Below are 72,089 nucleotides of genomic sequence, written 5' to 3' on the forward strand. Positions count from 1 at the left end.
AAACCTAGATGAATATTAGTATCTTGAAACATTTTTGCTTATTGGTCACCAAAGTGCAGTAAAATTATAGACTTACTAATGGTCCTTGCAAGAATTATTGTTTAAATATCTCATAGTACTTTGAAAATTGTGTTTTCTTTTGTTTTAACTAAGGAAATTAGGTGATGCTTGAAAGATATTCAGGTAATTAGATGAAAACTTTAAAAACCGTATTCTTGCAGATATTTTATAAAATACCATTGGTATCTTAAAAAATAAGTAGAAATCATGTTCAGGTGCTTGACAATTTCACCCAAATAAATCAATAGCTTGCTTGATATCAGTGATTGATTTGAACATAGAATTTTGCATCAATTTCTTGTTCAACAATAGTGTCATAAGAATGTGCAAATGTATTTCTGAAGGTGTATTGTTATTTATAGATCTTCAGTTAGGAGCTACTCACACTAGTACCACAATTTACATTTTTCCCCACCTGTGCCTGAAAAAAACATTGGTATCTGGGGAAAGAAAGCAAATAATCATTTTAATCTAATCAACAATACTAGACATTGGAGATAAAAATAATTTAAAATTCATGAAGAAGCCATCTTCCCATTTTTAAAAGGTTAAGTTCCCCTAAGCTATGAAGGAAAAACACCCTCTGAAGACCTGGGGAAGCAGTAAACACTGGTGGCAAGTGACAGGAATTGATCCTCTTTGGCTGTGCCTGTCATGTCTCTAAATTTTATTTCCACCATCTCTACAATGCTATGAAAAGAAAGAGTGGGTGCCGGACTATGGCCCGAGGGCTTGGTATCCAGGTCTCTGACTTTTGCTCAATTAGGAGGCCTCCCTGCCTGACGGAGAGACGCATGTCTGACTGGGGGCTTGGACAGTTCCGAGGTATTGATTAGCCATAATGTGCAGTCGAATCCGAATATAAAAGCTCCCTGATCAAAAGACCTTCATCGGAGACAGCATGCCCCCTAAGTCAAGGGTCCGGGGATTCTGATGAGCTCTGTTTCCTTTCGAGGGAGAGAGTTCCAGTTACCGCATAAAGGCTCTCTTGATAAGAAAGTCCAGCGGACCTTCTGTCAGGAAAGCCAAACCTTCAAATTTGACAGGCTTGTTAGTTTTTCATCCCAGATCACTCAACACTTAGAGAAGAGAAGAAAAAGAAGGTTTCTAATATTTCTGGGCAGCACAGCCATCAACCTTGCACTTGCTGTGGGAAGCAACTGCCTCCTTCCTCTACAGTGAAACAAACAAACAAACCAACCAAAACCACAGACCCTTTCAGATGTGAAAGGTGTTTCTTTTTGACAAAACTGGTCTTGCCGCAATGCAGCCCATAGAGCACTTACCAATCTAAGTGCTATTTACATCAGGGATTTCCACACATAGTTTATAGTTGAAAATTTTAAAATATCTCACTTTCAGGATATATAAATCTGCATTCTCTCCATGAATTTTCTTTTCTGAACTTTTAGGTTAAAATATTACGTATTCTTTCATCTATTCTGTTTTCGGAATAGCTCTGTGCCTCCTCTCTCATGTGAGCTTTTACAATGGTCAAGTAATAAGGTAGAACAACAGCAAAGTGGACTGTCCAAATGTCATAATTCCCAAATGAATAATGTGGAAATAAAGAGACACACAGAAATGAAGAGTGTGCCCAAGTCATAGAGCTAATATTAGAGCCAAGATTAGAATCCAAACATCCTGCCTTCTAGTCTGATTTTGTTGTGACAGAAACAATTAAACCATTCTGACCCCTAAAAGATATATTTATAGCATTGTGACAAAATCCTGTCTGGCGACCCATTTGAGAATTGCGATCCTTAAAAATATGATTTCTTTTACTTGAAAAGCAGAGGGAGAGCAAGAGTCGCAGAGAGAAACAGAGTGATCTGTTTTATCAGTGGCGTTACTCCCACATGACTGCAACCTCCAGGGATAGGACAGGCTGAAGGTAGGCGCCAGGAATCAGTCAAGGTTTTTCATGTGGGTGCAGGAGTGTAGGTAGTTGGACCATCATCTGCTACCTTTCTGGACAGATTATCTGGGAGCTTGATCAGAAGCAAAGAAGCCATGACTCAAAACAGCCCTTGAATGTAGAATTCAGGCATCCTAAATGGTAGCTTAACCCACTTTGCCACAATGAGGGCCCAGACATTTCCATGGGTTACTATAACTCTTATCAGCAGTTACCAGTCATGGGAATAAACAGTTGACTAGATAGAAGCACTAAAAGTAAAAACAAGCAAACAAAAAGAAACAAAACAAAACAAAACAAAACAAACCTCAAACAGATGACGTATTACTGGTAGAATTCTCTGTAAATTAACCTCATGTTCTCTGTGGTAACTATAGCTTTTGTCAAATTCAGGAGAATTTATTAGACATTTGGGAATTCTTATCAGAGCCTAGGCTTCTTTGTGACAGCAATCACATCTTGTTCTCCCTTGCACCCATGAGTCCCTGGCATGAAAAAAATTGTAAATAGGTTCTTGTTGAAATGACTGAATGAGGCAAAAATCTTTCTATTAGTACTACTTCTGCTTCTAATGTACTCTAATAATAATGTACTAATGTAATTCAATATTAGAAAATCATATTTATTAAACATTACCATAGACATGTTTCCTTACACTTAATGTGTATCACTTTCATGTTTAAGAAGTTGGTGCAGCTATTTTCTACATTGTGCAGATGAGGACGTCATATTATTCACCCAAATTTGCTCTGCTGTGAAACCAATCAGATTCCAGTGTGAGCATTTCTTCACTTCCCTACTAACCTGCCTCTCAGGGACTCTAAACGATCGTCATTATAATGAGCAGTAGTAGAAATAACTTCAGTACTTACTGTTTGTCAACTAATGTTCTGACATTATATGAATGAATTCATTTAATCCTGTTTCCTCATGTCGTGGCAACTCTCATTATACTCATGGTGTCAATGAGACGGTGATTGCTCAGAGAGCTTAGGCAACAGATCTCAGGTCACACAGCCTCAGAGTGAAAGTAGAGCGTGAATTCAGAGCTAAACACTTTAACCACCCAGTAATACCACTGCTGTCTCTTGAGCATAGTTTATTAGTAGTTAGGTTTTTCTATGATCCTTAATACTTAGCCCATAATACTTAGAATTTCGGCAGCATACCTAATCTACACTGTGTCTCTCTTTTGATACTTGTTGCTAAATGTGGTAATGTTTTTTTTTTGTGCAATGTACAGTCTCTGTAACTAGATTACAATTTTCTAGAGGAAATATGGCTGCCGCTTTTAAATCTCAAATCCTTAGCTAAGATTTGGAACACTAAGCAGGAGACTAAGCAATCCAAATATGCTCTTAGTACAAATGAACTTATAAGAATGGCTTGCTGTATTCATTTAGGATAGTCGAATACCAAGGATAAATGAGTAAGAATTAAGATACTATTAAGTATAGTTAAGAGGTGAAGACTGTTTTAAGAGGTCAGGAGTTCGTCAAGTTGTTAAGATACCCGCAGCCCATATTGGAGTGCCTGAGTTCAATACGCACCCTGAGCTCTTTATTCAAGCTTTCTGAAAATGCAGACCATGGGAGGCAGAAAGGATAGCTCAGTAGCTGGGTTCTTTCCACACATCGGAAATTTGGATTAAATCTGCAGCTCTAGGCTTTGCTCTGGCCCAGCCCTGGGTACTGTTGGCAATTAGAGAGTGAATCAGCATTTAGGAGTGCTGTCTGTCTGTCTCTCCCCCTTCTTTCCTCCTAAGAAAGATTTAAAAATGAAAAAGCAACTATGTTAGAAGTATCTGAAGAGTTGCTTCTTAGAAATTTCCATCAAGAAATTCTAATATTAAAAAGTGGAATAATTTCTTTCTAACATGTGTCTTATCGTGCTGATTAAATACCTATTGGGAATATGTGTCAAGCTCTTATAAATGTAAAAGGAAAATAGCAGGGAGCTAAAAAAGATTTTTCTTGTATAAACTCCTGTAATAGTAATTTTGAAAAGCAGCAAGTTCATTGCCAGATATTTGAAAGCATAGGAAATATTCCCAGACACAGGTTGAAATATGTTTGATTTTCGGCCCAATGTCAGACTAAGATGTCAGACCATTAGTGGCTCATGGGAGATACTGACAAAATTCTCATGTTTGGCCTGAAACCCTGTATTTATCTTTATTTACACAAAGCATCTTTTATAACAGTCTTTGCAAAATTGTCTTCCAAGACATTAACCCAATGATAATGCATAGAATGACAGAATAAATGTCAATTTACATTTGTTTCTTTTTGAGTTGATATCTAGAAGTCCTTTCAAAAGGCAATCATTGAATTTTTAAAGCTTTCTTGGCTGTTGCGAGTTTGACAACCAACAAGACTTGTTGGGTTATATAATCTGGGCCTCAGTTATGTGAGTTGTCTAGTAGAGGGTGCTAGCAGTATTCAAATATAATAAATTCTACATTATGAGATTCAGTATTTTAGTTCAATGTTCCTCGATGGAGAGTAATTTTGTTGTCACAGGGGTATCTTGAAATGTTTGGTTGATTGTTACTACTTAAGGATCCTACTAACATCTAATACATAGAGGGCCAGGATACTCCTAAACAGTCTACTATAAATAGGACAGCTCTTACAATGCCTCCCAGCTTCTTTGTTTCAGGTACTATTCTGGGAATTGGAGATACAAGTATAAAAATAATTTTAAATGAATTTATGGACTATAGGAAAATATATCAGTGTGATCAAGTGTTGGATGGTTTAATCCACTCATGAATGGAGTATAGTGGTTACAGAAGGCATAGAGGGGGTTCATTTTATTTTCATAAGCAAAGACATTTGGTAAAAGCCTCATACAGGTAATCACTCTGAATTTCAGTACATTTCAATATCTTATTTACAGATCAAAAATCATACTGTGGGTAAGGAACTGTCTAAAGTTCTGAGAAAATACAGTAAGAGGCTATGAATAGTAGATTACAGAGTAAAAAGTATAAAAGGTGGGATGAGGAGGTAGAGGATGCTGAGGGACAGGAAAAACATTCAAGTGGAAGTAGTGCTAAGTAAAGGGGTGATTGCTGCGAAGAATATTTTTAAGAAATCAAATGCCTTGAGATCACCAGAGTTCTGTGAAAGTGTAGGTTATCTCTATATCACTTAAGTGTCTGGGCATACACATATATTGTATTACATATGGTACATGAGGAATAAATAGTTCATAGAAATGGAATTAAATATGTTTATTTTGAAGTAAAAATTTTAAATTTCTGAATAGTTTTGACTCTGAATTATGCAGATTTCAAAACATTTGAACTAAATAAACTTACTTTTAACTCAATTTTTAAAAATTATTTGTTGTTATTATTTTAAAGATATATTTATTTTTATTGGAAAGTCAGATATACAGAGAGAAGGAGAGACAGAAAGGAAGATCTTCCATTCACTGATTTCCCCAAGTGGCTGCAATGGCTGGAGCCGACCTGATCTGGAACCAAGATCCAGGAGGTTCTTCCAGATCTTCACACAGGTGCAGGGTCCCAAGGCTTTGGGCCGTCCTCCACTGCTTTCGCAGGCCACAAGCAGGGAACTGAATGGGAAGCAGGGTCGCCGGGACACAAACTGGCACCCATATGGGATCCAGGCACATGCAATGCGAGGATTTCAGTCATTAGGATACCATGCCAGGCCCCAAATTATTTATTATTTTTATCCATGTGGAAGATGGATAGATGGAGAAATCTGTCTCCTGATTCACTCCGCTAATGCCTGTAGCAGCCAGGGCTGGGCCATGCTGAGCCATAAACCTTGAAGTCCTTTCAAGTGTTTCAGGTGCCAGGGTCCCAGTTACTCATACTATCATCTGCTGCCTCCCAAGGTATATTCTTAGGAAATTGGATCAGAAGCAGAGGATTCACTACTCCAGCTGGCACTTCAGAAAGGGATGCTGGCACCACAAGTGTCAGGTCAACATGCTGTGCCACAATATCTGTCTCTTAATTCAAGTTCTCTTACTTTCCCCAAGCTATTTATGAAATTATTAAAAGCAAGTTATAATTGACATTCCTTTTTACCATACTCCACATCTAAAATCAGGAAGTCATTTCAACTCTACAGCTAATGTATATCCTGAAACCCTACGCCCCTCTCATCCTAATCACATTTAAACTAGTCCAATCCAACAAGAATTTGGACTTGCCTTGATTATTGTAATGGTCTCCCAACAGGCTTCCCATTTTTTTTAAAGATTTGTTTATTCATATGAAAAAATGCTCAAGCTCCCTGGCAATAAGGGAAATTCAAATTAAAACATCAATGAGATACCACCTAACGCCAGTAAGGGTGGCCCACATGAAAAACACCAACAACACTTGCTGGCGAGGTTGCGGGGAAAAAGGAACCCTACTCTACTGCTGGTGGGGTTGCAGATTGGTACAGCCTCTATGGCAATCAGATGGAGAATATTCAAACAACTCAAAATCGACATACCGTATGATCCAGCTATAGCACTCCTAGGAATATATCCAGAACACTTGTTTTATGAGAAACCAACATGCACTCCTATGTTCATAGCAGCACAATCAGTAATTGCAAAAACATGGAAACAGCCAAAATGCCCAACAGCACAGGATTGGATAAGAAAGCTATGGTTCATCTACTCCATGGAATACTACTCAGCTATTAAAAAAAACAAAATGCAGTTCTTTGTGGCCAAATGGGCCAAACTGGAAACCATAATGCTAAGGTAAATGAACCAATCCCAAAAGGTTAGATACCACATGTTTGCCTTAATTTAATATGATATGATGTTAAGCATATCATGTTATGTTATGGATATTATGTCATTTGTAGTATATAAACTAAAATTGAACTGTAAATGGGGGGTCACAGAAAGTGGTTAAGAAATCGCATTTATTTTTAGCATGTTGACTGCTCAATATCATGTCAATTCAATCCATAATGATGTTAATTGTTGCAGATGGTATATTAGTGCTTTTATTTGACTGGGAAGATGCTCTGCTGACTCTGCCCTCAGACCAGAGAGGGTCTTCCCAATAAATACATGGACTTGTCTGGACTATGGGATGTTGGACTCTATGCTTGGCAAATTCTTGCAGGGAGGGAATTTCAACTAAACTTGAACTATGGTTATGCAGCGGGGTGGAGGAACCCACCATGGGGGGATGGTGGGGGGGGGAGAATCCCAGATTCTATGCAATTACAACACAATGTAATTAATGAATAAATTTAATAAAAAAAAAGATTTGTTTATTTTACAGAAAGAAAGAAAGACAGGGAGAAAAATTTTCCTACCGCTGGTTCACTGCCAAAGTAGTTTCAATGGGAGGAACTGAGCCAGTCACAAGCCAGGAGTCAGGCGCTTCTTCCAGGTTTCCCACACAGCTGCAGGGTCCCAAAGCTTTTGGACCATCATCTAGTGATTTCCCAGGCCACAGGGAGGGAGATGGATGGGAAGCAGAGCAGTTGGGACACGAGCCAGTGCCCATATGGGATCCTGGCAGATGTAAGTTGAGGATTTAGCCACTGAGCCATAGTGCTGGACCCCTAAGTGACTTCTTGTAATCACTCCTTAATTTTTTTTACTAATATAAAGAGAACAGATTTATATACCTCACAGGTACAATTTCAAGAAGACAACTATATTTCCTTCATTCCTCTGCTTTCCTCAATACCTCTCTTTCCCCTCTCTTCATCAGTTTTTGCAAAGACGTAATTTTAATACCCTTTATATATTCACAGGCTTAATTCACCAATGATCATAATATTTAACAAGTGAAAATTAGGAAGACTACAGTTAAGATTGCTCTTAACCACAGCACACCCATATCATTAATGCTTACCAAGGTGGGCAAAATGTCTTACTAAGAAGGTTAAATAATCATAACCCCTCCACCCCCACTTCTAAGACTTTAAGTTACATTTTGCTGTGTTAAAATTCATACTGTTTGTATTCTTACTCTCCTAAATAACCTGATCTGGCACCCTGACACCTAGTTTTCTTCCTACCTTACTAATTTGTACTTCTCGGCCTCCTTGACTGGTATTGCTGTAGCTGTAGCTGTGTCTGTTCCTGGAAGATGCTACCTTCATGAAGTCTCAGAGCTTTCAATTCTTCTTTCTGCATGAAATGTTCATCCTCCAATCTTTTATGGAGGTTCAAATCTTAGAGTAAGTGTCACTTTCAGAAAGAGGCATTTACAACCCACATGTATAAATATATAAATGTATAAATAAATACAACCCACGTGCAACAATAAACGATCTCCATTGCCTGCATGACAATTGTTTGATGCATTCTTTTCTAATTACATTGATTTTCCTATTTATCGTAAAAACACGAGTCATATTTTTCATTTGTCATTGTAGTGTAGTATCCTTGACATCAAAAACAAGCCAACACAAAAATCATCTGTATATAGTAGGCACTTAGTAAATATTGTTGCTAAATATTGTAGAGTACTCACTGGTGTATAAGTGGCATTTAACAGTAAAAACACAAATTGTCCTGTTTGGAGAATACCTCAGTGTGATCTTTCACCCTTTTCTAATTAAGATTTCAGACTTTTAGTCTCACAGGCTGCAGGAGAAAACCATTAGAGTAGCCTCAGTAATGTTCTCTTTGCCCTTGGGTCAGGGTGCCACAGAGAATGGTTTAACCTAAAGCTTCCTTGTTTACATTCCTGTTAGTGGAAGATACAGAGTCTGATGTAATAATTAAGCAGAGGATAACCACTACTTCTTTTTTTGCTAGCCATAATGTTTTTCATAATTATTAGAGATTTGGCAGTTAGAAGGTAAGGGAAGTGGGAAGTTTTTTTTGTTTGTTTGTTTTGTTTTGTTTTTGTTTGTTTTTTTACTTAGGAAAGACTTCTCTAAGTGCCATACATTACGCATTGTTCAAGAAATAAAAGCATTTGCTCTCTGTCCCCACCCTCTATATAGAGATGGGCCACGCTTGGCATAGGGATAACACGGATACAAAGTCAGTATAATAGTGCTGTTTTGCAGGTGTTAGCAAAGAGTTTGCCAATAGCTAATAAGGGACATAGTAGCTAAAATGATGCTTTTGTTTTCATTCAGTAAGGGAATTCACACAGACTGGAGGTTTCACTTTACATTATTTGAGTCTTCCTTAGTTTTGCTGCAGGCATATAAATCATTTAGTACTGATTTTGAAAACTCGAAGTCCTCTTTCTAACTCCTTTACCCGGAGTCAGGTAAGTGGAGTAGGTCAAATTTAAGACCAGAATACATTATCTATTCAGATATTTCTCCAAAAAAGGATGTTAATGGACAGCAGAATATATGAAAATGTAAAGGTGCTCAACATCTGTAGTCATTAAAAAAAAAAAGTAAGGACTGTTTCGCTTAAAAGGAGGATTGTCACAAACACACAAACCATATTACAAATGTCAGCAGGTTATACAAGATGAATAAATTCTAGAGATCTTCTGTACAGTTCTAGACATATGACATAGTGTTAACAATATGGCACTGTGCACTTCAAAATACATCAAAACGATAGCTATTATGTTACCTGTTCTTATAAAATCAGAGGAATAAAAGCAAATTAAATCCCCAAATAATGCAAGAACATTTCTGGAGCTTATATTTAAAATCGTGATTGTGTTTTATTGGAAAAGTAGATTTACAGAAAGATCTTGCATTTACCAGATCATTCCTCAAATGACCATAACGGCCAGAGATGAACTGATTTGAAGAAACAGGGAAATAGGAGAAGTGGAGTATGGTTTACGGATTGAGGCAAAATACTAATATAAATGTTAATAGGCGAACCTGGGTGTGAGGTTCATGGGAACTTTGTACAACTCAACAATTTTTATTCTATATGTCTAACTATTTTTAGAAACTACGTAAAAGTAGTTATATTTTACAAACTATGTGAAAATATATTTATATGCAAGTATGTCTGTAAAAAGAGTTATAACTTATGAACTATGTTTGTAAAAAGCTTAAAAAATAAGGTGATTTGCTTACATGATATACTAGAAAAAAAAAAAAGCCCCAAGCTGGTGGTAAGATCTGATTTCCAATTTATCCCAATATTTGTTTCAGGTGATTTTTTTTTAAAACCTTCTCTCCAATGTCCCTGATTATGGTTTAAGATTTAATAAAATCTATATATAGAAAAAAAATAAAATCATGATTGTAGTGATGGTATCATGGATATATACACAAACTTACCAAGATTATCTGAAAGTACACAAAATATGTGTGATTTATTTTGTATATCAAGACATATCTCAAAAAAGCTTAACCAAGCACCAAATAAAACAAAACAAAATCATTTTCCAAATAAGAATTTATAAGCTAACTTGATATAACACACTTGCATATAACACACTTGCATATTATTCACATTGATTTTGTGAAAGCAACAAACAGGAATATTTTCATGCCAGTACTGAGTTTAACCTTTGGTTACCTGGAAGGATTAGATAAGAAAACTTTATCCAACAGGCATACACAATAAAAGTTTTCAGCATAAGGAAAATGAATGGTCTCAATATAGGAGGTTTTGAAGTTTCTGCAGCTTCACAGACTACAAAATGTGCTGCCTCCACAATTTCCACACCTTTTTCTCAGCAAAATCTTACACAATTGAGCTAAGGACACTTGTGGCCTCTAATAGCCAGATAATGGACCACAATAAAAGTTATGGGTCCCCAGCTGGGATGATGCTTGTAATAGTTGGCAAGATCCATTATTTGACTATTAGAATCTATGGAGAAGGGAGACAATTGTCAACCCAAAAGAAAAAAAAGTACCATAACACATGGTCCTCTTATTTGAGAGAAAAAAAATACTTATTCCCCAAAGAGTGTCTGGCAGTTTTCCTACACATGTGAGCTTTTATATACATACCCTGCACATATTTTTAGAAAGCTTTCAATGCATAAAAGTGCCTTGTCAAACTGAATTCATGGATTATGATTTAGTTTCACACTGGATTTCAAGGTAATTAAGCACAATTTTCAGTGTTTTAAATCAAAGAAATAGAATAATAATGAGAAAATATAAAGAATAGATTTGGTTCAGCTTAAATATCTAAATAATCCTGCACTGTCCTCAATTCAATTCTTTTTCTTTTTTTTTAACAGAAATATGGTGTGTGGTAGTTTGAACATCAGCATAGTCTCTGGTTGTGTGTCTCTGACTTTAGAAATAGCCAAGACCCTTTCAATTACAAGGGTAGTGAATTATAATTCCAGTGTCTTAGTAATATTTCTTTAGAAATCAATAAATACATCTTTAGCCATTTAATTTAGCCTTTGGGGACTCCTGATATTTTAGCTCTGTCTTCTAGTGAACATAATGGTAGCATGATATCAATATTCCCTTTTCAAACTGTAATGTATCTCATTCTTTTTTCTTGTCCTTCTCACCTTTGGCTGAAACTAATGTCAGTGTAGAGCAATCTTTTGTGTTTGTTTTGGATAAAAAAGGGGCAGCAAGGGACACTGACATAACTGGACATACTTTGTGGACCTTATGTTCTATTAAAATCCCTTTGTGTATTGAGAAGACTGTCTATTTGAGATCCTTTCATATTTAGGAGAATGCTAGGCTAATCCCAAAGTAACATCTCATTTCAAAATACTGCATATTTAGCAACAATTAATTGGCTACAAAAGCAAATGTTTAATACGGATTAGAAATTTTATTATCCTATCTAAAACAATATTATTTTATAATAAATAAATGGTGTGGATTAACTTATTGCTTTGTGTCACATTAAAAAAAAAAAAAAAGAACTTCAGGGGTCACTGTTGTGGCAAGTAAATTTGCTGGCTACAACACCAGCATTCCAAATGGGTGCTAGTTCACGTGTCGGTTGCTCTACTTCCAATTCAGTTTCCTGCTAGTGGTTTTGGGAAAGCACTAGAAGATGGCCCAGGTCCCTGTGCTTCTGAGCCCATGTGGAAGACTCAGAGGAGATTCCTGGCTTCTGGCTTCCATCTGGTCCAGCTCTGGTCATTCTGACTGGGGAGTGAAACAGCAGATGGAGGATCTTTCTCTCTCTCTATGTGACTGTGCCTTTCAAATAAGCAATCAATACATTTTTTAGAGAACTTTCTTAAAGAACCCTTATGTTGCTTCAGAGGTATCCAAGTTACATCCGTTACATGGTATATTTCATGGAACTGATGGTTTTTCCATGAAAATCTTCCTAAAATGTTTGCTTATTGGTGATTAAAAATGCAAATTTTTTTACTTAGTTTGTAATGGATTTCATAATTCATAGTTCACAAGATTTAGATTTTGCTCCATGACACTACTTATTATCTTCATGGTTAGGTTATGAAACACTCATGGTTTCACATATATTTAAAATTAAGAAAGCTGGCCAACATTAAGAATTTGAATGGGGGGCCCAGCGCCATGGCCTCGCGGCTAAAGTCCTCGCCTTGAAAGCCCCGGGATCCCATATGGGCGCCGGTTCTAATCCCAGCAGCTCCACTTCCCATCTAGCTCCCTGCTTGTGGCCTGGGAAAGCAGTTGAAGACGGCCCAATGCTTTGGGACACTGCACCCGCGTGGGAGACCCGGAAGAGGTTCCTGGTTTCCGGCATCGGATCGGCGCAGCATCGGCCCGTTGCAGCTCACTTGGGGAGTGAAACATTGGACAGAAGATCTTCCTCTCTGTCTCTCCTCCTCTCTGTATATCTGGCTGTAATAAAAAATGAATAAATCTTTTTTAAAAAAAGAATTTGAATGGGATAAAATGTATACAACAGCAAAATAACCAGATCCAAGTTATCTTGTAAAGGTCAGACTTTTGGTCATGGGTGTCAGGGCACTGGGCCTCGGAATGTACTGAGTGATGGACCCCGGATTTCCAGTATGTTGGAAAATAGAGTCTAAACTTCAAATACTTCTGAAAAGGCAGCAGATATCCTTTTTGAAGAGTAACCTACCTCTGTACTCATACTTTAGCTTATTGTAAGAATTCAGATTTACAAAATTAGAGAGCTATTTCTCTGGAGCAATTGGCTTGAACTATCTTACAGATTCTGGGCCAAGAATGCTGTGAATTGTCTAATTGACCATGCTTTTCATTTTGTCTTATGTGCTAAAAACGTTGTAGTTCTATTTATGACTGAGTCTTAGCTAGAGAATATGGATTCATACAGTTTTAAATGATGCTTTTCATGTTATTTGAGAAAAGCATACTCTTTTCAGGATTTAGGTTCTGGGCTTGTAAACACCATTGTATTTCTGGCATGTAGCACTCAGAGATCTGGGGGAGGGGACAGAATTGGCGGAGGGGGGGGCAAACGGGGGAAGAGTGTGCAGGGGAGGAAAAGAGAGTGGGGAAAGGGAAGGAGACAAAGCAAAGGAAAGGAGTCAAAAAGGAAAGAGTTGTTTTTTTTTTTACTTTTTAAAATATGATTTCTGGAACATTTAAAATGGTGCAACTCCACATTTGTGATGTATATACATTCCTTTTCTTTGGAAAGCACTGTAGTGGTCCATAACTTCAAAAACCACCAGAATTGCCTTAATAATGAACAATGTTTCAGAAAGATATTCCTGGGATATCCTACTCTCTCAGTTCTCTGTAGGCAGTCTATTTGGAACAATGTTAAGTTTCACATAATCCTTCCACATCCTTCTGCTTCCTTGTTAGAGTTTTTCTTTTTTATTTGAATAATATCACAAATCTCCTTTGAGAACCAGCCATTTCATGATGTCATCTTCAAGAATTTTGACTACATGTTTTTTATGCTTAGCAAAAGTTTGTTCTTGCAAACGCTCATGGTCACCCCATTTCATACATTCAAGACACAAGACTTAGTAAACTGCCTACCATAATTAAAGATAGAGTACATAAGGGTAGCCTCTTTCTTACAAAGTAAACAAGCTATAAATATTGTCTTCTATTTTATTATTTTTTAAATTTACAATAGCTTTGATAGGCCATGACTGTAGAAAATTCCAGATAGAAAAATTTTATATTTTAAACTTTTTAAGTAGGAGACTGTTTCCTGAATTGGATTTATGAACTGGAATCTATTACTAAGTGAATATGTTTTCAATAATTCTAAGGCTATAACTGTCGATGTTGACAAGAGGATGAACAAATTGGATTAAGTAATGTAACGTCCTCGCCCAGCTTCAATTATTTCAGTTGCATGGCTATTTAAATACAAGCAAAGAATTTTCATATGTCATTTAAGTATGGTTCATTGAGAATATCTCACAATAATTTATTTCCATGTTTTATTCTGGGGCCCCACCCTTTCTGTCCTAGCTCCTACAAATGACAGTGAAGGAAACTCGATATGGGAAAGGGGGAGACTCCAAGGTGCTGTTTCCCAAGAAGACCAATTTCAATGCAGAAAATGATCCTGCTCAATGCAGTTCCTTGGGAGTAAGGCCTGGTCTGCCAAGGTGTGGGTGGAACTTGTGCTGTCAGAGAGGGAAACTGCTGCCATTGATCTAGGGGACTGTGCAGCACATACAGTCAGCTAAGAAATGGCACACAGGCAAGGGGCTAGCGAAAACTCTCACTTCAAAATAAATATCAAGGCACTATAAAAATGTTTTGCCAGTAATATAATATTTAATGTTTTCATGAATAAAATATTGGTTTGTAATACATTTTAAAAAATGTGAACGTGATGATGACCAGTTTAAAATTCATGCATCTATTTTTCTCTGCAGGACCAGTGGCCTCTGATTAGGATGGAAAGGATGGGTTATAAGCCACATGTCATTCTGCAGAATTGCTGTGTATTAAAGGCCGTGATACTGGTACAATTAGATTAAGGTTAAGGGAGGAATGTAAATTTTGTTAATAAGGTTTCTATATTCTAATTCAAATCCAAACACCCTGTGGGCCTATTGATAGTAATCCCATTTAATCTTGCAAAAAGCTGTCTTGGTATCAGGGGATCCAGGTCACTAGTGCCCTTTATTACCTGGAAAAAATGAATAGTTTTCTCAGATTTTCATTCCTGGATGCTATAAATGTAATGTTAGAATTTAAAAAGAAATAAACATATTCACACAATTGTGCATTAACTCTAATGATCTTGTTATATACAATGTATGTGTTCTGAATAAATGTCTTACATGTGTATTTCTCCATTCTATAAATTTGTGTTTAGAATTACTTTCATCTAAAATAGTTATGCTAAGTTTGCTAATATGTATGTTTTGAAGTAGAAGAGTCTGAATCATTTTGGAAGGATGTTCCTTTTCTGGAAAAGATTATTTATTTGAAAGTTGTGGAGTGAAAGAGAGAGAGGAAAGAAGAAGGAGAAGGAGGATGCGAGGGGAAAGCGGGAGAAGGAAGACAAAGAAGAGGAGAAGGAAGACATTTCATATACTCATTTACACCCCAAATCCTTGCAACAGCAGGGAGCCTGGAATTCTATCTGGGTCTTGCTTGTGGGAGGCAGGAACTTAAATACTTGAGCCATTGTCTGGTACTTCTGAAAAGCATTACCAGGAAGTTGGATCTGAATCAGAGGAGGAAGGACTCAGATGAGATGCTCCATTATGGGATGCCGAGATGTTCTAAGCAATAGTTCAATGTGCTGCACCACAGTGTCTGAGCTGAGCCGTGCTTGCTAAGTCATGCAGTTGAACGTACATCATTGCTGTGGTTCTTAAGTTTTTAGAAAGCTAACTCATTTTTTTTGTGACCATTACTATTTATTTCTAGAAGTTTCAGCCAGAGCCATTAGGCAAGAAAAAGAAACCAAAGTGATACAAATGGGAAAGGAGGAAGCCAAAACATCACCTTTCGCAGATGACATAATTTATTTGAAAGGTGGAGTGATAGAGATGGGGGTGGGAGGAGTAGTTTCAGATCTTCCATCTCCTGGTTTTCTCTCCAAATCCCTGTACCAGCCTAGGCTGGGCCAGGCTGCGTCATAATCCAAATACTTGAACCATCAAATGCTGACCCCCAAGGTGCACATAAGCATTAAGCTGGATCTGAAGTGGAAGTGGGACTCAACCCTAGGTGCTTTGAAATGGGATGTGGGCATTTTAAGCCACAGTTTAACTCACTGCACCACAATGCCCTCTCCAGGACAAAAAATATCATTATTTTTAATAATAGATACTACATTATTACAAAAATTGTTTTTTCTTATTAGTAATTTCTACTTCTTTTTCTTTCATTTGTTCCTTCTTTTTTACTTTCCTTGTACTACTATTCTCTTTGTTAGGATTTCTAAGAACTAAGTTATGCTTTTAATTGTTAACCTTTTGTCACACATTTCAAATAAAATGCCATGTTCTTCTTCCTTATTTTACTGTGATGTTTTAGTTTTTGTTTGTATAAGATATACAGTGAAACATAATCAGATTCAGTTTTATGGCTTTTGAGTTTTGTGTTTCTGTTTGTAATTTTTACATTAGTATCATGATAATTTCTTATATCTTATTTTTCATCAATTACTTCTTTCACTTACTTTTTTTTTTTTTAAGTTTTTTTTTTATTATTATTGGAAAGCCGGATATACACAGAGGAGGAGAGACAGAGAGGAAGATCTTCCGTCCGGTGATTCACTCCCCAAGTGAGCCGCAACGGGCCGGTGCGTGCCGATCCGATGCCAGGAACCAGGAACCTCTTCCGGGTCTCCCACGCGGGTGCAGTGTCCCAATGCATTGGGCTGTCCTCAACTGCTTTCCCAGGCCACAAGCAGGGAGCTGGATGGGAAGTGGAGCTTCCGGGATAAGAACCGGCGCCCATATGGGATCCCGGGGCATTCAAGGCGAGGACTTTAGCCGCTAGGCCACGCCGCCGGGCCCTTTCACTTACTTTTTTAAAATTAATGACTATGATATTAATATTCATATTAATTGCATAAGAAAATTGAAATAAAATCATTCAAGAACACTGTTCGTGCTGTTTCCCTGTCCACACAATTCCAGTGGTTCTTTATTGCCTAGAGGATAAATGGAAAAGTCCTGCCTCTGGAAATCCTGTTCTGTGCTGTGACTCCAGTGGATCTTCATAGCCTCATATTTGGCTACTCCCGTACAAACCCAGCGTGGTAGCAGAGTGACTCCCACGCTGGGGTCTGCAGGCAGGCAAAGCCTAGGAGAAGCCACTAATTCCTACTTGTGTGACTTTGGGAAGATTTTTATCTGGTTTGCTGAGACTCAGTCTCCCATCTGGGCTAATCATATTCATCTCACTCTATGGCTGTGAGGGCCGTGATCATGTCAGGACTCCACATCGTCCCTGCCCGTCAGAGATGCCCAATAATTATAAGTAATTACTGTCATCCCATAAGCATGCCCTTTTAATGCCAGCCTCAGTTCTCTGCACCCTTCTTTGAAACATCGTTGAAATGTCACTGCTTTCCTGTGTACCCATCTAAGTGCCTCTGTGAAGCCCTGGTAGTCTGCTTCAGCACAAAGTGACTACTGTTTCCCTCAAGTCACAGTGCTCATTTTCTACATTATTCCTTTAAAGTGCATTATTTTGTAATTCTCTAGTAATCGTCTCTTATAGTTTATATTTCCATATACTTATATTACGGACAGGATTAGCTGTTTAAGAAATTGTGGTTGGGAGCTAAAAGGACATAAATAGAGAATCAGAATAATGGAGCCTAAACTGTGCTCCTTGCAGATTTCCTGGCAGGGTTGGGGTGCTTCCTGGTTGAGTGGCATGTAGTGTTTTTCTGGAGAGTATCAAGTATAAATTGGGCTTTGTCTCCTATCCTCAATTTCTGCTTAGAGTTACAACCTTTCAAATATTTCTTTACTGTTATTACTTTGCCAAATCCACCTTAACATGAGAGATTCCAAGCAAGAATTCACCAACAAAATAGTTGTGTGGTTACATGAAGTTTCTATAGTCGTTCATCTAGTATAAAATTGAACTTTCATTGGAGAGATCCAGGACCAAGGTCATGCATCAATGGCTGCCATTAGAGTATTTACAGTCTTACTCGTTTAGTCTGAAGTCTGCCTGTTTACTTGTTTATTCAAGTACATGATCAGTGGTTTTGAGGTTAGAGACCATTCCTTACTTCCTTCCTTTTCTTTTTTTATTTTGTTCTTTCTTTTCTTTCTCTTTCTCTCTCTCTCTCTCTCTCTCTCTCTCTCTCTCTCTCTCTCTCCCTCTCTTTCTTTCTTCATTTGTTTGCTTACTTTCCTTCCAACTCCAGGGCCTTAAACATAATCTTGACACCTTGACACCTATACATAACAGGGTAATAAACAGATAATAGGACCTTAGAATTGAGAGCAAGAGACCATTCCAATTGGATAGCCAACAGACTGGAAGAATATGAAAAAAATGACATGTAAATCAGCCATGGTGTGGTTTTATGGGGACACCTTTAAGAGGACAGAGGTTATACCAGAAAACATCACACTCCTGAAAGCATAGGGGTTACCTATGGAGCAGCATCTTTAACATGCTTAGCAAATTGGGAAAGAGTAATTGTAGAGTGTTGATATTGTGTTGGGCATCAAGAAGGGCAGAGGATTTTTAATATTTATTTATTTGAAAGGCAGAGTTAGAGAGGGGGAAAGACAAAGAGATCTTCTAGTTGCTGGTTCACTGCTTAAATGGCCACAGTGGCTAGGGCAGGGTCAAGCCAAAGCCAGGAGTCTGGAACTCCATCTGGGTTTCTCTCATGAGTTCAGGGACCCAAGCACTCAGGCCTTCTCTGCTGTTTTCCCAGACCATTAGAGAGAGCTGGATCGGAATCAGAGCAGCTGGGATTTAAACTGGAGCCCATAGGGGATGTCAACATTGCAGATGAAAGCTTAACATGATACCACAATGCCATCCCAAAGTACTTTCCTTTTAAAAAATTAGATTGTAATATTTGAAAACCACAGGGAGAGAGAGAGGGAGGGAATGAGGGAGGGAGAGAGAAACAGTAAGAGAGAGAGAATTTTCATCTGCCACTTCGCTACCCACATGGCCAGAACAACTAGCCCTGGGTCAGGGTGAAGGCAATAGCCTGGAAATCCATCTGGGTCCCCCATGACAGTTGTAGGGATCCAAAAACATCTTCTGCTATTTTGCCAGGTGCATTATCAAGGAATTTGGTCAGAAGCAGAGCTGCTGGGACTGATGCTCTGATATGGCATACTGAGATTGTAGGCAGTGGCTGGCTTGATCCATTGCACCACAATACCAACCTCTTCCTAATACTTTCTGAAACCTATGAAGTTGCTGATCGGAATTACAGTAGCCTGAGTTAAGGAACCAATTGAAGTGACAAAGTATTTAAAGAGATATTGAACAGCTACATGCATGATAGAAAACTGCCCTACTGTTGTTCTACTTTTCCTATAGAATCACTCAGGCTGGCAGGGCAGATTCATCAAATCCTACATTAACCAACATCCTTTTGAGTGCTGGCATACAGGAGGCTTTTCTCTCTGAAAATGAGGCAGTCCCACAAAAACTGCTAACCATGTGAAGTGACATCAAATGTAATTCTAGCTCTGCGATAGAAGGCTTACAACTGGACGAATAAATGGAGCTGAATAAGTTTTTTTGAGGAGTGGAATTTAATAACTTTGTAAAAAAAATGTTAAGATGCTGTAGCTTCAGCATTCATTTATTTAAATAAATTTGTAACAGTGATTTTATGCTGTTCTTCAGTTTAAAAAAGAAATCTGAAGCTTAGTTAATTTTTTGTTTTTGGTTCTTTAGGTTTCAAGTTAAGTAGATTTTATTGTAAGTGACTGACATAATCGTTGGTCCCTTTACCTTTCATAGTTTTAGAAAAGCTGGGTCTCATGTGGTTCTGATTTCTTCCTGATCTGCTGATTTCATCTCTGCCTCTCTTCATCCTTTTGTTATCTGAAACTGATCCTATAGACTGTAGTTTGGGGCTCTATTTATTTTTAAGACACATATATGGTATCTGAGTTAGATCATCTCTTACTCAGGAAAATACTTAATGTATGCATCTTATAGTTTCTGGATAATTGGGTAAATCTTATATCCTATGCCTGTCCTTTTTTCAGAGGTCTGTGCTCATCCGTAAGGCTACACACATTTTAGATTCCTCAAAATGGGTGTCTTTTCTCTGTATGGCCTCTTAGATAGAAAAAGCCCTATTTCCACTCTCTAGAGACAGGCTTCCCTTTATGTGGATGATTCCAAATTATTACCAACATAATTGTTTTCCCTGGTTCCTATAATCTGTTGTGGCTGAGTTGTCCTCCTCATTGTTTCTATTAATATATCTATCACCCATCACTTGCTTCCATGTACTCTGTCATGGGAACTGTTGTGTTAGTCCTATTAGCCTACAACCCAAGGCAACTCCTTGTGCTGAAATGAGCCACAATGCCTTAGGGATAGCACCTCGTAGCAACGGAAGCTGGAGCCCCAGCGTTCCAGTCATTCAGACATGGTGCTCCAAGCTGCTGTCTCTTTACCCTAAGTAATGATTCCATCCATCATCCCAAAGCATTTAAGTGTGAGTCAAACTAAAATAATAAAGATTTGTCCATAATGTTTTCAGCCATTATATGAAGGAACTATTAGCTTAGCATTTGTTCCTTATGGCATGGTGGTGGCTGTCATATTGTGAGTTCTGCTAGATTTCATTTTTGAGACACTACTGTTAAATGGCAATATGAGTTTTTGTCCTTTTGTTGTCAGTTCATTTAGATCTGGAGATATTCCCTAACAATTGAATTCAAAATTATAATTCCTGTATAATCAGTGATTATTAATCAAGGAAGAAGCATCTTCCAGTTAAAAAAGTGAGATGTGTTCTTTATGTTGTTGTTATTATTATTATTATTTTAGTTCCCCATTATGGCATATTTCTCTCTTGCTAGTTAAGCCATTATGGCTAATGAGACTAAGGCAGCAGTTTTTTCTGTGTAGACAAATCAGCCTGGCTGTATTTCAAATCGTAGGCTAGACCTAAATAAGGGCCGACCAAAAACATGTGCTTTTAGACAAGGCATGACGCAGGGAGAAGTATGGCTGCTGTGCACCAAATGCAAAACAATTGCAGGTACTCCAAAGAATGACACAAAAGCATCTGCTTGGGCAGATGACAAGTCAGCCAGAGCTGAGCTGGTCCCATGCCAGGAAGCAGGAGCCTCTTCCTGGTCTCCCATGCAGGTGCTGGGTCCCAAGGCTTTCGGCCACTGTCCACTGTCCTCCCAGGCTGCACATAGGGAGCTGGAAGGGAAGTGGAGCAGCCAGGACATGAACTGGCATCTACATGGGAAGCCAGCATGTGCAAGGCCAGGACCCCAGCAACCAGGCTATCACGCCCAGCCCTGAATTTTTTTTTATTTGAAATGAGACAAACAGCTTTAATCAGTTCATTGACCTTACAAATGCAAACAGCAGCCAAAGCTGGCCCTAGCCAAGCCTGGAGCCACAAACTCTATCCATGTCTACCATTTGCATGACAGGAATGTGAGCCATCTTTAGGGCCTCTCAGGGTCCACATTAGCAGGAAGTTAGGATCAGAACCACAGTGAAAACTTGAAGCTATGCATTTGATATGGGATATGAGCATCGTAACCATTGTCTTAAACAGGAGGCTAGATATCTGCCAATATGGTTGAATCATTTTTTATGTTTTTTTTAATTATCTTTTATGATACAGTTCCACAGGCACAGGGATTCCCCCCTCCAACTTCCCATTCTTCCTCACCACTGTTCCACCCCCATATTATTACTGTAGTATAGCCCTTCAACAATAGTCACAAGTCCAACATTCTGCTTTTGAAGTATATCATGCCATTGTAGATATAGACAATGGTAGATAGTCCAGTATTTTACTAGCAAAGCATATTTAAAAGTTTTAATTGGGTGTCTTCCTTTTTATTTGGGAGTAGAGATGCATGCTGCACTGTGTGTTCACTTCCTGATATGCCAGGCTCCATTATACAGTCCCCCTATGAGAATATATGTATGTATATATTTACCTATATATCTGTTTATCTTATATTTTGCAGGAAGTTTGCCTTATGTCAGAAAGAACATAGAATATTTGTCCTTTTTGTGATTGGCTTATTTCACTGAGCAGAATATTATCCAGTTGTGACAATTTTGTTAAATGGTAGGATTTCATTCTTGTTAATGGCCGAGTAGAATTCTGTATAGTAGATATACCACAGCTTCTTTATTCATTCCTTTTTCAGTGGGTATCTTGGTTGTTTCCAAGTCGTCCCTACTGTGGATTGTGCTGCTATAAATGGAGAGTTGCATCTCTCACATGCAGATTTCCCTTCTTTTGGATATGTTTCCAGGAATGGGACAGATGGGTCATATGGTAGCTCAATTTTCAATTGTTTTAGTGCTCTCCATATTGACTTCCACAGTGGCTGCACTAGCCTAGTTTCCTATCAGCAGTGGAGTAGGGTATCTTTCTCTCCACACCCACCCCAGCAGGTATTGTTAGTAGAGTTCTGAATGTAGGCCATGCTCCCTGGAGTTAGGTACAATCTCAATGTGATTTTTATTTGTGTTTTCCTAATATCTAGGGAGCCTTAGTGGGGTTTTTTTGTATGTCTATTAGTCTATTGAATTTGCTCTTTTATAAAATGCCCGCTCATTTCCTTTGCCTATTTCTTCACAGGGTTGTTTGTTTTGCTATTGTTGAGTTTCTGAAGCTCTTTGTATATCCCGGATATTAGTCCCCTATTGGTTGTGTAGTGTGCAAAGATTTTCTCCACATCTGTTGGTTGGTTCTTTGTCAATCATTTCTTTTGCTCTACAGAAGCTTTTTAGTTTAATGTATTCCCATTTGTTTATTTCGGCTTTGATTGCCTATGCTTTGGTGAATTTTCTAAGGAATCTTTATCAATGCCTATATCTTGTAGAGTGCTTACTATGCTTTCCTCTAATAGCTTGATGGTTTCTGGGTACACGTTAAATGCCCTGTGCTAAATGAAGAAGCCAGATTCATAAATATGCATCTTGTATGATTCCATATAGATGATATTCTATAAAACACAACATTATGGGAATATGAAACAGACCACTGATAGTCTGGGAGTTAGGAACAGGGGTTGCTTACACAAAGAAAAAGAAATGTTTTTGGGGTAATCTTGATTATGGAAGGATTTTTTGTTTGCTTTACTGTATATGTTTGTCAAAATTCAAAATGTGGCATAAAAATGGCAAGTATTAATGTATGCATGCTTGATCTGAACAGCCATAGCTGTAAATAAGGAAACTATAAATGGAATTGTACATGTAAGGGATTTTTAGCCTCACTTGATACACTGTAAAATCTCACTGAATATTAAGTATTTCAGCTATTAGTAAGTAATGGTTGTGAAGATGCTCAAGAATTATTTGTGGAAACCACTGGAAATCACTTTTAAATTCACCTTTCTTTGGTATAAAAAAAAAACTTTTATAATCCTTGATGATCAAGGTTTGGCTGTGTATCTTCCTAAAATGAAATGAATTTTTGGTGGTCTTATACTAATGTAGATCTGCCATGTCCTAAAATTTATTATTCTAATTTAATGACATTTGTGTAATTATTCATGTGGTGGCTAATTAATGATGAAATGTATTCTACAGCTCCAAATGAAAGATCAAACTGTAGGTTTGTTTGTTAATTTTCATTGTCAATATAATTGTTCTTCCTAAATCAGATTAGTGGAGAGTCTGTGCCTAAAGTTATGCTTCTCTCAACCACAGCAGAGTTCTTGTTTGGCGTAATCACTTTGGTTATATTCACAATGCTGTGAAGACATATCTTTTCAAGGTACAATAGGTAGTGTTTTAAAATTTACATAAAAATGTCTTCATTGTAATTTTAGGATTTATCAACTTATTCAGAATCTGTCATCACAGTGAATTGTCTGTTACTTTAGTTTTTGTATTGTGGAAAACAGCTTTAATCTATTTGAAAGGGAGAGAGAATAAGAGAGAAACAGAGAAAGAGAGGGAGAGATAGAGAGACAGAGGGCCAGGTGGAAGCCAGGAGTCATAGACTGAATCCAGACCTGTTATACAGTGATAGGAACTCAATTACTTGAGCCATCTCTGTTGCCTTCCAGAGTTCACATTAGTCAGAAACTGGAGTGGGGACTTGAAGATGGAGATTGAACTCAGGTCTTCTATAGGGAACATGTTTATCCCACCCAGTACCCTAACATCTAGGCCAAATGCACCTTTAGTTTTTGGACTTTAATTCAATCAATTTCTTTTTAATCAATGTCAATTGTACAATCACTGTAATATTACTGAAGAGGGGCTGTATTGATAACTAGCCATTGCCATTTGCATTTTCAGAGTCTATCCTTAACTTCTGCACAAATATGGGTAATTGACTTAAGCTGATGTGTGGCTTCTGTTAAAGGAATGATATGAATCTGTAACATTCTTCAATCCAGAGACGAGAGTTTTCATCTGTAAGAGAAAGTGGAAACTTTTTTTTTAAATTTTTTTAAATCTATTTTATTGTGTTGTTGTTGACAATCTTTACATAGTTAATTACAGTTAAAGAAAGAAAAAGAAAAAAAAAGGTTCAGGGGGATAGGGAAGTGGGTAATACTATTATGTCCATATTGTTTCCATCTTGTATCTGAGGTAAAGGGGGATACTGAGGGAGAAGCCCCACCCGGTTTCCCACCCACCCCAAGTCCCGGATGTGGGGCATGCTCTGAGATATGTGCTCAAGTGGTGTTAATAGTTCTCCAGTTATGAATCGCTGCCAGTTTCGCTCGATGAGGTCGTCCACTGATTGATATGGTCCATCATAAAGTCTCCGTTTGCCCCATATTTCGCTGCCAACATATAGCTGAGATGAATGATTGATCTGCTCTGTCTTCTGTCTTTTCTTGGTTAGAGTTCTGAGTCCAGCAGTTCGATTGGGGAGATCTCCAAAGAAACTTTGAGGTATTCCCAGACTAGTTTCTTGCATGTTCTAGCAAGCACAGGGCCCGGCACAGTCCATCACCCTGATCAGCTGGTGGTTGCAATTGCTGGGTTGGTTCTGTTTTCAGTCCCGAGTTGCACTGGAACCAATGGGTGTTGCAGTCCAGTCTGGTTCTGCCCAGCACGTACTCGGCCCTCACACAAACCAGTGGGAGCTGCAGCCTAGTTGGGGCGACCCACAATAACCCCCACCGGGCCCGCCCCCTACCCTGGTTTGCCAGTATGTGTAGCAGAAGACCAGTCTGTCCCCCATCCCATTTGGCTCTTGTACTTGTCAATGGGTATTAAAGCTTAGTTCTATCTAACCAACTCAACCATCCAGCCCTCACGGGTGTTGTTGAGTGCCTCTCTATCTAGCCATCCCAGCCCCCGTCCTAATATTTGGATGACTTATGCTCATGTCTTAATTTTTTTTAACTTTTTAATATCTTATTTATTGGGGGCAACTTTAGATTCAGAGGGCACTTTGCAACGTTTGGAAAGATGTATGGTTGTCAAAATAGGGGCAGGATGCTCTGACATTTGATGGGTAGGGAGGGACTAAGGAAGCTACTAAAGATGCGTGGAGAGGCCCTTTATAACAAAGCATGATCATGATGTTGTTCCAAAAGCCAGTTAAAGATTGAGAAACCCTGTTCTGGTGCCTCAGTCCCTGAAGCTGGAATCTAGATTTCAAGATATTCAAATTACTAACACAAACTTCTAAATCTCTACGTGTGTTACACAAAAAAGCAAAGACAAAGCAAAACATGAAGGCATATTAGCCAAAATATGACTAATATTGTGTTAAAGATTTTGGGGAGGAGGTTAATCCAAATGAAACAGGGATCTAGGACAGGTGTGTTGTTCCTAAAGTCATTTTTTTAAATTATGAAAATAAAGCTGAGGATTTGAAACCTTATTTTTTAAAAAGTGTCTTTTTCATTAAATATAGAGAATTCTTAATTTAGGAATTTTTTTAGCCAGTAAGAACAGAAAACTCAGAAAATCATTTGTTCACCTTTTTTTTTTTTAATCCAAGTACAATTATTTTACCTCTTTCAGCTAATGCACACTGCTTAAAGGCTGGCAGTTGAATTCTTTCCACTGGCCTCTAAATATTATCACTTGAAATTTACAAAAATGCAATTTATATTGACACTTAGAAAAGCAGTGTGCATCATAGAAAAACACAAATGTATACACAGATACAAATCAACAAAGAAACATGCTCTAACCCAAACCTTTTAGGAAAAGTAGCTATATATATTTGTAAACCAAACATAAAATACCCTCCTGGTCAATTTTCCATTGAGTATCCCAGTTGTGTTGAATGTTCCATTTCTAACTCTTAAGTCAATTTATGGGAGGGGTGTGTAAAAGCACTTTAGTGAAGAAAACCAGTGATGGCAATGCATCAAAGTTAAGGGATAGTGGTGTTATCATTCTGTGAAAAATCACATAAACATTTCACGTATAAAATATTATTCATTATGACAAAACTCTCCAAGGGGTTGAGAGATAACAGTGGTTACATGTAACCAGAAGAAATATTCTGCCACTGAGATGGAATACGTGGTTATATACGAGTCATGACAAGGTAAGAGATGAGTATAATTGAGAAGAAAATTAGCAAATCCTAAATATCTGCTTCTGCAATATCATTACCCACAAACTTGCCCTTTTTCCACCCTCTTTTCCCCAAAGACCGATGTCCCATATCTGAACCGAAGGAAATGTGTGCTCTCTAGCAGCTAAATCAACAAGGTCTCACATGAGTAGTGCTGTGTGGTGTGGTTGACTGATTTCATGAAAAACTAATCATGTATTCATCATTGAGATCAAACAGTTCCCAAGTAATTATCATCCAAACTCAATCTGATAGCACCTGAGAAAGTGGCTTTGCTGATAGAATCTGATGCTGAGCAGTTTGCCAAGCTTTTGTAAACCTCAGGTCGGAAAGCACAAAACTGAAATTGTATTTATAATTAATAAAGGTAAATTTGACAGGTTACAATCAGTTACTTCAATCCATTTAGTGATTTTAGATTGCACATGTATTTATTAAAGCACATTTAAAGTGAACTTTTTATATGAGATCTTTCAGATATTTGTTTTTTAAGAAAGAAAAATGCAAAGAAGTCTTGTGAATTAAAATATGAATCCTCTGTGTCTCCATTATAAACTAGAGCCATATTGCTTCTATAGTTTCTTTATTTTGAATTATGATGTCCTCAAGTTTGTTAAAGGGCTGTTATTGGATTGAAATATGTTATTGCAAAATAGTTTCTTTTGGAAAATATTATTTTAGTTTAACACCTTGGATTGCAAGTTTAGATAAAGGCAAATACTTTAGATTATTTAAATACTTTATAAAAGCGAGTTTGACAACATGCATGTCTCTTATGTGTCAGACAGGATGCTTTTCTTAGGCAATTTTATTGAATTCTTAGAGTTCACGGAGGGAGATTAAGTTACAAGTGCATGTGTAAATGAGAAAATGAAGCCAAACAAAGTCAAGGGTCTCAGTCCATATCACAAACACTTAGAGAGCAGAGCTGGGATACGACCCTAGCCAGAGTCTCAGATGAAAGTAGATCCCTCTGACCATTATTCTGCACTGCTTTCCTGAATGTCGTTTAATTTTATGGCAGCAGCAAGTTTTAAAGGACTTTCAATATGTCAGAGATTGAGCAATCCATGTTTTGTATCATATACCTTTTCTCACTTTATCTTCACAACCGTTTGAACTGGATAACATGGCACTCATTTTATAAATGAGGCAACAACCCTTAAGGCGTGAAGAAATCTGGAAGACAGCGAACACGTGCAGTTCAGGGTATCAGGCATGGTTCAAATCCCATCAGTACTGATGGCAGTATTAGGCAAGTTGCTATGCTTCTCTAAGTTTGAGGCTTTACATTTCTGAAGAGTTAGAGAAGTGCAGTTAATCGCATGTCGTGGCTCTACCACTGCACCTACAATGAAAAGGGAGCTTTGGAAATGGGCTGTCCACTATCCAACACCTAGCTGATAATTGAGGTTCTGTTTTACAAATTATCAGATCCATACCTAAGCCTGAATGGTCAGTAGAGCGACTGTCAGAATGGGTGCAAGAAACATCACCAGACATCACGTAATCAGAGCATGGTTTCCAATACCTCATGACACCTCTCTGAAATATATGCATCACCAGACAAACCACATCATGCTTTCCTGTGTACATGGTACTGTTTATAAGATAGTTAATCCAGTTGATTTTTGGTCTTTGGTTGACTCCATTGTATGACTTGCTTTATTATTATTCTGTTTTCACCTTTGCCTCAGTATAATAATTTGTGGGAAAAAAGCATGCTAGTGAAAAACCCATTTTGGGGCCTGTTGCGGTACCTGTGGCTAAAGTGCTCGCCTTGCACACACTGGGATCCCATATGGGCGCCGGTTCTAATCCCAACAGCCCCACTTCTCATCCAGTTCTCTGCCTGTGGCCTGGGAAAGCAGTGGAGGACAGCCTAAAGCCTTGGGATCCTGCAAACATGTGGGAGACCCAGAAGAAGCTTCTAGCTCCTGGCTTCAGATCAGCTCAGCTCCGGCCATGGCGACCAATTGGAGGGGGAATCAGTGGACACAGACGGAAGTTCTCTGTCCCTCCTCCTCTCTGTATATCTGACTTTCCCAATACAAATAAATAAATCTAAAAAAAGGAAAAACTTATTTTGATATGTTAAAATTATAGATTTATTTCACAAATAATTGGTTTTAAAATTAAAATATTCATTTTGTAATTTCTTAAAATGCAACCCCTGCATTTCTGTTAATATTTTATGATTTTCTATTCATTATGCAAGATTACATGCAATTACACAGTAAATTTTCTTAATCTAGAAAGTTTATTTCATTATTCATTTTTTTGTGATCATAGTTACTTTAAAGAACAATTTGAGAAGTACAAAGCAGTGGAAAATTTGAATTAAAAGGTGGATTTATTTGGTTAAAAATTAAAATCTATACATAATCATTTTCTTTTTTTTTTGCAGTGTATGTTTTGCATGAGCAGTTTGAAGACCACACTCATGCGCACACATAGAGAAGAATAATTAAATAAATTGTCCAAGTGTTTGGCCTCCAAAATAATGAAACTATGTATGTTTTAATATTTGAAAGTGATATTTATAAAAAGGACTAATATGTTAAATGGTACATTTGGATACAAGATGATGGTGGCCAATTTATAGTGCACACATTGCAAAGTGAAACACTTGGTCTTGGGTTTGAAAATGACTTGGTAGATCTCTGCCAGTTTTGTCTAACCTAAACAGCAAACCAGCAATGTGTTTCTAAACCATTTGTGACGACATTTGCAGGAGACAATCCTGTTAAGTTGACTTAAGAATGGATCATGTAACTTTTCACCAGAATTTCATTTTGTCCATTCTCTAAAAAAGGGACCTCTTTTTTTTTGGTAAAGATTTTTATTTTTATTGGAAAGGTGGATATACAGACAGGAGATGAGACAGAGAGGAAGCTCTTCCGTCTGATGGTTCACTCCCCAAGTGGCCGCGATGGCTGGAGCTGAGCCAATACAAAGCCAGAAGCTTCTTTCAGGTTTCCCATGTAGATGCAGGGTCCCAAAGCTTTGGGCCATCCTCGACTGCATTCCCAGGCCAAAGTGACCTCTTTTAATGTAGTACACACCAACTTGTAAACATGAAAAGGTTGGGAGAATTCTTCTGTGGATGATATTGAGAGATGGCATGCTGGATGAGCTTCACAAACTGGGGCAAGTGCAAGTTGCTGGGCTGAGTTTTGTGGGGACTACTTCAGTGGACATTTGTACACAGAGCCTTGCTGTTTACTTGTTTTGAATTACAATGCAAGGTTTTGGCTTCCCTCACTTCACTTTCTTGCATTTAGGTTTTTATTTTTTTGGTATCAAATGTTAGTATAATTTTGTGAAAAAGTTTTTGCATACTTTTATCATAATCGGTGAGATGAATCACAAATAAAGAAATCATTTAATATGAGGGCTGTGGTTATGATGGAATCATTGTATTTTTTTTAGTGATGTTCCAGAGTGTTCCTTCTCATTATAGACATGTGTGTGACTAAAATCACAGGAGACTGACTCTAGTACTGTGGGGGGAACCACTTGAAGTAAGGAAAGATTTAAAATCCCCATCTGTCAGAAGTATGGAACTATAAAATGCCAGATTATCCTCCAGGGTAAGAAAAAGACTTTAAAAACTGTAGCTGACAAGGAAGAGGGGGAAATCCAGAAATATTTTTAAATTGGTGGGAGAGGTCCTAATGCAAACCTGAAGGATGGAACCGGTTTGTGTTACAGAGAAGGTCCAGGAGTAAGAAGTGGGGGAGGAGCAGGAGTGCTGAGACCAGCGGGGAAATCACAGGACAGAGGCCCTAGAAGGACTGGGGATGGGTAGGCTTTGCAGTTAAGCAACAGGCAAGGAAAAGCCCAAGCAGGCACTGAGCTTTATCTCCTTTGCATTTTAAACTAGGTCACTACCAACATAACGTACACAAATAAATGAAGTTTCCTCCTGGGTATTGTAGAAGTACTTCTCACACTTCAACAATCCATCAATTAATTTTATTTGTGTTTTGCACTCTTCAGAAAGTGATTTTCTAGGATCCCACTATGAAGTAAAATAGATGCTGTCCACCAGAAACTGCTGGGGACTTCTTCACTATATTTGATGTCTTGAATTTACCAAGTCATGCTTCGTCTTTTTGAAACCACACCCACAGAAGACTGTGTCACTGTTAGTATCACTCAGGAAAAACGAAAGAAATAAAATTCTGCATAAAGAAAAAAAATGTAAAACTGACTTTCCTGTAGCAAATAGTGAGTACATATTTAAGTCCATGTGTATTCACTGCAATTAATGGCATATTACTTGAAACCCTGCGAGGATTTGTACTGCTCATGGATTTCAGTTGGGAATATTCAGATCATTCCCTTTATGAAGTCCTGCCATTAAAATCATTCCTGTTCCAGGTAAAGCAGGGTGCAAGGAAATTTTAAAGCATACCCATATTGGTTTTATAAAACTACTCAGGGAGGGCTTTACATGCTGGGATCTTGAAGAACATCCATTCTGTCTACTGCGACTCTTCTCCACTTATTTACTGCCTTTTAAAACTGTATCTTAATTTAAAAGCTGTCATTACAACTGGAAAGCACAATGAATAAATCAACCATCAACACATATGACCAATAGAACATTTGTAGATCTATATAAAATAAATAGAAAGAAGAAAGTCCACATGGCATTAGGGAGAGTTCATTATTCTTTGGAGCTGGTGAGAAAAACAACAAAAATCAACATAAATCACTTGCAATCATGGTAAAAAAACAAACAAAACACCACATATATTGTGTTTAGCACTCACCAGAGTAAAGCTCAACACTTTTAACTGATTTTTTCTTACATCTATTCTTACCCTTGGCTTGCTAAAACACATATTAAAAAAGACGCCCTCCCCCCAATTTTTTTCTCTTCACCTGTCTGAAGCTTGTAGCTGCCTTCAGTTTTTTTAAGCAAGAGATATGACTTTTTAAAATTATATTCTTGTTGGAAAGTCATAAATACAAAGAGGAGAGACATAGAGCTTCCGTCTGCGTCTGCTCAGAGCTGAGCTGATCTGAAGCCAGGAGCCAGCAGCTTCTTCCAGGTCTCCCACGTGGGTGCAGGATCCCAAGGCTTTGGACCGTCCTCCACTGCTTTCCCAAGCCACAAGCAAGGAATTGGATGGGAAGTAGGGCTGTCGGGATTAGAACCGGCACGAATATGGGACCCAGTGCGTGCGAGGTGAGGACTTTATCCACTAGGTTACCACACTGGGTCCCACACATATGACTTAATAGTAAAACAAAAAGCCATCCCTTCAGAAATGACAGTCTCTGACTCCCTATATTAACCTCATTAAATTCAGTCCTTGGGCAGCCTTCTTTGCTAAGGAACCTTCAATTCAGAGCTGTCAATGTTTTGAAATCATGTGCACCCCAAATCATAGTCTTTTACTGAAGTGCATTAAATATTTGAGACTAAAAAGTTTAGAAATGACTTAGCTTGGTTCTTCTCAGTGCTGGGCATGAGTGAAACTTACATTTCCACTTTAGGCTTTAGAGAAATTCAGACAGGCAAATCTATATACAGAATTTCCTTTCACTATCTGCTTTTCCCTCTTGTTTCATTTCTGTAAGAGAGGAGACATGCCAGTTTTCAAGAATATATGTTGTGGGGCATTGGAGCTTCATTTTAATAAGATTTTATATAGCTCTATCTGTAATGTGCTTTACTATAATTTATTGACAATTAGTTATTTAATTAGATTCTGATGATATAAAAGCTTTTTCACCAGAGTCAACCTCCTTCCCGATAATTTGTAAAAATGGGGCATGTGAAATAGCAATTACACTGAATTCTTTAATACTTATCGGAAGCAGAAAAAAACACCCTTCCTTTTTGAAATAACAGTAACTAATCTTGTGACCTACAACCATTTAAAATGATCTAGACATTTAGAAAAAATGGTGCTCTCAGATATTTGTTCATATTCTTTTGCCACTTTCTGTCTGAAATTCAGCCATTGGTATTGCTCTGGGGGTTAGAGGTATCAGATGCTCTGGATAACTTAGACTTTAATTTTACCTTGCTCAGAACAGCAATTAAAGAGTAGTTTTGTTGTTTGTTTGTTTGTTTGCTTTTAAAGACTTATTTATTTACTTGAAAGAGTTGCAGAGAGAGAGAGAAGAGAGAGAGAGAGAGAGAGAGAGAGAGAGAGAGAGAGAGAGAGAGAGAGAGAAATCATCCAGTTGCTGGATCATTCCCCAAACGGTTGCAATGGCCAGAGTTGAACTGGTCCAAAGTTGAGAGCCAGAAACTTCTTCTGGGTCTCCCACATGGGTGCAGGGGTTCAAGAACCTAAACCATCTTCCACTGCTTTCCAGACCATAAGTGCAGGAAGCTGAATTGGAAGTGGACATGAACCAGTGCTCATATGTGTTTCTGGTGCTGCAGGTAGAGAATTAGGTTGATAATCACTGTGCCAGCCCCAAGAGTAGTTTTTTCCATGCCCAATTCTACCCGGTCATTTTGATTTTTAGCATCAACAATTTTTCACTATTTACTTCAATCCTGCCAGATGCTCAATGCTAAATGGATCTTTCCTCAACCACTTCAGTGTGTGTGTGTGTATATATGTGTGGTTTTATGATTTTAGAAATCAAAAGGCAGTTCTTACCTATTTTGACTATATGTAGATTTTTGAAAGGGTGACAAGTATATAACTAATCAACATTAAATGGATTTGGGGTAATCTTCTTCCTCATTTCCTTTTCTGAATAATGATGCATGATACAGTGTGGGGCATCCCTTAAACCTGTGACTCACACAGCTTTGAGTCTGATGCCTGTACACACATTTGTGGTTTCCACCTCCTTCACGGCAAGTCTCTAGCTCTCCGAGTGTCTGAAGGTCATGATTCCTAATGCCTGTTCCATGGTTAGGCTTGTGAGTGTTGAGGGCATATTCTTGGGTAGCCACCTTGTTGCTTGGTAGAGCAGACCTTTTTGCCGTTTTTCTTTGAGACTCATTCTCTGAGGTCCAAGTTGGAAAGAAGAGGATAAGCACTTTACCTTGAACTTTTCTCTAAAAATTTCTGGAGACAAAGTTTTGTTTACCCTGTCCCTGGAGTAATGCTTCTCTCATCCTCCACCTTCTCTTTTGCTTCCTTTTACTTTTTAGATATGCATTTTAAATTTACAGTACAATCAAAGATTTAAAAAGTTCATTGGTTTGCGTGAGGGCCAAGTATGAAGAGGGCAGGCTCGGGCTGGACTGCAATACCCATCAGTTCGTGTGGAAGATGCGGCTGGAAACAGAACTGACCAGCAATTGCAACCACCAGCGTGTGCATAGCTGATTGGGATGATGGATGGTGCCGGACCCTGTACTGGCAAGCACACACAAGAATCAGGTCTGAGATCACCTCAGATGAAGTTTTTTTGGAGATCCCTCCAAGTGAACTGTTGATCTCAGAACCCTAACCATGAAGAGACTATGTCAACCAGTGGATTCTGAAGAGATTTCATCGCGATTGGAACAGTGAGATCGGCAGCAATTTAGAATGTTGAACTATCAAAACTGCTTGAACAGGGCCTTCGGAGCATGCCTCACATCAGGAACCTGGGGCGGGTGGGAGACTGGGTGGGGGCTTCTCCCTTTGTTTCTCCCCTCACCCCAAATACAGGGGAAAATGATGATATTAGTGTGGAAACAATGGTCTTACCCACTTTTCTGTAGCCCTTGACCCTTTGTACCCTAATCAACTAGGTAAGATTATAATAAAAAAAAGTAAAAGAAGTCACAAAAAAGTTCAGCAAACAAAAAGACCATTGATAATCAAATGAAAATATGACTATCTCACTCATATAAAGTAAATTTTAGGATAAACACAATTCACCAAAATACAGTACTATATCCTTGATAAGCATGGGTTTGAGAAAGATATAAAACATTTGTAAAACTAAATTTGCAGCCATATGGATAGGAATATGCATTTCTTTTATTCTTTCCTTTTGTTTTTCCTTTTTAAACTAAGCTTCCACAAATAAGGGAAAACATAGTATTTGTCTTTCTGTGTCAATCTTATATTACTCGTATGATATCTTCTAATTGCATCCATTTTAGTACAAATGGTATAATTTCTTTTTGTAGCTGACTGTATTTCCATTATTTATATAACATATTATATCACTTAAATTGCGTATCACATTCTCTTTACTCATTCCTCTGATGATGGACACCTTGGTTGACTCCATATTTTACGTCTTATGAATACTGCTGCTAGGAACACTGTAGTACAGTGATCTCGTTGATACAATACATTCATGTTTTTGAGGTGTACATCCAGAAGGAGGATTGCTGGATCATATGGCAAGTCTATTTGTAGTTTTTAAAGAAACCTCCATGCTGTTTTCCAGAGTGGCTCTACTAATTGACATTCCTACTAATGGTGTGTAAGATTTTTGCTTTCCCCACATCCTCACCAGAATTTGTCTGTCTTTTGGATTATAGCAGGGTGAGGTGACATCACAGTAGTTTTTATTTTCATTTTCCTGATAGCTAGTGAGGTTGAACATTTTTTAAATATATTTTTTGCCCATTTGCATTTTCCTTTTTGAAGCTGTCTATTGATATCTTTCATCTACTTCTTGATTATTTATTGTTGTTGAGGTGGTTTTTTTGTTTTTGTTTCATGATACATTCTGGATATTGATTTTTTGTCAGATAGGTAATTTGAAATTAAAAAAAATTAAATGCAGAGAGAAGGACAGAGAGATATCAATAGAAATACTTTAAAGTGCTGATTCAGTCTGCCAAATGGCGACAATATCTAGGTCTGGGCTAATTCAAAGCCAGGAGCCAGAAACACTACCTGGTTTGAGAGGAAGGGACCCAAATAATTGGGTAATTTTATGCTTATAACTCCAGGCACATCTGCAGCAAACTAGTTCAGAAATGTTATTGCCAGGACTTGACCTGGCATTTCAGTATAGGATATGAACATCCCAATCAGCAGCTTAACCCACTGAGCAACAATACTGGCCTGTTGAGGTCTTTTAATATAACAGTGTAGTTGTTTTATTTTTTCCTGCATGAGTCTAGCAAGTTATGAACAGTACCTAAATATATTTTTAAAGGTTTATTTATTTTTATTGGCCAGGTACAGAGAGAAGGAGAGGCAGAAGGATCTTCCATCCATTGATTCACTCTCCAATGGCTGCAGTGGCTAGTACTGAGCTGATCTGAAGCCAACAGCTAGGATCTGGGAGCCAGGACGACAGAGCCAGGAGCTTCTTCCTGGTCTCCCATGTGGGAACAGAGTCTCAAAGCTCTTGGCTGTCCTCTGTTGCTTTCCCTGGTCATAAGCAGGAAGCTAAAAGGGAAGTCGAGTAGCCAGGATATGAACTTGTGTCCATATGAGATGACAGCATTTGCAGGTGAATGATTAGCCAGCTGAGCCATTGTGCTGGCCCCTAATTTTTTAAATTTATATTGTCATCATTTTTTAATAGGATACCCCACCTCCACCTCACTTTCTTCACTCTCCATTACCCCTCACTCAAAGGAGTGGCAGCCATTCCTTGAGAGTACACAGGAGTCAAAGATAATAATTGCAATAATTTATATGTTCAATCAAAATCTAAGATAGTGATTGCCACAAGCTGGGAAAGTGGGTGAAGCAGTATTGAGAAGGTGCGCTAACAGACACTGAAGCAGAACCGGATATGTTGCAGGTTCTTGCGCTTTGAAGGATAGTATGGTTACTATGGCTCACAATGATATCTAATATCTGTGTAAAGAAATGAAAGAGAGAAGCTTACAGGTTACAAAGACAGGGGAACCATAAGGAGACAGAAAGGACAATTGCCTAGTGTAAGGAAATAGATACAGAACAGAGAAAGAGAAGAGGTTGGAATCCATAGCTGTTTAGATTTATTAGAGATAAATTCAAAGAAGGTGGCCATCTGCCTGGGCATAGATGGAGTGACCATGTGGCAGAGACCCAGTCCTTCAGCAGCCTAGCATTTTTATAGTTGGGATTTGGGGGTGTTCTTAGGGGTATGGGAACTCTAAGAAAATGCATACCAGGGCCAGCTTTTTGTGGGCATTTCAACCATGGTAGGTCTTGTTCCCTGGGGGCAAGAAAACATAGAGACTGGGGTTGGGGGCAAATTAAATTGGTTTTTGAAATGCAGTAATAAGATTCCCTGGTGGGAGACTGTATTTACCAACACAAAAGCTTAAGTCACAAACTTGTGTTTTGTTTCCTTCTCCTGGTATGATTGTTTTAAGTCATTTGTGTCTTGAAAATTTGAATTTTACCTCTTAAAATGTGCAGATATAACACATTTATGCTTTTAAAAGTATACACATGCCAATGATCCTTATTCTCTGGTGTTTTTTTCTGTTTGCTTTTGTTTGATGATTTTTCACAGAAAGAGCAATTGATGCTGTTTTTGGACTATTGTTCTTTATTGAGTCACAGAAGGAGTGTTGATTTTCCCAAGTACCAGGAGCTCTTAAAACAATGACATATGTTGTGTCACAGAATGGGGCTGCCAGATGGGCTCTTTTTTTTTTTTTTTAATAGGCTGATGGGGACTTCATCTTTTAGTTTATAGAAGTAAAGAATGGGAGACAATCACACCTTTTTGTATCATCTTTTGGCAAAGGGGTGCAACTAGAGTGGAGTGTGGAGGAGCCCACCCCAGTGAACCATATTCCTGTGTGTGCACACCCCACACCAGTTCTTTCTCACTTTCTTAACTGAAGAAACTATTGTATTTCACTTAGTAGAGAAGTGGTCTCAAAGACAATGAACAAGTTTTCATGTTATGAGAGGAAAAGTCAACCATGATTGCTTCTCTTTTGTGTGGCAGGAATGAAGTGTGTGTGTGTGTGTGTGAACCCTAATTACTTCTATTGTGTGTTAAGAATAAAGTGTGTGTGTGTGTGTGTGTGTGTGTAAAACAGAAACAGAGAGAGGAGAAATATTGAAAAAGGAAAGGGAGCATTATATGCTAATGATCAGATTCTTAGTAATAGCTGATTAAATCCGTGAAGCTAGTCAATGAGATAAAGGTGAACTAAAGAATGATACCTGGATCCTCCCTCTGAGCAGGTAAAATTTTTCTGGAATTTTTCTGGAGTCCAGTTGTGATGCATCCAGGGTATGTAGAAGTGTAGCCACACCTAACTTTACTAGGGTAGACAAGTAAGGCTGTCTGCTCTCTGTAAGCAGTTCCCTGTACAGTACTAGACTCCAATTGTAGCTACAGAGCCCTGGAGGGCATGATTTTGCTATTTGACAACAGAATACTACTCAGAAAGGCCCAGGCTTCAGCTATGTTCAGAGCATCAAGTCTCTTGTTCCACTGTCTGGTTAAGACCTGGCAGGTGACTAGAATCTTATTGAGCAAAAATTGCCTCAAATGAAAGGATGCCATATGCTTCATGGGCTTTGCAGAGGATGGGCTGACCTTGTTTGGCAAGGAGGAACCCCCTTATAAATGACGTTTGGAAGGATAGCAGTGTAATCATACAGTTATGGAGGCTATGCCTTTTATTAATTGCACAACACTTAACACACTCTCCTATGAGGATATTCATTATGTTTCAGGTAAAAGTCCTGCTATATTAGGTACTTGCATGCACCAGAGCAGTGGGGCCCTAACAGGTGTGATTAGGAGGGAGAGCATACTAATCTGTGTGGTTTCTGCAGCCCCACTGATGTCACTACATCCAGTTTCATATACAACACGAAGCATTGGCATGATTGGTGCAATGTGATGACTTACACAGGCATGTATTGCAACATGCTCTCATGCATTGATTGTGAAAAATAATCGGCAGCCTAGAGCTCACCATCAGTTTTTTGATTGATAGGCTTGTATCTTACATGTTTAATATTATTTAAATATGAGTTATAAAAGACTGTTATAGAAAATGAAATGACCTGGAAGGATAGTGACTCAACAGAAACATATAGAATGGGTTTTAATTCTGCTCTGTAATGTGTTTTCTGCCATTGTTTCCAGGTCAGATGAGGGAGAGGAATACAAATTCCTTGGGAGAGTCAGGGCATGCAAAATTAACCAGTATTTCTTGAGTGTTTCTTTATCTGTAAAATGACAACAATGAAAACTTCTGCCTCATAATATGTGAGGAGTACTAGAGAGAAAGCTCATGCCCGTTTTTTAGCACATGCTTGTCATATTTTAAATGTCCAATAAGTAGTAACTATCTATACCTTTTATTTTAAAATTATTATTCATGTAAAGAGAATCAAATATTTCATATATATAATTCTAAGAACATAACCATATTCTCCTCCCTCCCTCCCCCAGCTCTTCCCCTAATTTCAATGTAATTTTTTTAAAAGCTGGTCATAGACATTGGAGAGACGAAAGCCTTGATCCATTCCACATTTTGCTGCTTACTGCTCATGTGACCCTCGTAAGTGATATGCACAAGCACTGATTCCTTAAAGAGATGTGAAAAGGACTAAACAGACTGATAAGAATTATTATATGAGAATAATACTTGTATGCATTTAATAATGGGATTATAAGGGTTGAATAGATGTAAAATATGAGATGTCTTGCTTTCAAATAAATAGCAAATAAGGGAAAACTACTATTAGCTATTGCTAGAAATTAACCCTGATATCCATGTTGTAAGCCCAAGAGCTGCTATGGAAGAAAGTAATTTCTAGTAGGGCTTTTTAAAGCAATTAGTACTCATCTATATGAAATAATATAGGATCTGGTAGCTTGAGAACATTCATTGCTAGTTTGATCAAGGAGACACACCTTCTGTGTGACATAAGGACATTGGTTGACCTCCCTTTGCCTAGAGACATAGACATATGTCTTCTGCCTAGCTTCAAAACCTCACCCCTTATAATGTCCTTTTGAAGTTGGCATATGTTTTTACGGAGTGCACAGTACAGCCAGAGGCACATCTGGCTCTTTGTTTAAAAAGAAAGAAAAAAAATGGCCAAGCTACTACTACTATAGTGGTTGCTGATCTCATGAATGCAACCAAGTCTGTTTGCTAGGGAGCTTTCATCTTTGCAGGTATATGTATATGCATGCAAGTTATAAGCACATATATATGTAAATATACATATAGATACTTACAATATGAATGTGCATATAATATATACACACAAATATATGTCCTCTGAAACTGTTCATTAAATGCAATTAGCAATGAGGTTCTAATTCTTCAATATCCCATGTAATACATGCATAGTAAGTTAAAAATACAAAATATAATAATACATTTAAAATAATTCCCCATGATATTATTTAAATAAATTTAAAATTATGTGTCTATAAATAAAGATTATTGTAGCATAATTAAGTGTTTGGAACTTAATCTCTTGTAGCCTTGAATAGCATTAAGGCTTTATTCTATGAATATCCTCAAAAGTAAAATACAGAGTAAAAAAGACTGCTTTACGGACACTTAAGCCTATTTCCCACCCCCACCCACCTCACAGGAAAGTACTTTTGCAAATGTAAATGTAAATTCTAGTGCAATGATTATCAAAAAATTTAAAAATTATGACCAAATGGTAAAATATTCAGCTTAGAAAAGGACCGTATTTCTAGATTTTATATTAGAAACCGTAAATATTGGCACCATTGTTGTACAGCAACAATTTCCTAATTAGAAATTTACATGATGTTTTTCTTATCCAGATATTTCACCATCTGATAGAGGCCCAGGCCCGTGGAGTTGATTAGCCTAAGAACTGTGACAAAAAACAGGTTTATTTTCTTCACTGACTTTTTATTTTTAACCAGTAGAAAATGATTCAAGACTTTCTTTTCTCATCCTCATTTTTTAAAAAAGGGAAGAATGAGAAAAGAGACATCTGTTGTTCAGTTATATAGAAACATTTTAAGATTCTTCTTCTCTAGAACAATTCAGAATCCTTCTTTGTTATTCTTGTTTCAGCCTGACTTCCACCTTAGATTTAGAAAGTACACATATTCAACCAGCAGCTGTTAACTCTGAAGCGTATTCAGGTTAAAATACACCTTTTAAATCTTTAAAAATATATTTGGGAGACCTGGAAGAGCTCCTGGCTCCTGGCTTCAGATTGGTGCATCGCCAGTCGTTTTGGTCTCATCAGACGGAGGGTCTTTCTTTCTGTCTCTCCTCGTCTCTGTATATCTGACTTTGCGATAAAAATAAGTGAATCTTAAAAAGAAACCACTCAAGGAACACCCTAGGAATATTTTTTAAAAATATGTTTTTAAGTCTGCATTATCCAGTTGCTCATGGAAAAACCACTTTCAGTAAACATTTTAATTTCAGATTTTGATTACTGCAAGCAAAGCGCTATCTTTGGAATGTGCACCATATTTATTTAGCTCCTCATAAAACAATCCACTGGAAGTGAGAAGTGCTAGCCAACGTTAGTACCCAAAGGTTTTAGCAGAGCAAAATGTCCTCTTAATAGGGTTATGAAAGACAAAGTGCTTCGGTTATTTACTGAAGTTCAACTTTAAAACAAGCTGTTTCTCTTATGTACAAAGCCAGCCATTCACAGATCCCAGCTGAAATATATATATATACACACACACACACACAAATATACATATATATGTATGTATGTTGTTGGACGGTTTCAAAGATATGGAATTTGAAAATTCCTTAATGAGATTTGAGATTTTAGTTATACAGTGGGTTCTGTTTGTAACCAGAATGCATGTATTTGGCAGTTGCTTTATTTAGTTATGCTCATTTCACACTGTGAATAACCAATGGAAATTGTAATGTGCTAGCACTATAATAGCTTTTTTTTCTTTTGAAAACAGAAAGCAAAGAACTCAGAAGAGATTTATGGAGAGTGGCCCAAATTGAAACCTATTTGGAAGCACCTTGCTATTTGCACAACTAAACATCTTTGTGTTTTACTTTAAATGAAGGAATACATAGATAGATAGCTACAAGTCTGAAACACACATTAGGATATGTTTCTATAAAAACACATTACACAATCAGCATTCATACAGGGCTGCTAGCTCTGGAGGACTTGCATGCCCATGGGTCATGCCTGGAGGACAGACTGTGTATAAATACCAACTGCCAGTTCACAGTTTGTGGAAATATAAAGTCTGTTAGGCCAAGATAACGTGTATATAGTGTGATATGGCAGCATCTGACTATGTTCTGTGTGGACCTCAGTATACTTTGGGCTTGGTATTATTTCATTTTGCACTGATTGGTCAAAAAAAAATCTCTAAGATTTGTAGGTGGCCTCAGCATCTAATAGTTTTTGGGTTAGAGTAGTTATCCAAAAAATATCATTGGAAAATGATAAGTCTTATTGCATTTAACTACTCTGACTTGAATATGTGTACCTTTATTCATTGTGACTATTGTCTTGTAACCCAATAGACATGTTACCATTTTTGAGTGAGATCAAACTAACTTTCCAATGTGTTCACTTCATTCTGTCTCTCCACTTCATTCCAGCTCTCTCATATGTGTTCCCTATGGTCTTTCCAGTTACTTGCCTATCTGCATTAATTCAAATGAAATCATTCCCTAAACATCTTAAACTCTCTCACATCTGTCTCACCTTTTTCTCCCCTGGAAGATGAGCCCCACTACATTTCCAGCTGATAGCCACTTTGGAGGTGCAATGGAAGACATAGCTTTACCTCTGCACATCCTGCTTCTGCCTTTGAGACACTAACCACTTTATGTATCTCTTTGTTGGAGGAATTTTTAGTTCTTGTTTTTTATGATGTAACTGTATGAGACCTAACACGTTCCTCTTATTACCTACTTCTTTAAGGGCAAGAGTTGATAACTTATTCAACTTTGTGGACCAGATAAAACTCTTTTGTAAGTCTGCTTTGTCCATGAAGACCAGCTAGTTTTACTTCTGTACCTGATGTCATCCTCTGCTTCCAATCAGCTCTTTTTATCACAATTAAAATTATGTAAAATGATACAAATGACTGAGTCATATGTGGTTATTACTGTCTTTCTTGGAAGATTATAAGCTCTACTAGGACCTTTATTCACAGCCAGGTCTTAAAGGACAGTGTCCTGTCCTTACATTCAAGTGTATAGTTAGAAAGGTGATTGAACTATAGATCAATAGGAAGATCAATAGATTGATGAAGCACAAACACATGCACATGTCCTTGTACTTACATGGTCATACTATTCTCCACTCCAAAAGACCATTAAAGATGGAGAATTACCTCAAAACCATTTTATCTATTTTTTGTTTAAAGGCAAAAACCCTTAATTCGATATTTAATTCAACATTTAATTAGTTAGTTAAATTTATTTAAAAGTAAGAGAGAGATGGAAATTTCCCACTCACTTATTTACTCCCCAAATGCCCAAAGAGCCAGTACTGGGCCAAGTTGAAGCCAGTAGCCAGGAACCCAATCTAGACTTTCCATATTGGTGGCCACGAGCCAATTACATGAGTGATCACTACTATCCCCAGGGTGTGCTGTAGCAGGAACCGACTTTTTGGAGTGTAGTCAAGGCTGAAAGCCAGGCATCTGAAATGGGATATGAGTATCTCAGGGAACAATGTAACCACTCTGCCAAACACCTGTTGTAATTTTTGCATCCACTGTACGTGCAATACGTTCCTTTGTAGTCATACCCACTTTTCTTATGGTGCATATTGTTCCTCAACTCATTGTCTATTTGTAGGACAGTCCTGTAGGTGGCCCTCAAATGGAATGACGTAATTAATCCCCCCCACCTCATTCTTGCTGATATTGTTTAAAGAGTCACTGTTAACCAGGCTAGGAATGCGATATCCTGGCATAAGGAGGAAAACCTGAAATAGTCAAAGATTTGTCCCTGACCCTTCTTGGGAATGAAAATTCTTAAATTAGGGAGGACTGACCTGAGGCAACCAGTCTTTATTTTTCACTGCCCTGAAAGCAATGTGGCCTTTAAAACTTATTTTATTGAGTCATGTATACATTTAGGGTGTATGTATACATTTAGGGTGTAGAACAAAGGAAAGTCAGACTGTAGGGTTAGCTCAGCTATGATGAAAATGAATTGCACTCAGTTGAAATTCCATTTACCCCAGGAAAGATTTTTTTTGAACCTTAGGAGACTGGTTCACAATGGTTTCTAGGCTTCTTTTGCTCCTTTCTGCCTGTTCAAAACAAATCTATTTTATGTAATTTCTTGTACTCCATGTAACCAGCTTTAGAGAAGCTGCTAATCTGTGCCTTGCAGTAATTCATCTGTGGAATTATGATTTCTGAATCTTTATCTCCTGTCAGGATTTCTCTTTAATTCCAAAGGTCCACCAGAGTTTGAGATGTCTTCACCAAGATATCCTATGTTAGTGACTTTACTTTTTCATCAAATAATTTCATTTTCTTGTTTCTACTGCTTATGCCTCTAAATCACATTCCTTTCAGTTAAGTGTATCCATAAGGCTTGGAGCCAAAGAGTGTTGTTGAAAGTTCTGTGTATCATTTTCAGGTCTCACTCATTTCTCTTTCACTCTTACCTCCCTATCTGCCAGAGAACTCTGTGGGCCTAGGGCATGACTAGATCATAGAAAGAAGTCTGAGTCCCTGAGTGACTGTGTGGAGTGGAGATTTTCTCCTTCCCTCCTCTCCCCTCCATCTCTCCCTCTCCTCTCCCTCCCCTTTCCGTCCACCAGTGTGGAAGACCTAGAAGAGGCTCCTGGCTCTTGGTTTCAGAGCAGCTCAGCTCAACCCACTGTGATCACTTGAGTGAACCAGTGGATGGAGAATGTTTCTGTATTTCCTGCTCTCCGTAAATCTGTCTTTCCAATAAAAATAAATATATTTTTTAAAAAGTTGAACACAGGATCTTGAAAGGATATTGGCATTTCATTATTCTTTACATTATTATTAACAATAGCAGCAATGTACATGACCACCACTGGATTTTAAAAAATGTGGTGTTAAGTGTGCCCCTTGAACCAGTCCATCAGATGCTTGAAGACCCCACAACTCACACACTCTCAGCAGACTGAGAGTACTAGCTGCAAGCCAACTCCATGCGTGGGATTGTGACTGCCTCACTTGCCAAGCATGGCTGGGGATAAGCAGTGCCTCCCTGTGCTTCCTTCCTCATTAGTTGCTTGTAGCCAAGTATATCCCCTTCCTCAGTCAATTGGTTTGATCCTCAGAATCCGTTCCTGAAAAACGTGTTTACTCCTTTGACAATATGGTGATTGTTACTTAATTTCCTTGTTTGCTATCTTTAGAGGGGTTTTGTGTGGTTGCCTAGGTTGAGTTTGATGAAGTGTGTATTGCGTCACTGCACTTGCCTTGTATTCCCTGTGTCCCGATGTTTCTTGGCATGGTTGTCATGGTTGTCACACCTTGGGTTCTGGACTCCTCAGAGGGATCATACACAATGTGACATATACATATGTTGGGATATTATTAAATTTTAACATATGTGACAGTATAGATATAACTTGAGGACATTATACTAATGAGATAAGGTAGTCATGAAAGGATAAACACTGCACAAACCTACTTACATAAGACAGTTCAAACAGACTCATAGAAATGGGAGAGCTGGGGCCCGGCGGCGTGGCCTAGCGGCTAAGGTCCTCGCCTTGAACGCACCGGGATCCCATGTGGGCGCCGGTTCTAATCCCGGCAGCTCCACTTCCCATCCAGCTCCCTGCTTGTGGCCTGGGAAAGCAGTTCGAGGACGGCCCAAAGCTTTGGGACCCTGCATCCATATGGGAGACCTGGAAGAGGTTCCTGGTTCCCAGCATCGGATTGGCGCACACCGGCCCGTTGCGGCTCACTTGGGGAGTGAAACATCGGATGGAGGATCTTCCTCTCTGTCTCTCCTCCTCTCTGTATATCCGGCTTTCCAATAATAGTAAATCTTTAAAAAAAAAAAAAAAAGAAATGGGAGAGCTGAAAGAAGAGAGGTATTAGTAAACTGGCACAGAACTTAGCAACAGCTAAATAGAGAAGTTCTTGAGATCTGCTGTATGATACTGTTCCTGCAGTTACCAATAATGCATTGCACACTTAAAATTTGTTGAGAGTAGATATTAAGTTAAATATTCTTAACACAATATGAAAGAACCTTACATTTCTTTAGCATGATATGCATCTGAACCCCTTCATAATCTACCCTGTTCCTAGCCATCTGTCTCCTACATTTCCAATGACAAATTTATGGCTCTAGGAAGTGAAATATAAGACATCAGAAGTTTTCTTTTTTCTTTTTCCAAATGGAGTACAATTGTTCACACTTTAAATTTCTGCATATGATATTTATTTGGCCAAAAATACCCCTTCTTTCTATGTTCTGTTTGACACAGTTTGATTTCCTACATCTCATGACTATTTCTGTCAAAATATTGGCTTGCCAAGCACCAAACTCATTGTGAGATTCCTTTCTCATACTCTGCTGTCTAAAACCTACTGGTCCAGAAATGTTCACATTTCCTAGAAAATTTTCCTGATCCTATCCATCATGCTCACCTAACAATACATATATATGTTTGGTATTTCTTAGATGAGTAAGTTCACATTGCTTATTCAAGTCAATTGTCAAATCCTGTGTCCAGGATAATGTCTTATACTTCGTGTGTGCATGTGTGTATATTGCCCTTCAAATAGAAAGCATTTGGCATATACACGAAGAATCCTTAGTTGATAGTGCTTTTCAAAACTGAATAGTAACAGAAAACCTCTTTGACTTTGAAAGCTCCTGCTTGCCTCAGTTATATTTATCTAGGAAAACTGCAGTTGGCTATCCTCATTTAATGTAAAATGTCTAGCAACTATTTCTACCTGAAGATTGAAATAACTCTAAATCTCTTGGTACACTGAAACAGAAATTTTAACCAATGCAGAATAAAACTGTAATGAAGGGTGGAAATATATTGAGTTCATATTCTAAAAAATTTTTAAATCATATTATATGATGCTTAATGTTCAGTGGTAGTTTTTGGCATGCATCTTAATGCACTTCTAAAGAACTCACAGAAATCTACTCCAGTGTTATTGCTTCCTTGACCTTATAGATTTCTCTACATGAAATTATCCCACACTTTAGCTCTACTCATTATATTTGGCTGCTCTGGATGGGACTTGGGTAAGAATGTTTTGAGAATTAGTAGTAGTAGCAACTGAATCTTGAGGCTTTTGATGTACACAGAGTATGATGGTTGAGGCAGTGGAGGCAGCAATGAGAAGTTCCTTGTTGCAGATCAAGATTTTCTGTGTGACTTAAAGTAACATTTTATTCCACTGGAATGAATAGAAGAGAACTGAATGAGCTGATGCTCCATCCACAGCCAGGGGTTCAGAATTTGCAATTCTACAGTAATTTTTTGAATGCTTGAAAAAGCTGCATACATGCACAGTGATTTATTGTTTTATATCATCCAAATCTTAAGGACACCAATAAATATTTAAGTACTTGCCTATTTTCAAGGCTTGTAGAAATGATGATTCTATATTTATCTCAATGTATAATTAACAATAATTTATAAGTAATGGGTTTCATGTTCTGAAGACAAATTACTGGCCTTTCTTTTCTTTTTCTTCTTCTTCATTATTTTTCAAACAAGTATTGGCTAGCAGTTGGGGTTCTGCACTGTGATTTTCCTGACACCCAATTTGGCATCTTAAACTGTCAGAATGAACTCATGGCTGCAGGTGAGGAATAAGCAGGAGCACATGAACCCTCAAGCAAAAGAGATGAAATTTTCATCTGAACGTCCTAAAGAATAAAAATGATGGAGATAAAAACAGAAAATATATGACACGGACAAAGTTGTTTCTAACTAGAACATTTTTCAAAGTTTTCTAGGGGCATCAATTGCTCTCTGAGCAAATCGTTTAGTACAGAGTGAGAGCATTTGCAAATGATCCTCTTCTGCCTGCAATTAGATTAGTCATGCACTTGTAGGTTGGGATTTATGGTCATTTGTATTCCAGAAGAATCCTTGTGGTGTGCTTTTCCAAAACCTCTAAAGCATACACCAAAGATGGCACATATTTGGAACAAATGTATAAAGAAAACCTCATTCTTTTTTTAGCTTTCAAAAGTTTATTTCATCAAAATAAAGGAAAATAGAAACACTGTAATAGAAACACCTCAAACTCCAAACATATTGTTTGTTATTATAGCCATTATGAATGTTGTAGTCATTCAGTCTCTCCCATGTGTATTTCTGTATTTGCTTTTTCACTTATCTATTTTATAAATATTTGGAGAGAAGAACGTGTCTTCTGCATTTCAGGTACATAGCACATCATTATTACTGTTAAAATCCTCACCATCATCATTTGCACACAGTAGGTTCTTAGTACATAATTCATCAGATGTTTAAAAATTGACTTGGGGCATATTGTGAGAAAAGTGCTGTGTACATTGAGAAACTGAAACCTGAAACAGGTAATTAGTAGTGTAGCCTAGTGAAATGTGTGTATGATGTTGGCCTGTTTTTGCATAAGAAGGATCAGGAAGGCTCTGAAATCTGGTTCACCTGTCACATTGCACCAAACTGATTAGCAAAGACTGTGCAGTCCCTCAGATGGTCATGGCTATGAATTATGGGTTGTCGTGAATAGCCTTGTTATGAGTATGCAGGCCTGAAGCTGATTCATCTGACCAAAGGCTACTGTCTCAAGGTGTCCACTCGTTCTGCTGTTCAAGCCCAGGGCATAGGATTTATCCTTTACACGTCATCTGTTTTTCCAAATTGTTTTTCATCTTTCTTAAAACATAAAACTAAGTGAGGATATCTAAGTATTTTAAAGCCAATAAGTTAATCTCAGATTGAGATATTCAAATAAATCCAATAAAGTTGTCCAAGACTGTGTGGAATGCCACCTAGCTAGGGCAAAGAACATTTCTTAGCATATTGCTGGCTCTTTTCTGTGTACCAACATTGGGGAAACTGCATATTAATATGATAACAATGCCATGATGGGCATATGTATCAAGTTCAGAAGTAGCACAAAGGACAGTCTTTATGTGTTAAGTATATTTACATGTTGGAGAAAATTGCTATAATGACAGCGTTATAGAAGAATAAAAATATTTTATGGATGTAATAAACTAGTACACATTAGAGCCTGACAAAATAATATATCTTATTGGTTTTGACACCTCTGCTCTCAAATCGTTTAGAAGTTCTGATGAAAGTTTCAAATGTTTATTATGACTATTAATTAAAAGAAAGCCAACCATTAAGTACAGGTAGCATTAAATGCTATATAAAATATCCACATTTAAGATTAAGATGGATTTGCTTTATCTCTGTCAATTATTAAAAATTAAAATTTGTTCATGTAAGGCATCTATTTGTGAGAGATATGTAGGAAATCTAGGTAAAAATTCGAAAAGAGATTGTCCACTTTTGTATCTTATACCACTCAGGCATTGGGGAATAATTATACAAACAGGAACATTTATGGAGCTGGCACCTTTATGTCCTGGTTTCTGTATAAATGCTTTCTATCCTGTTTATCAAGTGTGCTCCATGGATCAATTACAGCAGCGTCACCTGGGAGCCTGTTAGAAAGGTAGACTCTGGTCCTGCAGCATCAGAATCTGCACGGTAAGAATCTCTCCGTGTTGCCTATGCCCACAGCAGCCTGAGAAGCATTGCTTTCACATTTCCCTCTAGTTCCTCATCACAACCCTCTAAGGTCAGAGATGTTAAGTCATTGTGCAGGGTCACTAAGCCAGTAAGAGGAGCATTTCTCTGTACTCAGTAATCAGTCATGTTTCCACGGCAATCACATCCTTTCAATTATTCAAATTCTGCATCTTAATTGTCCAGCTCAAATTCCACAACCACAGTGAAGTCTTCCTCTATGTCTCCTGTTGCTAGCAATTGTCTCATGCTTTATCATCCCACAGTACTTTGATTCTTTGTGCTTCTTCATAAAACATTGTTTTGTTTCAAATCATTACTGTTCATATCTGCAAGGAAGAAACCATCTTTTCTGGCCTGCAGAGTCTGTGGCATCCAAGCCTAGCAACTACCACATAATATGTGCTTAATGGATGCTTGAATAAAGTAATGGCTGCCTTTGCCCTTTAAATAAAGTCATTGTACAGTTCATTAGGACAAGTAAATCCAGTTTAGTATATTAACAGCTGATAATTGCTTCAAGGTTATTACTGCCTGGCTTACATTAATATTAATAATGATAATTCCTATCATATGTATAGCATTTTATAACTTAAAAAGTACTTCTACACTTATAACGTTTAATCCTCATTACATTCCTGTGGGATAAAGATTCTGTTATCCCCATTTTACAGGTAAAGAAATTCATGCCTACAGAAATTAAAAGTCTTAACTCCAGTATCACAGAGGTTTCTAATTTGGTCTGTCATCTTTCTGAAGTGAAATCTATATTACATAGAATCAAGACCTTTGTGGAGGAAAGCATTCATATAGAGGATACATTGATGTTGAGATCTCCCTCAGCGTTGGTGCTGTGGCTCAGTGCATTAAGCCAGTCCCTGTAGCACGAGTGTCTCAGGTGGGCATCAGGTAGAATCCTGGCTACTGCACTTCTAAGGTGCCTGGAAAACCAGTGGAAAATGGCCCAAGTACTTGAGCCCTTGTACCCATGTGGGAAACCTAAATGAAGCTGCTGGTTGTGGCATGGCCCTGCCTTGTGTGTTGGCAGCCATTTGGGGAATGAACCAACAGATGAAAGTTTTCCTTTTTCCTTTTTCTGTTTCTTTCTATCTTGCACTGCCTCTCACACGCTGTAACTCGGCATTTCAAATAAATATTCTTTTTCATTAAAAAAGCTATTCTCCCTCAAACGAAGGCGTTAAAGTTATAGCTGTGAGAAAAGAAAATGGACAAGATTTGGTAACAATTCACCAAGGCAATTGAGAGGATGCAGATAAAAATAGGTTTTTAAAGGAAATCTAAAATATGGAGCTGTGGTGCCTGGATGAATATGGTGCTATTGGTTAAACAGACAACCTGTATGGTATGCCTGGCAGAGATGGTGATGTAGGGATACTGAGATGTTGAAGCTCACAGAATTCTGTGTTTCCTGCTTCTAGGGTTATGGGTACTTAATTTGAAAATTAAGATGAGTTGTTGTAAGCTTCTATGACTTAGTTGTTGTTAGTCACTATGATATAGTTACTAATTGACTGCTCTGTATCATAGGTATTTTAGAATAGCCAATTGACTGACCCAGAAAGAAATTCATGGCTTCTTTCTGTTTGCCCTGCTGTTGCAAATGGTCAGATGTACAAAAAGGGCATCCTGCAGTTTGATGTTTTTTCACTGATCCAAAAATAGAATTTCAAAGGGCTTCTTGTTTATGGCACAGAGAAAGACTTGATATCTGAAGTTACAAGTTCTGAGCTGTAATCTTGATTCTTCTCTAGTTTGGGTTGACTCAATTTATTAATCTATCAAAGAGGCGAGTAATACTGTGTGACTTAGGTGATTGTGAAGAGTCAATGAGTAAAAGCACAATGTACACTGTAATGTGCTGTTCAGACAATTAGCATTGAAGTAGGAAGCTTCTGCACAGTAAAGAAAGCAATTTACAGAGTGAAGAGGCAACCCACAAATTAGTGGAAAATATTTATAGTCATGCATCACATGAAGAGTTGATACCCTAATCTAAGAAAGCTCAAATGATTCAATAACAAGAGAACAAATAACATTTAGGAAACTGGTTAATGATTTGAATATGTATTTCAGAGAAGATAATATATAAATGATCAACTGAGATGGAAAAAATACTCAACATCCATAATTAACAGAAAAATGCAAATTAAAATGGATATGTGACCTCATGCCTATTAGATTAACTATTATGAAAATGATAAAAGATAACAAGTCCTGATGAGAACATGGAGCGAGGAAAGCCTTCTACTGTAAACTGCTGGAAGAAAAGAAGATCAGCACAGTCTTTGCAGATCACAGTATGGAGTTTCCTCAAGAAGCACAGAATAGAACTAATATATGATACCGTAAATTTACTTCTGAATATGTCTGATAGCCAAAGAAATCAACCAGTATACATGAAAGATGTCCATACTCCCATTTTCATTGTGTTATTTATAATAGTCAACATAGGGAAGTAAAGTATCTATCAACAGATAAATGAATTTTATTTATTTATATAAAAGTAACAAATTTTGTGTGTTTCATATGTGCTTTTTAAAAAGTTTCATTTATTTTGAAAGACTTAGAGAGAAAGAGAGAGAGGGAGCCAGAGAGACAGATTTTCCATCCTCTGATTCATTCCCCATATGGCCATAAAGATGAAGGATTGACAGCCAGGAGCCAGGAGCTTCATCCTGTTCTTCTATATGGGCCTCAGGGGACCACACACTTGGGCCTTCTTCTGTTGTATTTTCCAGGCAATTGGTAGGGAACTGGATAGGAAGTGGGGCCTTGCAACATGAACTGACACTCATAGGATACTAGTATCTCAGGTGGCAGCTTTATTTGCTATGCCACAATGCTGAACTCTCCTATATAACAGTTTTAAGAGCATAATGATATTTCCTACCCTATACTCTCATTTTCCCTCATTCCTACTTTTTCTTTTTTTCTTATTTTTCTTTAAACTTTTAAAATGACATACTTTCAATTTACTTTATAATCAGAGCTTTATCCTTCTACTAAATACAGAATTTGACAAGAAGAAAGAAAAACACTGTTCCCCACGAGAATAAACGTTAACGAAATATCAAACTGTCAATTTCACACACATAGATAAACAATAGAATACTATTCAGCATTTAAAAGGCAGAAAATTATGTCATTTGTGATAACATGAATAGCACCACAGGGTATTATTACATTAAATAAAATAAGAACACAGAGACAAATTCTGTAAGATTTCATGTATATGTGGGATTTGAAAAAGCTACATTCACAAAAGTAGAAAGTATTATGAGAGGTTGACATTAGTGGGTGGTGGGATGGGTGGAGAAAGAAGGTGTTGGAGTAGATATTGGTCACAGTGCCATTTAGACATTTAGACAGGAGGAAATGGTTCTGGTGATCCGGTATACAGCATGGTGATTACAGTTTACGTTGTATATGTATGAACACCTAAAAGAAGTCATCCTGATATTCTCACTACAAAGAGTGAGTGCTTGAGGAAATCAGTTGCAATTAGACTGATTTGATCATCCTCCACTGTATTTGAGAGGTTTTGTTTTTTTATGTTCCTGGAAAATGTGCTGCAACTTTTAATTCCACTTTCCTTAAGCATCTTGATGTACCCTTAAATACAGTTGATTTTTGCCAATTAAAAATAAAGTGAAAATGCTGATCCACTGCAGTAGCCTAATGGCTAAAGTCCTCTCCTTATATGTGCTAGGATCCCAAATGGACACTGGTTTGTGTCCTGATTACTCCACTTCCCTTCCACTTCCCTTTACTTGCACTGTATTCAGCTAAACATTTTGAGAGTATGATAATTGGTCAGCACAGTGCAGATGTGTATCCCAGATAACTTGGGTATGTCGTGTATTAGCTTCATCCCAGAAACTGCCACCTATTTGTAAATTCTTTTCCCTTATGTAAGCAAAGATTGTCCAGAACCATAAAGTATAATTCACATGTCTTCGTGTGGACGAGACTACAAAAGAAGGCTTTTACAAAAAGACTCGAAATTGACCTAGTCTCAAAAAACTGTGCCAAACTGCCTTGGTTCAGTGTCCCACTCTACTCTGAATGTAGGCACTGTCTTACTAGCCTACAACTTGCCTCTTTTCCCTCAGCTTCTTCCCTGGTGCACAGCTAGGTTGCTTAATCAAGGATGCTTCTAATGTGCTCTTGGCCTAGACGACACAGAGCTGTTGTCTGGTACAGCTTCCTCCAGAGGTTCCTTGCTTGCAGTTTCCACCCCATGCCAGGGAAGACTACGTCTTTGTCATTTTTCTGAGCAGCTGTTGTTCAGCAGAGGGCACAGGCACAATACAGTTTTGTCTTCCTCAGCTAATAACCTGGAGTTTTGGAGATCAGGCAAGCCTTTAACATTTACTGCTGTTCCATTTGTTTGTGCTGTGTGGAAATCGTGCAGTGGCCTGGCCCTCCTCATTGTTTTCAGAGCCTTGACTCTTCTTACCATTCTCATCATCCAAATTTATTTAAAGGATGAAACTATTAGAAACACAATTGGTGAATTAATGTCATAGGGACTGCTGCTGGCAGCTCATCAATTTTTGATATGCCACTCAGACAAATGAAACATAAGCCACCCAGAACAAGGGGACCTTTTGACACTTCAAAGGAAGCCCCTATGGGCGGTTTCCTCTTGAAGCTACACTAAACTGGCTCGATCTCCTCAGCTGGAAGCTGCCAATGTCTCATTAACCCCTAAAAAGGCCCTGCATGAGCTTTTCTTTTCAGCTGTAATTATGCCATGCACTCCTGTTATGCTGCACTGAATCGCAACACTGTCACCAGCACATTATAAACATCCACCCTAATTGAAAAGCAGATTAGACTCTTGTGTTAATTAGCCCAAAAGCCCGCCCACTTGCATGCATTATGATTGCCTCTTAAATACTGAGGATGTTGAAATCCCTCAGAAAGACAAGGCAGACTTAATTGCAATAACCTGCAAATTAAGTTTAATTTACTTTAAATTTACCGGTTTAGCAGGCTCATTTGATGGTGTTAATGTTCTAGCAAATTAATTATCTGAATTAGTCATGCCTGGTGGAGTTTTGCAGCAGAATACATTGTACAGTGGCCTATTAATAACAGACAAACAGGACAGGATTAATGAGAAGATTATGCTAGACTTCTTTAAAAAAGAAGGATTTTGCATGAATTCAAATATAATCACCAAAGTGCAAATACAGACGCAGAATATAAACAATCTGAGATTTATTACACTCAATGACTGCCATCCAGGAGAAACAGTAAAACATGATCAGTGAAATCTTGGAGCAAGGGTCCTGATTCCTTCTACTGCCATATATCTCCTCCCTGCAAATTGTTTCTCGTTGGCAAGCATATGTGAGTGCAATGACCAGCACAACTGAGTGTGTTAGGCTGTGGTCTGTGGAGTTGGAATTAATATTTCAGAAGGGGCTCTGGTTCATTCTATTACCCTCCAGTTTGTAAAGCTTTCAGATGTTTTCTGAAACCCACTTGTAACCATTGCTCTGGCCAGATCTGCCTACTACTAAGCATTAATAATCTAAAATAATTACTGTCTTGCTACTTTTCTTCTCTTTGTCTTGAGAAATGTGGGAAACTTGGCAAGGTATGGGGCTGAAGAGGGGGTTACAGGAAGGTGAGATTGTAAAGGTGAGGGACAGTTAGAGAGCGCTAATGCTTTTGGAAGGTCTTCTAGATTTATTCTTCTATGCAAATAAGTTCATCTCATTCCATTTTGTATTCCCAGAGCCCAAGATAGAGTCTGAAGCACAGTAGGAGCAAATGGGCAAAGCTCAAAATTGGCTCAGAGACAACTCTGGAAGAGTCACTCAACTTTATATTATAGCATATTTCTCCAAACAATCATGATATATCTCTGAACTTGTGTGTGTTTCCATTGTGACAAATAGTTGGCTTCCTCCATTTGCTTCTGAAGAGACACGCGCAGGTTCTTTCTGCCATCTACAGCAAAAATAAATAGCCTCTGGTTGTCAATGTAATAATCTGACTAACTCGAACTGAAGATGGCCATGCAGTGATTGACCCCAACATACAAGATTATTGATTGGGCTGGAGATGCCGAAGCCATCATTTTCTTGGTGCAGTCACCGCTTTTGTCTTGATCTCATCCACATCTGTCATACTGTGGTGAGCCATTAAAAAAAGTCCATATTTGCATCCTTTATGCATTTATGCATCTCTGCTTAAAATAAAAATGCCACCACTTGAAAAGCTGAGCCATTGATTCTGGTTTTCAAAAAATTATCTCATTAAAAGCCAAAGGTTTGAGTTCAGTTGGGGGGAGGCATGCGGAATATGCTAACTGGCTTTATGGGCTGAGTTTAATTTTGGGGATAAAATAATGAGAATAAAAATTGTTTCAATATGTTTCCTGTATTGTGTCAATATATCACACAGTTCCTTTCTGGAGTCACATTTGCTGCTGGAGTGGTTGAATTTTTTCGTTGTTTTTGTTGTTGTTCTCTGTTGAATTACAATTTGCAGCAGTAAATGAAACTGGCACAAAAGCAGGTGTTATTAAAACTGGGCAGGGAAAGGACAATAACAACATAATTCCACTTTAAAGGCCGATATGTGTATGGTTGAAATGACTTTGGTTGGAACCCAAAGGGAATTGAAAATACACCATAAAGAAAATGGATTTCAGTGACACATAAACAAGAGACAAATGACTAATATATTTACATATAACATGTGGTGTATTCATTGCACACCATGGTGACAGAATTGTTTATTTCATTTATAATTTATACACCAAAAACCTTATTAAATGTGTAGCTAGTTTGCCAGATGATAATATACGTAGGAGATTAGGCTTCCACTATACAATGTCATTAACAAAAGAAGATTTTCATTTGTGAGTTATTTTTTTCCACAGTTCATTCTTTCCTGCTGTGTATGCTCTGACTAGAATCCTGTCTATTTTCAATCACAGTGACGCTGTGGTAAGATGGAAATAGCAAATTTCTGTAGGAGATTAGTACTCATTCGTCAAAATTTATACCACTGTCTTCTGGCATTTTCTAGAATGTTATTTTCAGAATATATGCAGGCAAACATAAATTTTAGGAAAATTTTAGAGACTAGATAAACTTTGCTTTAGCATCCAGCATTTTGTGAAGGGGCAGGAACACCAGAACCTTGGGCCAGACAGGAGTGCTTCAGAATCAGGAGAGCCATGATAAGTGCTCTAAGGAGAATATTTGCCTTGGTGTTACCTTCTTTCAGAATGGGCCATCAGGCTAGAGGCTTGAAGAAAATGGCAGGGGCCAACATAGAAGCATATGTAAGGCAGAGTACAAGCAGTTTGGTGGGTATTAATCTTTCTCTCAAGATACTAACTGGGCTGGAATTTGTTTTCTTTCCGCTTTACAGCACATACACCATCCCCTGAGAAACCTACTTCCTTCACAGGTGCAGAAGAACTCTTCACCATTCTCATGATTCATGTACAGGAGAAGAAAAGAAAATCTCACGTTTAGGAGTTTCCTTCATTCAGTGTTACTTAATGAGCATGGCACCACTTCAGAAATCTGCAGTGAATCTTCTTTGGAGTAGGGGCTGGTTGAGTGGGTGGGATTTGGGAGGGGAGGTGAGCGTGAGGTGGTGGAGAAATGCTTTTAAACAATAAAATGTATTTTACTTTCAAGCCTGGAGCTGTCAGGCTTCATTTCAAATAATGTATCCTGACAGCTCATCTCTACTCTTAAAAACTAGGTGAAGCTTTTGCAATTGTAAACTAGTGTGATAAAACATGAAAATACTTTATTCAGGTAAAGTGGAAATAGCTGTTGAGCCTGGTTAAGTTACACAGAACCGTTTCCCTCTGTAAATTAATGTAGAGTGCAGATATCTTGCCTATGACACCCTAGCTGTCCACTTAGTAAAAGCTCTTCCAGTGAAAACTGTGTCTTAGTGTATCAAAGCGTTAGTGAGTGTTCCAAATCTAATGCCAGACAAACTTGAGTGTGCCAAACAGCCATGCAAGGAGGCAAATGTTAGTGTTCCCACTTAGGGGCAGAAAATTCAAAGAACATGTGTTTATTTAAAAAATATGTTGCTGGTATGTTTGTTTTTGAGCTCCCCATCCCTGCTTAGATTAGTTCCAAAATTGCTCAAGAAGGGAAAATGTAGCTCAATGGGAACCTTACTTTGGGGACAAGAAGGTGTCAAAATAACCTTCACCCCAAAAAGAAGACAGATCTTCACCAAGACATATGATAATCAGGCTCTCTTCAAGTGAACATAAGGAAAAGATCCTTAAATGTGCATGTGAAAAAAATCAATTGACATATAAAGGAATGCCAATTAAGCTCACAGGAGATCTCTCACAAGAAACTCTACAGGCAAGAAGAGAATGGAGTGACATATTCCAGATTCTAAAAGCAAAAAAATTGTCGGCCTAGGATAACATATCCAGCAAAGCTTTCTTTTGTTTTTGAAAGTGAAATAACATTTTTCCACAGTAAAGAAAAGTTAAAAGAATTTGCCTCTTTCAAACCTGCCCTACAAATGATACTTCAAGATGTTCTCTTGACAGAAAAGAGGAATAGCACCTACCAAAACCAAAGGCAAACAGGAAGAACATCCCAGTAAAATGACAACAGAAGACTAAACCAATGAACAACCCATTCCTAAAATGGCAGGACCAAAGTACCATCCATGTATATTAAACTCTGAATGTAAATGGCTTAAGCTCAATCAAACGTCAGAGATTAGTAGACTGGATTAAAAAACAAAACCCATCTGTTTATTGTCTGGAGGAGACACACTTCAACAAAGATCAGTAGAAACTATATCGCATGGGTTTTGTTGTTTTCTGTTGGTTTCATCTCTTCAAAACACTTTTTTCTGATCAAATCATTCAGTGACTCATAGATCATTCAGTGGCATCATTTTCTTCAAGAAGGTTCTTGATTTTCATTTCTTCAGCTACACATTAGCCATTTAATAGCATGTTATTTAACTTCTTGGTGTTGTTAATTTCTTTTTTCTCCCGGATGTTAATTTTGTTTTGTGGCTCTTCATTTAAGGGGATATATAGTAGCTATGTAATGGAGACTGTCATATCTAGTAACATGTCATTTAACTTCAGGGCATTGTAAATTTCTATTTTTCTTTCTATTGTTGATTTTGTATCATGACTTTTCATTTGAGGGGATGTACAGTAGCTGTCAAATGGAGACTAGCATCTAGATGTGAGGATGCAGTGTAGTATGCATTTCTGCTTCCAGACAAAGATGGACTTACAATGAAACTGTTTACTATATTTTGACAATAGGATTCTGGACTCTCTGCCATTGTCCATGCCCTCAATGATGGACATATGACTGAGTATGAAGAACTATATGTTAGTAATGATATAGAGGAACTAGGTCGGGGGAGGGAATTGGGGAGAGGATAAGGGAATATGGAACTGTATCATAAAATGATAGCAATAATAATAAAATGTAAAAAATGCAAAAAAAAGAAAAAAAGAAAATTAGATGATACTACTTTCTTTGTTTAGGACTCAAAATTAATAAATGGTGTTAATTAGTGGATATATGGGATCTAACATATAGGCAAAAAAGTACTACTGCTCATACCAAATCTGAACTATCAAGCTCAGTTCTGGACTTGAAGACTCTGGCTGAAATTAGGTACTTGACTTAGTGAAAGAGATGATAAGTTATAAATATGAATTGTTTTACATGAGAAGCAAAGGAATGGAAGCAATTCTTGTTCAAAGGTGAAATTCTGGTAGAAGATGGTTGATAATTTGAGTTTTTTTTCTGTAGAGATTTTAAGTAACATTTTTCCTTATTCACTATATCATAATAGTAATAGTATTTGGACTATTGTTTTTACTCATCTCTTAAAAACCTCTAAACTATCTAACACCTTAAAAATAACGTGTTATTTTGTGTACTGTCATATATGAACACGAAAGGGATTCAAAGTTGCGAGGTTAATGGTTAAGAATTATAGATAAAAAGGGGAAAACCTTTGGACTGTGCATCTGTTGACAACAAACTCTGATAGGAAACTAGACTGTATTGTCTACCGTATTTGTTGTAATCCTCAGTTTCTGTGATTTAGTAAATAAAGTTTCAGGGAGATTTTTTTCTTATTCATCCATATACTTACACAAATAATTATATCTAAGTAAAAAAACTGGGGCATGATGAGGCTAACAGTAAGAAGACAGTGTCATCATTACCACTGAGGGTGGGACCAGTGAGGGAGTGGCAAGGAGGCAGATATAGAATAGTTGTAGTATGTTGCCTATCAGAGCTATGGAAACTGAGTAAAGTTGAAGGATAATCACAATGAATTTCAAAGGGAGTAGGACTGAAAATAATGTCAGCCATAAATGACCAGATTAGTTCTAGTGTATTTTAAAATTTGTTCTTCAGAACATTATTCTTTGAAGTTCAGTAAAAAAATAAAAAGGAATTCTGTAATTCAGTTTATCTGGAAACAAAGCATATTCTCTCTTTTTAGTGCTTTGAATAGCTTATTAGCATAAAAAGGATTCTAAGTGATCCTATATTTCAAAGAGTTGATTAGCTTTATTCAATCTAATATTTAGTAAATATTTTTTATCAGAGAATTAATCTGTAATATCTCTTAAAATTGAGTACAACAATATCTTTTGAAAACATTTCGCTAAGAGCCCTCCTATTAGCACTGAAACCCCTGAAGGGAAATCAAATTCTACTTTGGCAGTAAAGTACTGATACTGTTATTAGTTTGTGAGAACACTGACCTACGTGACTCTTGAATAAATTGATGACATATGCTGTTCCTTTTGGCCACAGCATTCTACTTAATTTTGTCCTCACGGTCATGTTTCAGAATTCTTCTCAGGTTTCCCCTGCTTTGCACAGTTTTTTATCCTCCTCTGTTCTACCACCCCACACCCGCATAAGCCATAGCACTTTTTGGATAGCTTTCTGGTAAACACAATTATTGTTACTTTAAGTTATACTTATTTAATTGTTCTTCTATTTATTCTACACTGGGAGACTTTTGAAGGTAAGAAGTGTGTTGCCAAAATTTTGCATCTATGACACCAGGGCAGAATGATTAACATATGATGATTGATAAAGGGCAGCATAATTAATATTTCCAAGCTTTGTGCAATAGTTCCCAGCTTCACTAACTTGTGTATCCTTTCAATCATTTTAGAGTTATGCAACAAAACTGTGTTTTTCATAGAATGTTCTAGAAAAAGATATGAAAAATTTCAAAATAAGAAACCTAGTAGAAACACTGCAAGGACATGATTTTTGGATTAAAAACCATAAAACAGAGTAAACAGGGGGAATCATGATGGCAGAATAGGGTACGGACACATTGAACAGATGGCGAAATATTAGCCAGTGTGAAGCAAAGAGGGCACATTCCAAAAAACAGGACAGGACAGGACAACAGCAGAGGAGTACCTGGAGACTGACAGACACAGGAAAGCAGTGAACACAATGATGTGCTGTTGCCGTAACTGATACCCCAGTGGCATTCAGCAAACAGCGATCTGAACTCCACTGGCCACCAGAACTCCACCAGCAACAAGGTGGGAAGGGACTTTCACTGAGGGAGCTCAGGAGGTCAACTCAGACAAAGAACTGCCTGTCCTGTTGGTCTGTTTGAGTTGACCAGGATCAGAGACAGAGCAGTAGATCCCAGATGGGCAATGTGGGAACAGAATCGATTTCACAACCCAGTCCGCACCCTAGAGCCAAATCGGGCACCATTTAGTTTAAGGAGGCAAGGGCTATGGACAGGACTGCACATGCACTGAGCTGGGAGTGAACTCATTTCTAGCTCAGCGAACTGCAACTAAGTGGCATCCTACAGGTTCCACCCAAGACAGGTCTGGGTAACCCTCAGACCTGAGGGCCAGCAGATCAAGAACTCTAGTAGTAGCACATCAAGCACCATTTCCTATGGTGGCAATTAATTTAAGACTGCAGGGACAACAGTGAGCTGAGAATGCACTGAGCATTGGTCCCACATCGAAAATAATACTGACTATGGCATTGTGAGGATCAAAATAGGTCTGTGTGGTCCTCAGACCTAATGGCCAACTGTTTCCAGCGAGATCAGCACCAACAACAACCTAGCTATATGGAACACCTGGTGTCTCCCTAATCTTGGGACCTGCTCGAACCAGAAGTGGGAGAAAGGTTGTACAGACAACAATGCAACCTAAGCATGTTATCACAGGTGGTGGAGAGTGGTGATCCAGGAGCTGAGGCTATGGAGACCATGGTGAAATCTAACATATGAACCCAGATCTAGAATTCACTGGAGGGAGTGGCACAACTGTGGAACCATGAACCACTGCAATAAGTAAAATGAAACTGTGGACCTGTGGGTGACACAGTTTAGAAACCTCCCCCAAGGAGAAGAATCTGATAACCAGAAGTACGATGACCAAGAGCAAAAGAAGAGACAAAGGCACAATGAATATTTCTGAAGACTCCCCTGCAAAGGAGCAAAACCCTTCGCCAACCTCAGAGTTAACTGAGCAAGACAGTGAGAAAATGGAGGATACAGGATTCAAAACACTTATTATAAATCTTCTTATCAACAATGAGAAGCGTGTAAGCAGCCATTCAAGGAATTCAAGGAATATGCACACTGGAAATGAATCAAATGAAAGTTGATGTATCAGAAATGAAGAACACAGTAGAGCAAATTAAAAGTACAGTGGAGAGTTTCCAAAATAGAATGACGCACGCAGAAGAAAGAATCTCAGAATTGGAAGATTTCCTGTCAGTAGGGGGAAATAAACAAAAAGCTGGAAGCTCAGCAGGATCAGGCTTAAAAAAGTATTCAAGAACTGAAAGACACTATTAAGAGGCCTAATTTAAGAGTTATGGGAGTCCCAGAAGGTGCAGAAAGAGAAGCTGGGTTTACAAATGTGTTTGATGAAATAATAAGGGAAAATTTCCCTAATCTGGAGAAAGAATTGGGAAACAAGATCCAGGAGAGTCACAGAACTCCCAACAGGCTTGACCAAAAGTGATCTTCAACAAGAAACATGATAAACAATTCTCTTCAGTTGAACCTAAGGAAAAGATCCTTAAATGTGCACGTGAAAAAAATCAACTGATGTATGAAGGAATGCAAATTAAACTCACAGCTGACCTCTCACTGAAAACTCTACAGGCCAGAAGAGAAAGGAGCGACATATTCCAGATTCTAAAAGCAAAAAAATTGTCAGCCTAGGAGAATGTACCCAGCAAAACTTTCCTTTGTCTTTGAAAATGAAATAACATTCCTCCACAGTAAAGAAAAGTTAAAAGAATTTGCCTCTTTCAAACCTGCCCTACAAAGAATAAAGATGTTCTCTTGACAGAGAAAAGGAATAGTGCCTACTAAAACCAAAGGCAAACGGGAAGAACATCCCAGTAAAATAACAACAGAAGACTAAATCAATGAAAAACCCATTGCTAAAATGACAGGACCAAATTACCACACATTCATATTAATGCTGAATGTAAATGTCTTAAACTCATCAATCAAATGACAGATTAGTAGACTAGATTAAGAAACAAAACCCATCTATTTGTTGCCTACAGGAGACACACTTCACCAACAAAAATCAGCGGAAACTATCTCATGGATTTTTATTTTTTTTGGTAGTTTCATTTCTTCAAAGCACTTTCTTTTGATTAAACTTTTCACTGACTCATAGATCATACAGTAGCATCATTTTCTTCAAGAAGGTTCTTAATTTTCTTTTTCATTTCTTCAGCAACATATTAGTCATTCAGTAGCATGTCATTTAACTTCATGGTGTTAATTTCTTTTTCTCTGTTGTTGATTATGATTTGTGACTTTTCATTTAAGGAGATATATAGTAACTATGTAATGGAGACTATCATATCCAGATGTGAGGATATAATGCAGTGTACATCTCTACTTCCAGACAAAGATGGACTCCCAATGAAACTGTTTACTCTATGTTGATAATAGGATAGGATGCTGGACTCTCTACCATTGTCCATGCCTGCAATGATGGACATGTGACTGTGTATAAAGAACTATACTACAGTAATCCCATAGGGAAACTCAGTGAAGGGTGATAGAATTGGGGAGGAAATAAGGGAAATCCCAGGGCCTATGGAACTGTATCATAAAATGATAATAATAAAAATAAATAAAATTAAAAATAAAAATAAATTAAAAACAATAAATACAAATTTAGTTCAAAGATAAAAACACAGAGTCAACACAGTCAAAATTGAACCATAGGATTATGTCAAACTAAGAAGGTTCTGCACAGAAAATAAAGCAAGCCATAGAATGAGATACAACTGACAGAATGTGGGAAAATATTTACGAATTTCAGTTGATAAAGTCTTCCTAACTAGAACTTATAAAGAAATGAGAAACAAACAGCAGCAACAAATAATCCATTAAAAGGAAGGGCAGACAGGGTGGGCACTGCTCGAGAACCCTGCAACCTCCATCAAACTGTCTAGCATTGAGTTTCACCTCCTTTTCTCATCATACTGCCTGCTAATGTGCATGCTGGGAGGCAGCAGAAGATGTCCTTGGTGCTTGGGTCTCTGCCTCCCAAATGGAAGACCTGGATGGAGTTCCAGGCATCTGGTTTTTGTCTGAGTCAATCCAGTTGTCACAGGATCTCGGGGTGTGAATTAGGAAATAATAAAAGATCTCTTTCTCTCTTACTCTGCTTTTCAAATAAATGAACATGAATAATCTTTACAAACAAAAGAAGCAGCCACATATCTTATTTTGTTATAGGCCAAAGGAGTTTCACACATTTTAAAAAAAAAGAATAGCCAAGAAGTATATTGAAAATATACAATCTCACTAGCCATTAAAGAAATTCCAATGAAACCCACACAGTGGTATCATTTCACCTTAGCCACAATAGAAATTGGGAAAGTTAAAATGTATAAATGTAGAAAGGATGTGGAGAAAAGGGAACATCACTGTTAGGAATATAAATTAACACAGCCATTATAGAGTACAAGGTAAGGATTTCTCAAACAACTACAAATAGAATCAATATATAATTTAGCTATTTCACTGCTGAGTATGTATTCCAAGGAATTAAATCAGCTTATCTAGGAAATATAATGAAGGTATCCATTGCTGAGTTACTGGATAAAGAAAATGAGAATATGTACATAAAAATATTATTTGGTAATAAGTGAAATTTTGTCATTTGACATAAAATGGATGGAATTGGAGGATTTTACGCTGAGCAAAGTAAGTCAGCTACATAAAGACAAAAACTCATTGAAGCAATAATCATTACAAATAGTAACTATTCCTAGATACTGGAAGTATGGGGGGAGAGACAGAAGGATCTTGAATAATGGGTATCAAAACATAGTTAGATATGAGTAATAATTTCCATTGTTCTAAAGCATTTGCAGGGTGCTACAGTTCCCAGCAACTTATTACATATTTGAGAATTAACAGGCATTTGAAGGCTCCGAATGTAAAGAAATGAGGAGGACACGAAAAGGCTAATTTCCTAATTTGATCATTACAGATTGAATATTTATATTAAAATATCACAATCTATCCCTTAGTATATAAAATCATTATATGTTTATTAAAAACATTGTTAACCTTAAAAGCAGTGTTGAGTATCCACCGTAGCCGGTGATGATTTTATTCTGTGAATACCAATGTCTCCCACTTCTCATGCACCTACTATGAGCCAGACTTGTGCTAAGTATTTCACATACACTGTTGCAGTGTATATGACAACAGTAATAGTATACATAATAATGTTATAGTGACTGCTATCAGTTCCCTGTTGCCTTCATTTTCAGACCAAAGAGCAACCATTATTGAGAACACAAGGTGAGCTGAGTTGCTGGGCAGGTAGCTATGAGGAAGTAAGTAGTAAGAAAGAAGCACACAAGTGTCTCTGACTTAGCTGCTCCTCTGAATTTAAAGAAATAATCCAAATCCAAGATTTTTCTTGTGAGAAAGATGCATTCACCACAGTAGGCCCCACAGGAAGGCCTGTATGATTGTCCATAGAGAACAAAAGACATGCTTGTCTGGGACAAAGGAATACATTTTTGCATTCATTCATTCATTTATTCACTGATTCTGATGCTGATTTCAGTGTGGAGGTGTGTGGTAATGCTTTTTAGACCCAGTGAGGATATGACAGGAATTTACTTCCTGCAATTTTAAATTCCTTCTTTCTCTGATTTCTATCATCTAACATATTAACAAGCCTCATCTATTCCACAGCCCCAAATGCGTCCTACCTCAACCCATCACATTACACTCTGACTGCCATTATTTGATGCCAGGCTGCCACTTTGCCTAAACCAGTAATGTTCCTATTACAGCCACTATGTCTTCTTGTAGATCATTTGCTGCAGAGCAACTATGGTGACTTTCCAATTATCAATTACATTGTAGACATCGTTGGTTAAAAACTTTCTAGGTGCTCACTATCATAATAAGAATACAATTCCCATATCTTACGACAGGCCATTTTTTTTGTCTGTTTCCAGTCTCTCAGATGTCATTTGCGCATTTTCCAGTTTTCACCTTGTGCCTTGAGCAAGCTTGTTTTTGTCTCAGTGCTTTAGTATTTGTAGCTCTTTCTGCCTGAAGCTTTTCTTTTTCTATTTCTGATTCCCTTTCAAATATGGGGGTACTTTAAAAAGTCCATGAAAAAAAATGAAGTGATATTAAGTAAGCTTAGGGATGGGCAACTGACCCCAATAGCTAAGATGCTTGCATTCCATATCAGAAGGCCTGGGTTTGATTCTTGACTTTCCCTCAGTTCACACTTCCTGCTTATGCAGACCCTGGATTAAGAAGTTGGATACTTATCAGCTACAAGAGAGACCTGGGTTGAATTCCTGGCTCTTGGGTCTAACCTGGTCTGCCCTCAGATACTGCTTCTTTTGGGGGGATAAAATAAACTAGAAGTTGTCTCTGCATCCCTCTCTACCTATCTGTAAATAGTGATGATAATAATAATAATTAAAATAACTAAAAATAAATAATATAAATAGTAGTATTGATAAGTAACTAAGTTTATCTTAGTGCAACACAATTGAGAACCATATGTTTTTTCATAATATTCATTTTACCTGAATTTTTGAAGCACCCTCATATTACCTTGTTGAAATTAGCCCTGTTTAAACCAATGTACGCCTTTCCATTTCTCTTTATGAAATCTGAGTGTATATTTGAATATATTTTCACGTTTATAAGCTCCTTTAGGTAGCTCACTTATTTACTTGTTTTCCTATTTATTTTATGTCTTCTTGTCAGCAGAGACCTTACTACCTACTGTATTAGTGACATTATTCCCTATGCTGAGAACAATATCTGGCAGAGTAAGTGGTAGCAATTAGATAATTTTGAAAGCATGAAAGCAGAAAAACTTCATCATGATTGTCAGCTGACTGCCAGAGTGAAGAATGTAGTAGCCATCCCTGCTCCCGGAATGAGGGGCAAAAGGATGTCTGAACTCAACTTCTTCAATTTATCACTTAGGAGTCACTGACTATCAAAACAATGGTCTGCACGTTGTTCATAAGCAAAAATTATACTCCAGGAGACAGTTTTATTCAAGGGCCTCCCATGGTGACATCACTAGATCCCATGCACAGAGTCTGCGTTAGAGGTGAACACATCTTCTAATTAAGTCCTCTGGGTCCTTCAAAAGAAATCCTCTTGGGTAATGATGCATGATATTCAAACATTGGAATCAATTCCATTCTGGAATTCACAGCAGCAGAGTGAAACTTTGGTAGAATAGAGTGGAATACCTCCCGAACCAGAGATGTAAAACAAACAAAAGAAGAGTGAGAGGAAACAGGAAATGGATCCAACCCGAATATGTCAGTAGTGGAAGAGACGAAGACTATGTCAGTTGTTGTGCTGTACTTGTGGCCTGGTTTCTCTGGACTGCTTCCCCAGGCCATTAAGCAGGGAGCTAGATGGGAATTGGAGCAGCTGGGACATGAACCAGTGCCCATATGGGATCCCAGTGCTTGCAAGCTGAGGGTTTAGCCAGTTGAGCCATCGTGCTGGGCCCAGGTCTTTACCCTATCCTCATGGATCAGATCTGGCATTACCACACTGGCTAAATGAGAGCCTGCCTCAGTTTAGCTAGCTTCCCAGCCATACTGTTCCGATCTTAGTGTATATTTGATGGTTACTTAGCCCAGAGATTTCTTATTTCTGCAAGTGCTTACCCCTGGGCATTAAGATCACACAGTATGATGATGTGAAGTGGGAGAAGACAATCTTGCTGTCTCCATGTGAGAAACAATAGAAACTTCACCTAACATATCCTGCCAGTCCATGAAGAAGCAACTAATTTGGAGTCTAGAAATTTAAGGAAGTTAGACTTTCTCCTGTTTCTTAAGCAACTTGACTTAGCAAAGTTTTTTGGGATTTCTTTCACTTTGTATTTTTTTCTGATTTCTTTCTTAAACTGCATGTCTGATCCTGCCCTCCTCCACTACAGAGAGTGGTGTAGAAATGTGGTGATTAGTAGTGGAAGTGATGAAAACAGCACTAGATAGTATTTGTGTACAATGAGTACTATCAGACCAGGCATTTGTGTATGAGTGTGTTGTTCTCTGGTTTGTGTCCTGAATTGGGTACTGTTATCTATTTCCATTAAAAAGGTGAATAAATTGATATTTTGGGAGGTGACTTGCCAAAAGTTGCTCACCTACTTATTGAAGTGAATTTTGAAGCTGAATTTATCTGAGGCTAGGTCTTGACTCTATTTTTTAAAGATTTATTTATCTGAAGGTGTTTCTTGAAAGACAGAGGGAGAGATGGAGAAATCCATATGCTTGTTCACTCCCCACATTGGATTCAATGGCCAGGGTTGGTCTAGGCCAAAGCCAGGAAGCAGGAGGTTCATCCAGGTCCCTCATATACGTGGCAGGTCACAAGTATTTTGGCCATTGTCTTCTGCTTTTTCCATGCCATTAATAGGGAGCAGAATCAGAAGCAAAATAGCCAAGACTTGAATTGGTGACCTTTTAGGAGGCCAGCACTGCATATAGCGACTTTATCTGTCATGCCACAATGTGGGTCCCTAAATCTTAACTCTTAATCATTAATCTTCACAACCTCTCTAGTAAGTGTAATCAACAACTTTGTAACAAGGTTCATTCTTGCCTATCTTTCTTTTACAAAACAAGCTCTTTCATTTACTACAGATGGATGCTAAGTCTAGACAGTGGCATCCACCAGGGATATGTGAATCTCTGCTGTATCATGATGTGAACCTTTTTATTCATTTTTGTCATCATGCCAAAGCCTAGACCTTCCAGGCTTTATCATTTTAGGAATAGAGCAGTTTATAGAGTTTGTGGTAAAGTAAGAACATGGAGGGATAACCTATTAAGTTCATGATTTTTTGTTTTGATCCTTGAAGCTATAGGCTATATATTATGTAGAGAGACAATGGAGGTAGACAGGAAGTTGATTTCCCTTTTATTCCTATCCCTTGGGGACTCCAAGGACTACTGTCGGAGGGGATGTGTAATATGACACAGAATTGTTGTCTGTGGGTCATTAGCACAAAATCCAATCTTAGATAATAATGGCCTCAAGAAGTTGTTTTATAGCTATCTAATGCTTATAAGAAATACATTTATGTTCTCATGGATTCCAGGAATGTGTCTACAGAAATTTCTGGCTACTATGTCTTATTAGAAGGGTTTTTTCCTTTTAAGAATTAATAGTTACATCAGAAATATTTCTCTCAAATATGTACTGGAAATAGGGGAAAAATTGAACTTCCTTTACAGACATGAAAACAGCCTTTCTTATTGTGATAGCAAAAGGTAGTGTCAAACTCATTTGGCAAAATGCCATATGCAGGAAGAAGCTCACCTATTCATCTTATAAACTTACATACACAGCTTGGGAAATTGGACTTGTATCTGAATGGATCTTCTAGAATTGCTAGAGTAACTGGTTGGATGATGTTAGAACATCTGCAGCTCACAGGAGGATGGTGTGACTCTTGAAGAAGCTGTGTAGAGTAAGAAATAAGAGCATAGATGAGTCAGCCTACTGAGCCCCAGCACTGGCTAGTTGTGGAACCCTGGGTAAGTACCTCAGTCTCTGTATCAATTCATTAGGTTGTTCTGAGCACTGAATTAGGTAGTATGTGCTAAGTTCTTAGGATAGTGCTAGGCACGTATGAAGATTGAGTATTATTAGGGTTGAATAATTGCTCATGATAAATATACAGTATCTCTTGAAACTGAAGATTTTCAGTTCTCTCCAGTGAACTAAAAATTTTCTGTATCTACTTGACATTTTCCAGAGCGCCAGGGACCACGAAAGTGCCAGAGATACATATATGAAAAAGTTACGACTTTTATTCTTGATAGATTTAACATCTAGGAAAGGCAGACATGCACAATAGTGATTTTCAATTATTGTTGTTAAGTGCATAAATTGAGATATCAAGCTGTTGTGGGCATATAAAGAAAAAACTGGGTAATTTTCCCTTAGAGAGCTGCTGTAGGAAGTTGATGTTCAAGTGGATGAGTAGAAATTAAGTTCACCAATACTAAGGACCTAATGACGGATCTCCTTTTGTGGAAGGTGTTGCATCTGTATTGTGCCTAGAGCACTGTGAGGCCTTTGTAATCAAGTCTAGCAGTATTCACTAAGCAACTACGATATGATAGATCTCTTTAGTAAATTTTGTACAAAAGGTTAAAGAGAAAAGGGAATTAGGAAAAAGAGAATCATTAGGGAGAAAAATTAAAACTAAGAGAAAAGAGAAAGTGCATACTTCCCCCAAAGGTAAAGTGAAACATAGGAGAGTAAAATTCTTTCTAACGCAATATCCCATTCAAAGGCAAGAATGTCCTTGTGGCTTATTTTCATAAATTGTGTGGACAAGTGGAAGCCAAGGAGAGAGGCCTCCATGGAAACAATGGTATTAGAACTGATTTCTGTGTGACACCCAGATTTGTCCCTTAATCAGAAATATACAGACATTTAAACTGCATTTGCCCAGTCCTGCTTCACTGGCCATTGGGGAAATTCATCAACAGCTGAAAAAAGGACTAGAAATGTTTGCATCATATTAATAAACGGGAAACCGAGGAAGCTGCCAACTGGCAGCCGAGTGTGTTTTGGTGGTTTGATAAGGCTACTAAAGAGTTTATGATGTGACAGATGTTTCACTACACTATTGTGAAATGAATAGATTATGAGAAGTAATTAGATGTACATTGGAATCAATGCTGTTATCATCGAGGCCTTCGGGCGATGCGGTAGATGAGAGTCTTGGCAGCAGGTGGTCCAATGGCTCCGAGACAGGAAGACACACCGCGGGAGACTGAGTGACAGGTTTCACAGATCCAGGGGGTGAGAGATCTGAGCTGGGGCTTGCATTTGTAATCTTTACTCATGTATAAATAATAACAGCTCCACCATTGACTTCATATGCTATGTCATAGCCTCTGTTACCCTCACCCACGCACAGTGCTGGCTGCTTCCACGCAAAGGTATTCTTGGTCTCCCTGTTTTCAAATATGCATATGTATGTTTGATTGTAACTGACAGCTCTATCATTTTTTTTGAGGGAAGATTTTTAGAGCTAATCATCTGATGATTACATTTATTTTTAATGCTTGGCATTGAGCCGCCATTGTACAAAACTTCCTATAAGTTGCAGATCAGAGGCTGAAAAGTACTTTAACTGCCTTTCATCAGGGAGGCAGCTTCTTCTCGCTGGCTCAATGACTAACATTTAAAGGGACACGTTTGCCTCTCTTCTCTGTAAAATCCCTTTGCAGGAGACTTGGCAGGGTCACCCTTCATGCTTGAAGCAACCATATGGAGCCTGCTGCTTTCAAGAGAAGGTTTTGGGATCTGCCAGTTCCCAGGGTCAGCTATTAGTACACAGGGGAACGCCGAAGTTTCCAAGCACAGAATGAAGAGGGAGGGAAGGAATGGGTGATTAGGGGAATTAAGTAACTGATTCCCCATGTACACCTGCTACCCCTGCAGGAGGAAGAAATCACTGGTGGAATCATTTATTTGCCCCTATCTGCTTAAAACAGCAATGGTATTCATATAAAAGGAAAAGGGTGGGAAAGTACTTTCATCAATGATCTCAAAATACTATGTAGCTGTGATGTTTACAGAGATCTTAGAAGCATATGGCTGAATAGTCACAAGTGTGCAAGTTCATAATACTCTGCCTTGTATACCTGCCTAATTAAGTAATTAACTAATTCTTCTATTCATTTTTGTGGTTAACATTCATTAAACCTTCATTACATCTCTGCTACTTGGTACTATGGATATAAACTTCAGTGTTTATGTCATGAAGAACTCAATTGTTTCTTTATGTGCGTTTGTGTGTGTGTGTGTGCATGCACATGTTCATATGCTCTGCATGCTACTCTTGTTTGCCTTCTGTAAGAAGTTAAATATTTTCGAGGAAGGCGCCATTTGGGTTTTCTTTTTGACATTAAATGTACATTATTCTTCAGACTTTGTACTTCAGAGAATAAAAGCATGATCTAATGAAATAATAGAGACTTAACATACGTAAAATCTTGTTAGAAAACAAGGGCTGCTAGTTCATGTTAAGTAACTCATGCACAGTGTTTGAAAAAATACATATGAGGAAGATTGGACTTTCAAGCAAAAAATGATATACTCAATATGTTGTATATTAAACTAAGAATGCTAAAGATCCAAATGCATGAAGTGCCAAGCTTTTGCTTTCCAAAAGTCTGCTGTAACTGATGTGCCTATGAATTGGATTTCTTTTGCAAACCACAGGCTGCTGTGATTTTGCAAGAGTCCATGGCTGATCAACCAAGACTTCCTAGGAAGGTGATGAAGCTTAATCTTTCATAGAGAACAGAACCTCACCAAATGGATGGTAGGAGCAGCCAGAAGAGGAATGCCCCATTTAATTGAGCTGACTCCAG

Source organism: Ochotona princeps, chromosome 12 (genome assembly GCF_030435755.1).
Source record: "Ochotona princeps isolate mOchPri1 chromosome 12, mOchPri1.hap1, whole genome shotgun sequence".
In the NCBI taxonomy this organism is placed as follows: Eukaryota; Metazoa; Chordata; class Mammalia; order Lagomorpha; family Ochotonidae; genus Ochotona; species Ochotona princeps.